The sequence below is a fragment of the Solanum lycopersicum genome, chromosome 5 (genome assembly GCF_036512215.1).
Source record: "Solanum lycopersicum chromosome 5, SLM_r2.1".
NCBI lineage: Eukaryota > Viridiplantae > Streptophyta > Magnoliopsida > Solanales > Solanaceae > Solanum > Solanum lycopersicum.
The window spans coordinates 50,648,564-50,720,652 of record NC_090804.1 but is presented as its reverse complement, the minus strand read 5'-3'; the positions used below and the strand labels follow the sequence as shown (position 1 = coordinate 50,720,652).

The following is a 72,089-nucleotide window of genomic DNA, read 5'->3' as shown; positions in this document are numbered from 1 at the left end:
AGGTCATGAAGAGTTTGCATCTTCGTATAAGCCAATCCTTAGGGTTGGAACTAGCGTTCAGAAGTCAGCAAATGTTGTTTATTTAACAAAAATGATGCCTTTAGGGGCGGAAAATGTGTTAGAAAAGTTGACTCCATCAAACACACCCATCTTAACTGTGAAAGGAGCCCTTGAAGATGTTTGGGGAAGCCCGAGTAAGGCAAAATCGTTTGTTCCAAAAGGGCCAAACAAGCTTATGTTGATCGTGCGAGTGGCCCATTTTCCTCCCGTGATTATCTGGCCAGTATCCCTGCTCCCAATGACTAACCCGAAAGTTGTTCCTTGGATTTATGAGCCTACTGTCATGACATACAAGGGAAAAGAAATTGATGAAGAAATAGATGAAGTAGGAGGAATAACCCGTTCAGGAAGATGTTATGTCCCAATGGAATTAAGGAAAACTAAAAATGACCAAATACAAATAAAGAGTCCGGTCACTGAAGGAGAGGCATAGGAATTCCTAAGGAAGATGAAACTATCAGACTACTCCGTGGTGGAAAAATTAAGAAAAAATCCAGCCCAAATCTCATTGTTGTCTTTGCTAATACATTCTGATGAACATCGTAAAGCTGTAATGAAAATTTTGAATAAAGCACATGTTCCTAGTAAAGTTATAGTGAGTCAGTTGGAGAAGATTGCTGGGAGAATATTTGAGGTAAACCGCATCACCTTTTCAGATGATGAACTACCCAAAGAAGGTACTGGACATAACCAAGGCCTACATATCACTGTAAAGTGTGAGCTTTCATATGTAACTCGAGTTCTAATTGATGGAGGATCTGGAGCAAATATTTGTCCTTTATCAACTCTACAGAAATTGAATGTTAGTGCTGAAAGGGTCCGACCCAACAATGCATGTGTTAGAGTTTTTGATGGGTCGAAAACAAATGTTATTGGTGAGATAGAGCTCGTACTAACAATAGGTCCTGTGGATTTCTCTGTGAATTTAAGTTTTGAATATCAACGCGTCCTACAATCTATTGTTGGGAAGGCCATGGGTGCATAGGGCTGGAACGGTCCCCTAAACATTGCATCGAATGATTAAGTTTGAATATGACCGACAAGAGGTAATTGTTCATGGTGAGGGGGATTTGTCAATCTACAAAGACTCTTTCTTCCATTTTATCAAGGCGGATAATGAGAATGAGGCACTAGTTTATCAAGCTTCTGAGGTAGTGGTTATTGAGCATGTCTCCGAGGGGAGTGTCATTTCAAAACCAAATATTCCCATCGCGTATGTAATGGCGGTGAATGAATTGCTGAAACATGGGTTTGAGCTAGGTAAAGGCTTAGGAATCTGCTTGCAAGGAAGAGCTTATCCTGTGAGTCTACGAAAGAGCATCGGTACTTTTGGCTTAGGTTACAAACCTAGAGTCGAGGAAAAAATGAAGGCAAAGAAGTATAAGAGAGATTTATGGTCACTTACCAAGCCTATACAACCAATCTACAAATATTTCATCAAAGCCCGCGCAACAGAATCTTATCAATCATCTTTTCCAGAGTTAGTGATGAAAGTTAGCGAAGAAATAATCTACTATGTTCAAGATTAATTTGTCGAGATTGATATGGTGGAACTCGGAGAAGGCACTAGCGACAGAGATGTGCAATTCATTGGTCCTAATGTCAATCTAATCAATTGGGATGCCACCCCTCTCCCAGTTAAAGAAGAGTCTTGGTAGTTTGTCTTGTTTTTTTCTTCTATCATCGGATTCATTCAAGGATTGTAATTCAGATTTTATCTTGTCGTTTTATTTCAAACATTCAATTTCCCTTTTTAATAGGATGTTATTGCATCTTTATTTCAGTCTAATGTATTTGTTCGTTTTCTTTTATACAGTTCTTTCTATGCAGATTCTAGTGATATGACATGCATGCAGAATTTTTCACCACATCTTAATATCCAATCTAATCTTCGACCTAATATTGAAATAATAAGTCAAGAAATCGAACATGATGAAGACAGAGTATTTGAAGAAGTAAGGAGGGATTTCAATCATTTTGAAAATAAGTCAAATCCAAACATGAGGGAAACTGAGACGTTAAATTTGGGGGATCAGGAAATTATTAAGGAGACTAAGATATGTGTGCATGTTCGACACCAAAAGGACGATATAATCCAGGCCCTGTTTGATTACAAAAGATGTTTTTGCGTCATCTTATGAAGACATGACTTGATTAAGAACTGACATGGTTGTTCACAAGTTGACAATTGATCCTAATTTTCCTCTGATAAAGCAGAAGTTGAGAAAACTCAAAACCGACATGAGTGTAATAATTAAATAGCATATCACAAAACAACTTGAGGCCAAAGTCATTCAAGTCTCTCAATATCCTTCTTTGTTAGCCAATATCGTACACGTCCCTATGAAACACGGCAAAGTTCGAATGTGTCTTGATTATCGTGATTTGAATAAGGCAAGTCCAAAAGATGATTTTCCTTTGCCTACATCCATATTTTATTGGATAATTGTGCTAAACATGAGGTTGCATCTTTTGTGGATTGTTATGCGGGCTACCATCAGATTATTATGGATGATGAAGATGCAGAAAAAACATCCTTTAGAGCAATGACAACCATGTTTCACGATATAATGCATAGGTAAATCAAAGTTTATGCGGATGATGTTATCATTAAATCTAAAAACTGTTAGATCATGTGAAACACTTAAAGGGAGTCTTCGAAAGGCTCCGCAGGTATAATCTCAAGCTTAATCATGCAAAATGTGTATTTGGAGCACCATCGGGGAAGCTTTTGAGGTATATAGTTAGTCGAAGAGGTATCGAGTTGGATCCTTCAAAAATAAGAGCAATTCAAGAATTGCCACCTCCAAAGAACAAAACTGAGGTTATGAGCCTTCTAGGAAGGTTGAACTACATCAGCAGATTCATTGCTCAACTCACAACAACTTGTGATCCTATCTTAAGTTGTTGAAAAATAATGCTACAGTTGAGTGGACCGAAGAATGTCGAGAAGCTTTTGAAAGAATTAAGAACTACCTATCGAATCCCCCTGTGTTAGTTCCTCCTGAGCCGGTAAGACCTCTGATATTGTATATGTCAGTCTTGGATAATTCTTTTGGTTATGTTCTGGGTCAGCATGATGACAGTGGGAAGAAAGAGCGGGCCATTTATTACCTCAGCAGGAAGTTTACCGTTTATGAAGTGAAATACACCCTTCTTGAAATAACGTGTTATGCCCTAACATGGGTAGCACAGAAGTTGAAACAGTATCTTTCATCTTACACTACTTATATCATCTCTCGTATGGATCTGTTGAAATATATTTTTCAAAAGCCCATGCCAACAGGCAGGCTTGCGAAATGGAAAATATTGCTCACAGAGTTCGACATTATGTATATAACGCGGACCGCAATGAAAGCTCAAGCATTGGCAGATCATTTGGCAGAGAACCCTATTGATGAAAAATATGAACCACTTAAAACCTATTTTCCAGATGAAGAGATATCTTGTATCGATGAAGTTATTCACGATAACGATCAAGGTTGGAAGTTATTCTTTGTTGGTGCCTCTAACAGGAAAGGAGTTGGAATAAGAGTTGTTCTTATGTCTGAATCCGGGGAATATTACCATATATCAGCCCATCTTAGATTCTATTGTACTAATAATATGTCTGAGTATGAAAAGTGCATTTTGGGTCTGAGGTTAGCTGTCGACATGGGCATCCAAGAATTGTTATTGCTAGGAGAATCAAACTTACTAGTTCATCAAATTCAAGGAGAATGGGAAACTCGAGACCCTAAGCTCATACCATATCAACATTGTTTACAAGGTCTTTGTCAACGATTCGTGTCGATAAAGTTTAGACACATTCCCAGAATGCACAATGATATTGTAGATGCATTGGCCACTTTATCTTCGATGCGCCAACACCCTGATGACGCCCATATCGACCCTTTATACATAAAAATTCATGATCAACATGCTTATTGCAACATGATTAAGGAGTAATTTGATGGTAAGCCTTGGTTTTATGATATCAAAATATATCTTCAGTCTGGAGAATGTCCATCAGAAGTGACTAGTAATCAAAAAAGGACTATTCGACGACTAGCCAGGGGTTTTTTCTTATGTGAAGGCATACTGTACAAGAAGACACCCGATTTAGGTCTTCTAAAGTGTGTAAATGCTCAAGAGGATTCCACAATCATGATTGAAGTACACTCAGGAGTTTGTGGACCTCATATGAATGGATATGTTCTAGCCAAGAAGATACTTTGAACAGGATATTATTGGCTCACCATGGAGCGGGATTCCATACGATTTGTTAGTAAATGTCATGAATGTCAAATACATGGTGATTTGATACATTCTCCCACTTCTGAGTTGCATGCAATGTCTGCTCCATGGCCTTTCGTGGAATGGGGCATGGATGTGATTGGACCGATAGAACCAAAAGCATCGAATGGTCACAAGTTCATCTTGATGGCTATTGATTATTTTAGAAAGTGAGTGGAAGCAATAACTTTCAAGTCAGTGACGAAGAAGGTCATGGTGGATTTCATCCATTTCAACATCATCTGTCGATTTGGTATTCCAAAGGTGATTATAACTGATAACGCCGCAAATCTCAACAGCCACTTAATGTAAGAGGTATGCTACCAATTTAAGATTGAGCATCGAAATTCGACTCCGTATCGCCCAAAGGCAAACGGGGTTGTAGAAGCTGCTAACAAAAATATAAAAAAGATACTTCGTAAGATGGTGCAAATTTCTCGACAATGCCATGAAAAGTTGCATTTTGCTTTGTTGGGTTATTGCTCTACAGTCCGTACGTTAGTGGGCGCTACCCCATATTCACTGGTATATGGGACTGAGGCAGTTATACCTGCAAAGATTGAAATCCCATCTTTACGAATTGTTGTGGAGGCTGAAATTGATGATGATGAGTGAATCAAAATTTGGTTACAGAAATTAAGTTTGATTGATGAGAAGCGTCTGACATCATTATGTCATGGACAATTATATCAGAAAAGAATGGCACGGGCATATAATGAAAAGGTGCGTCCCAGACATTTTAAAGAGGGTCAATTAGTGTTGAAACGCATTTTGCCACATCATGCCGAAACCAAAGGAAAATTTTCTCCAAATTGGAGAGGACCATTCGTTGTTAAAAGGGTATTACCCAAGGGTGCTCTTTACTTAGCAGATATAGAAGGCAAAGTGACAGAAACGGTCATCAATGTTGATGCTGTGAAAAGATATTACATATGATTGAGTTTCGACATTAGAAACCCTTATGTTTGGGCTCGACATTTCAAGGGTTGATTCAATGATATATCTTGGTTATGCTGTTTCCTCGACTTTAAAAAAATCTATTAAAAAAACAAAACAAAACAAAACAAAACAAATTGTCTGCACTACGTTTGACCTGATTCATGTTTCGACAAAATACGTAGGCAGCCCTAATATTGGGTTCGGTTCAACCAAATACAAATCAAAAATTCATATTGTAGTATATTGGGGAAAAATTCGTTTGTTTATTCATTCGGTCTCTCATCTCAAAGCAAAAAATCAACCCCATTATCTAAAGTCAAAAAAAAAGTAAGTCTTTTCATCAACCCTTGATATGTCGAGAGTAAGTCGGTTAAGGGTAGGTAAAAATCCTGAATGGGCACCATAAGACAAATGTGAGTAAAAATATATAAAAATGAGAGATTCTTATTGGTGAAATCCCTAAGTGGGCACCGTAAGGCAAAAAGGAGATGAAAATCAAAGAGTCTTATTGGTGAAAATTATGACATGCACCATCAGGCAGACGTGAGCTGGAGCAATTAACATGATTTTAGCGGCAAAGACCATCATGAATATCACAAAGTCTATAAGGGTTCAAATTATTTAAGGCTTCATTCACATCAACATTGAATAATCAATTATGGTTGATGAATACATTGGATAGCCAAGTCTGGAAATCAATTCAAATTGCATGGCATGATCAGTAGACTCGGTTCCCACACTCAGATAAGTTTTTCTTTCTTCTTCTTACAAAAAAAAGGGTCTTTATCGAATCTTTTCTTTTATTCTCATATAGTTCGTAATTTTCTTATTATTTTTTCATCACTTTTTGGTATGTATTTGAGTCGAGTCTTTGTCAAAAAAATTAGGAAGGAATTTCAAGACTCACTACCAAGTCTCTAAACAGTACTAGGCAAAGCATCAGGCTACTGAGTTAATCTATCTTCAAGTATTTAATTCGAAGATTCTCTGATCCTATGAAGTCTAACCAATGAGTGTTGTGAGATAAAGACATTGGTTTTAGGTCCCAAAATAAGAAAATTTGGATGAAAGTACTATCAATCAATAAGAAGTATTGACCGTTGGAAACAACCAAAGCGTCATAAGTGTTTGAGCCGCCCTTGTTGAAAGATGGAACCACAAACCAACCACCACCTTTTCATACTCACAAATTTTCTTTGTTGAAGCAGGGACCCAACTTGTTTCAAGATTGAGGATTCGAGTAACCTAAATGTTCAACCTAGTCTGCAGCGAGCGAAATGAAAACCCTACAATAAAGACTTGTGGAATAATATATGAATGTTGGCTAATATATATCAAAATAGCAATTATTTGAATGTTGGAATATTTATTATTATTATTTATTATTATTATTATTATTATTATTATTATTATTATTATTATTATTCTCCTTGAAAGAACTTCCAAATAATGAAGATAGCATTCACAATGTTTGTTGGTATTATTAGTTTGTTGAAAATTTTATAAGCAGGACCCTCCTGGATAATGGGATTAGCCGGACCCCCCTGGATAATGGGATTAGCAGGACCCTCCTTGATAATGGGATTAGTAGGACCCTCCTATATAATGGGATTAGCACGACCCTCCTGGAAAATGGGACTAGCGGGACCCTCCTGGATAATGGGACTAGCAGGACCCTCCTGGATGATAGGATTAGAAGGACCCTCCTGGATAATAGGACTACTAGGACCCTCCTTGATAATCGAATTAGCAGGACCCTCCTGGATAATGGGATTAGCAGGACCCTCCTGGATAATGGGACTAGCAGGACCCTCCTGGATAATGGGATTAGCAGGACCCTCCTTGATAATGGGACTAGCAGGACCCTCCTAGATAATGGGATTAGCAGGACCCTCCTGGATAATGGGACTAGCAGGACCCTCCTGAATAATGGGACTAGCACGACCCTCCTGGATAATGGGACTATCAGGACGCTCCTAGATAATGGGATTAGCAGGACCCTCCTGGATAATGGGACTAGTAGGACCCTCCTGAATAATGGGATTAGCAGGACCCTTCTGGATAATGGTACTAGCAGGACCCTCCTGGTTAATGGGACTAGCAGAACCCTCCTGAATAATGGGACTAGCAGGACCCTCCTGAATAATGGGATTAGATTACTTTCTCATAGGATTAACACTTCATAGTCTAGATTTTTAGTTTTATTTTCTCCTAAAATAAACACTTCCAAGCCGAAGATTATGTTGTGTACTTATATTTGCTAATAACTCACAAAAAAATTTCCCTGTGAAAACTGAGGCAAAATTTTTATTTATTTATTTTTTGTTTGTTTGTGGTGGTTCTCAGGTTTTCTCAAGCGGGACCTGGATTTGAAATTCAAGAACAAAGTTTCAAATTTTTTAGAATAATCAATTCCATGATGGTTAGAATTAGCTTCTTCAATGCATGTAGCAGCCTGACTTCCACACATCTTTTATTAGTCAACTTTTTATCAAGAAAACACACATTTATTTAAGAGCATTTTTCAAGTTGTCATTTTGAAGAATGTCAAAAGTTCCATCTAAGTGGCAAGTTCAGCCTCCATTCCAATTCTAAGTTAAGATATTCAGTCAAAAATCAAGGTGATATCCTAAAGTCAAAATTCAAGTGAAGATTCAAGAAAAGATGCGTGGATAGAAGTTTGTACATTTGTTTTTCTTTTGACTAATAGTTTTCAATTTTTATGTAATGATAAGAGCCGTGATCTGGAGCCTCGATGGAACCTCACTTAACTTCCAACTCATCACTTTATCTCCTCTAACTACAAGTGGCCTGATTCTTTTATCACCCGGGATATGTAGGATGTCCAAACAAGGATTGGGTCGCACAAATTTTGGTCTTTCAAATAAGAGTTCGGTCAAAACTTGTCACTTTTCGACTTCTTTGTCTGAAAAACTCCTCGTGTTTCCAGTCAAATAGGGGAAAATTGTAGACACGTAATTTTTGACCGAATTTAAGTTTAACACCAATATTTAGAGCATAAATAATTTTATCAATCTAAATTAAATATATTTTGACTTTTTATTATTTTCATTAAGTTTATTTAAAAGATATAAAAATAAACAACATCAATATAATTTTTATTAGAAAAGTTTATTTTGATTGTTAAAAAAATTAATATATATATATATATATATATATATATATATATATATATATCAAAGAGGAGAAAACGCGTTTTCGAGATAGGAATCGGTATCTAATGAATTCAATGGTTCTAGTATAAATGAAAGAAAAATAAAAAGGAATGAAATCACAACGATATATATATATATATATATATATATATATATATATATATATGTATATATATATATATATATATTACATATGTTATTTAAACAACTTAATATTTCTTAATTATGTTTTTTTTTAATTACCCATTTAGCTTTTATTGATTTATTCACTCAAAAAAATTCATAATTATATAATTATAATTTATATATATATATATATATATATATATATATATATATATATATATATATATATATATATATATATATATATATATATATATATATATATTATAAAAAAAAACCACACACACTAACCCACGATCCCACTCCCCATTCACCCCCCACGACCTGCAGAGACACTACACTAAACACAAAACATAAAAAGAAGGAGAAAAGATCATAAAAGAATAAGAAAAGGGAGGGGAAAGAGGAAAAAAAGAGGGAAAAGGGAAGGAAGAAAAAAAATCACAATAGAGAGGGGATTTTAGAAGAAAGACAAAACAATATACATCATATTTTTATTTGTTGTGATAGAAATTTTGAGGTCCATTCTTGCAATTACAAGTTCGTGACTCCTAGTTGCTTGTTCTGTTTTCTTTTTCTCGTGAACCAGTTTTCGTCAGAGGTAACATTTATTTATATCTTATGTTGTATAATGTATGTTATCATTGAGTAAGAATTGAATTTCGTGCATTAAAGTTGTTCATTGAAACTTATCAATATATTTTTTGACATAATAACTATATTAATCATGAGTTTTATTTTCATTAACTATAATGTAACAACGGCGGACTATATGATTATGTTTCATATGTACAAAGGCCCGATATTATTTATTTACATTTTTATGTATGCAATACGTACATAGTCATGAACTTTATTTTATTTAAGTTTTACTTTAATACATTTGTTGATGACTGATTCGATTGACAAGTGAACGTGAATAATCTCTTTGCATAACTTTAAAATATATAAACGGGTTATCTGCTTGCAATTCCTATTCATGAATCTTATGTGTATTTTGCATAATTAGTAATTTCATCTAATTTGTTTTGTTATTGGGTTAAAAAAAATATAAAAGAACAATAAATAAACAAACAGAAAGTGACAGAAAATATACTTGAAAGAGGAAAAATAGAAATAAGAAAAGAGATCAACAAAAAGTAAGGGAAATGGTTTTAAATGCATATACAAATACAAAAAAAATATCACAGCAAAATTTTAAAAAAAGGGAAACAAAGTGTGAAAAAAATGAAAGAAAAAGAAGAACAGAATAGGAAATGTAAAATAAAAGATTTTTTTAAAGGCAAAAGGTTTAAAAAACGTTCAAGAAAAATTGAGATAAAAAAAGGGGGAAAATGCGAGCAAAAAACTATAATTAATAAAATAAAGATGAAAGAAATAAATATTAACATAAAGAATGTAAAAAAAAGGGTAAAAAAATTATTAAAAGGTAAAAACAAAAAGAGGATGAACAAAGAGAATAAAAAAAAAGCAACCAAAAACGTAAAAAAGAAAATCTGCCAAAAAATAAATAAATAAATAAATAGAATCATCAAAGCCAAAAAAAACAATAAAGAAAAAATAAAAAATAAAAAGAGAAATTAAGAAACAAGCAAAATGTTGAAGGAATAATAAAAATAATAATGTATAAAAACTTGACATGTTTATAAAGTAGTACAGTTTTAAATATGTTAATATAAATCAAAGAATAAGGGTAAATACATTTGTTTTTACCATAGAATTTTCAAATAATTCGTTTAAGTCATAAAAGTCCATAAAGCGATCGTGCTACAACCACGGGACTCGAAGGATACCTAATACCTTCCCCTCGGTCAACAGAATTCCTTACCCGAACTCGTTCGCAGACCAAACAAAGAGTCATTTCCTTTTGATTAGGGATTAAAAAAAAAAGGTGACTTCGAACACCATAAGTCAATTCCAAGTGGCGACTTTGAAAGAATTAAAGTAATCCCTTAATTAATAACGTCACTTAAATTGGAAAAAACCCTTACGCCGCAGCGCGAAAAAGGGGTGTGACGATAAGTATGATGATGCATGTTACTCTCATGGCATGACTTCCCTAATCTGAATTTCGCATGTCCACTGACTTAACATTCCATAATCCATATCGTTTGGAAAGAGAACTTCTTAATCATGCATGTCCTTGGTGTGTGCTTGCATATACTCATACTTAGTAAAAGTGTGTACTGATCCCATACAACTCTACATTTTTAGGTGCAGGCACAGACGGATGTTAGAGCTTACAGGTCGACGCTGAAGCTATCCGGATGTGGAGCATTCATCCAGACTTGGTAGGCCCTTTCAAGGATGCTTGCCCATTATATTCTAGCTTAGATATAGGTTTGAGTTAGTGGAGTATGTTCCACTAGCGTTTCTTTCTCATTTTGTTTAAGACATTGTATCGGTGCCATTTTTTGCAAGTATACACATAATGTAGTATTGAACAATTTTTTCATTTGATGATCTTAATATTAGATGGTTGATTGTGAACGTTTATTAGTTAAAGTAGAATGTCTTATATGAATGTTAAGTAACCAGAAGTTTAAATTTTACACAATAATTAACCTAGATGAAGTAACGATGACGTATGTAGGCTTGTTTTCGACATCTGAGTGGTCAACGACGTATGTCTCGTGTGGGGTCTAGAAACTTGTCGTGACAAACCATCCCCCAAAACTTCACTACAAGACACTACATTAGTTCAACTTTTACTAGTTTTCAAATGTTTTGGGCATTTGACTTACAAACACTCCCAAAGTTGATGAATGGACTTGTAATACTAAAATACTCTATTTTAATACATTATTAACTCATGAAGCACGTGCAAAGCTCTAGTTTGACCTATTTCATTTTGAGGGTGTAACAATACTCCCTCACTTTGGAAGATTCTTCCTCGAATGACACTTAAATACTTCTAGAGATATCAAGGACTCAAGTAGAAGCATATAACACATCAAATAAAGTTCAAGAAATTCATACTTAATGCACCAACTCAGAAGGAGAACCAACTTTACATCTTTAAGAAATTTAGCAACATAAGGAAGTTGGAACAGGTTCTACAATTCACACCGCATACTCATTACATCATTTATGGAGGAACTACCTTCTCCAACATTAGTAATACTATTAAACATTATTTCTACAAATATTTATATCATCATTCATGAAAATGAAGTTAAATAAAATTTTGAAATTCTTTACTGTGCACACTACTCCTTTACAATGAAACATGATCAAAATTCAAGAGTTCACTTTCAAGAAATTCTAACATGAAGGCATGATAACATAAGATACAAGACCATATAAAATCATCTCATAACATAAACATACCACTCAAGAGTTACTTCAACATAACTTAACCAAGATAGAAAAATTACCCTTGAACCAATCCTTTAGCACCTAATAACAATTATTCCAATAATCCATCATAAAATAGACCTTAGAGAAGTAGCTAAAACTGAATAAAAACACCAAGAAAAAATAACTTTAACATTATCTAATCATGACCTTTAAACTAATTTCATAAGATAAACTTTGATAAAAATAATTGACATCATTCCGTTGGAGTTTTGACATTAAAATCATCATTTAATACAAAGAACAACTCATTTTAATACATAAAATATTTTCATGCAAAGGACCCATGCATAGAGTCAAGGAATAAAGAAGTTTGAAGTATAAATCCATTTTGAAATCTATTTGAAATGGATCCTTGAATGAAAGCAGGTTCAAGGATGAATACGATACCTCAATATGAATAGACCAGCAAAATTTGGTGATGAAAACGTGATGAACTTTTTCCTCTTCCTTGGAGCTTGAAACTTCTTGAAAATGAATGTTTTTGGAGGAAGACTTTAAGAGATATATTTTATTTGATATTTATGGTTTGAAATGGTGGGTGAAATGAGGTTTAAAATGACCTAAATTAGTCCACAAATGATCCCCAAAGTTTCCAAAATACCCCCACAGTATTTGGACCCGTTTCCAACTTTAAATATGACATAAAAATGAAGCAGACAAATCTGGAACATAGTTGTGCGTCGCAAGGTCATTTCCTGATCTTCGTTCTCAAAATTCATTTGGGACAGTAGGTTGCATGTTGTCCCCGCGTTGCAGGTCCAAAATTGCACACCAAGTTCTGGCTGTGTGTCGCGCAGCAGCTTCCAATTTTGGGCTGTCTGGTAGCTTCGATGGCCCATGTGTAGGTCCTCCTTGGAGACCCTTAAGCTGGTCCCCTTGGCGTCGCTCTTAAACGTTTCTATCCTTTGCATGACAGTATACGCATCGGAACTATTTACACTCAAATTCACCCTCAAAACTTTCCTCAAAACTTCACTACTAAACAGTACGAGAAACTAATTCAACTTCGACTAGTTTTCGGACGTCTTGTGTGTTTGACTTTCAAACTCTCCCAAACTTTACGATCTAACTTCTATTACTAAATTAATATATTTTAATACATTATTAACTCATTAAATACATGTGAAGATGTAGTTTTACCTATTTAATTTTGAGGTGTAACAAGACCACCTTCCATCGGTGAAATGTTTTACAACACCGGATTCCACACTTATCTCTTTTGGTCTAAATGGGTTAAGGCAAGTGTTCCAAAAAGTTAAATGAAGTAATAAAGTAAAAAATAAATATGGTGACTTAAGATTTTTAACTTAGCCTAGGTAGAGATATGGGACTCTACCTATGCATTGCACTAGTTTGCCTTGAGGGAAGCCTTAGGAGGTTGTTCTTATGTTCTTGTGATCTTATAAAGCAACTGTTATGTGTATGTTGAATTTACATCTTATTGATTCTATATGATGTTAGTTTAACTTATAAACATGTCGTTTGTCTACAATACTAAAGTATGAGGAAGATTACTTTTGATGTTATATCATGTGAAGTTAGGCATTGCTATGGTCATTTGTTTGGTTTACTTGATTAGTGATGTTATGGGGATTTACATGGTCATTGCACTTGTTGTCTAAATATTGGGTTATAGGTAAGGGTCTTGATTATGTTATGATGTTATGAACTCTTATTTATGTTGAATTGACTATACTTCACGATGTAGGTTTTGTGTTGTACATGACTTGATTTAAGAGTTATGTGTTCATTGATTTATATGGGTTCTCAGATGTACATGAGTCTTTTCAATGTAAATTAGAATGGTTTGAACAGATGTCCTCTTTAGCATGATTTCAAATTTTGTATGTGCATATACTCATACTTAGTAGAAGTGTTGTACTAACCCATTGTTTTATGTTTACTACAAAATGTAAGGTTCGGCCGTTCAACTTATTAAAGGCCTTTGAAGACTACTTTTATATTTCGCAAGTGTTCGGTAGGTCCTCACTTTCTGAGGACGATGACACTATCAAACTATTGATGTTGTTCTAGTCACACAACTTCTAGTTCTTTCTTTTTCATTGAAGACTATTGTTATATAAGCATGTATGAAGATATTTGTTGTAATGAAGTATGGATTAAGCCCAAATTGTTTTATTCGTTTTAGACGGTTCTAATATGAGACATATTATACACTTCCTATGAGATTATGTTTATATACTATGTATGTGAAATAAAAGTAGAAGCCTATGTAGTGCTTCTTACTGCGAGGAGTCTAGTTAAACTCCCTAAATATATATTTTGTTTAAGCGAGAGGTCTAAGTAAACCTCAATGTAGAAGTAAATAAAGAGTTTTAAATTTTCTGAAATTTAACCTATGAAATGTAATGATGAATGCTATGATGTTAGTCTTAGTCCTCTTCAAGGACGACGACGCCGGTTACTTCTCGAGGGTGATCTCTAAATGTGACATAGATACCTTTTTTTTGGAAGAAAATCTATTCAAGAAGGTAATTCCCGATACCTTGACAAGACATCTAAATCTCTAACTATGAACTAAGAAAATTACGTCAAATTATAGCAATTTCCGACGGGATTCACTCGGTGCAATTTACATCATAAGCACATATTTACAACTAATTAATGCATAAACCTAGCCTACCTAGACGCGAAGAGATTGTACAGGGTTTTTGACTTCGTTCCAGATTTTCCGAATTAAAGATTGTGAGTTTGGCTATGAATTCCCCAGACTTAGTCATCCCTACGCTAGAAATCTCCTTCTCTTTCCTTTCCTACCTTAGAGCAACTTTTTTTAGGTTTCTGAGGTAATTTACGATTTTTCTAGGTATTTAAGGATGATGGAGAAAGCAAGATTTTTCGTCATTACCTTCTGTCTTGCGTATCCCGCTGTAACGGCAACTTCTCCCGCTGCAACGCCGCCACACCAGCGGCATCAAGCCCGTTGTAGCGGGAACAGGCAATAATTAAAATATTTTTGTCTTCCTTAAATAATGATGGTTCAGATCGTTTCAGAAAATGGAGAACACTTGATAAGATAATTATATGTTCCACGCACATTTTTTTCTTTTTTGTAAAATCATAAAGCAATTAAAAATTAGCTTATGAGAGAACAATATAGATTTGGGATTTATATATAGGGAAGGAGACAAGACTAATTTCCACAAAAATCCTTGGCTACACTTTGTATGACATTGATATAAATACATTCTAGTGAAGAATATATTTTAAAAACACTCATATACATTAATTCACATGTATAATAGTGAATAGATACAATCAAGTACATGATACCAATCTATAAGAAAGAACTAATACTACTGAACATGATTAGGTTGAGGAGATACTGTTCTGTTTAGAAATTAGACTTATTTTCGAATTTTTAATTTTAGTTACACTTGATAAGATAATTATATGTTCCACACATATTTTTTTCTTTTTTGTAAAATCTTAAAGCAATTAAAAATAAGCTTATGAGAGAACAATATAGATTTGGGATCTATATGTAGGGAAGGAGACAAGACTAATTTCAACAAAAATATTTTTAATCAATACACAATTTTAAATGGAGTATCTTAATTGCACTCGTCCATATCCACAAAAATCTCTAACAAATTTGACTAGATTTTTGAATGGGTTCTTCTAATAAATAGTGATGTCGCACCTCTGATTGATAAGCATTGACATTTATATGTTTACTTATTTGATTTTTTTTTCTTATTTTAATTTTTTCGTTATTTCTTCTATGAAATTAAATGTGCATGTGCTCACGAAAAAATTTACTATCAAATTATGAGGCTCGTGAAGGTTCACTATAAGTTATACGTATGTATCTTCGACTAAATTGGTATCATGCATTGCCTGGCACATTTGGGATTGCGTTCACAACAGGATTTGCTCCATATCTAGGGTTCGAACCTGAGACCTCAAATTAAGCTGAAGCACTCACACCAGTGCACCACAACACACGTTGGTAGTTATACGGATTATCATACATAATCAGGACATTCTTTACATTTTATTATAACATTAATTCCATATATATATTAGGATTCATCAATAGTGTTGTCCGTTATACATTGCTTTATCATTATATTTTTTTTTATGGCCTTTGGTTTATCAACTAATCAATGTCGAGAAACAACGGGATTCAACAAATTCAGTCAAAGTGCTTTTTATACATTACAGAGGTATAAATATATGAATATTTTGTATTCTGTACTTCGTCGTAATTCTTCCTAATAATATATTGTTATCGTTAAGTATATGCACTTTTCGTGTAATAGTACAATGAATTAAGAGAAAGAGAAGAGAGACAATACATAATTATTACTGTCCAAAATCTTCTAAAATCTCATTCTCTATTCCCTCTGTTCATCAGGAAGGTGCAGCTTCTCTCCCTTGCAAAAAAGATTCAACAAGTTGAGTTAATGCTAAGCAACCATAAGTATTTATCATCACTTCCTGTAAAGCTCTCATCCTAACCATAGCAGCATAATCTTTTAGACTTCTGGAGCATGAAAATTATGTGTAAGAACAACTGTTACTTCCTTCCATTCAAAATGATTTATTGATAAAAAAAAATTAGGACATAAAATGAACAACACTAATTTCTACGTAAATCCTTTTAGATATCTTCAAACTATTTTGAAGAATATAAACAATTCAAGTAAAATCATAAATATGAACACTTCTCATAAAAATACAAATGAAGGGTAAAAAAAAAAGTCTTTCAAAAATTCTCTTGATATTTGAAATTCGTATCATCTTAAATTTTAAAACATACACAATATTTGAAAAAGAGGAAGTCTGACCAAAAGGATAAATAAATCGAAAGTAAACTTATACAATCATTCATTTGAATTTCCTGAGATATGTGCATGACAATGTCGAATTTTGTGTACTTTATTTATATAATTTTAATAAAATATTTTAGCCCTATGTGTCCATTTATATCACTAAAAATTAATTTTTTAGTATATATTTTTAATCACATTCATATATTTTCATCTTAAGCCAATTTCTTCTCAGTGTAATATTCCTGAGATTTAGTTTACATGGTTTCCTAAAAATAGGAAAAGAAAAAGCTTTTACATGATTTTTTGAAATATTAAAAGAAATGATTTACATGTTTAATAGGATTTCTTAAGGCTGCACGATGTAAGGTCAAGTTCCCTAGTGAATATACAAAAGGGTTATCACATAGCTTAGTCATTAAGAAGTGCAATAACTACACATATTTATTTATAATAAAATTACATTTATATTGTTTGATCGTAGAAGTTTATTATATAATTAAACTAACTTTAAAATAAAATTTTATCATAAGATAATTAAAAGTTAATATTTGATAAATTTGTGCATTTATTCGTGATATTAAATTAGGTATTTAAGATACATATTTTTTCTTGAAAATATATTAATTGACAATAAACTATTTGTAACTAATATTGTAAAAAGTAATTAATATAATCTTCAAATAAATAATATTTCAATTTAATTAATTTTAAAATTTAATAGAACACATTTCGTAAAAACATCATGGACTAAATATTTATGAAAACATTAATATGTATGAATATAATGTGAAGTAAATAGATGAAGAATCACGAAATTTCAAATTCAAAAAAAAAATTAGGATTCAAGTTATATATATGGATCTGATATATACTGAAAACTATTGTCATGATCCAACCCACTGTTTCATGCGGGCACCAATTCTACAAAGTATTATTTAACGTTTTGTGTTGTTGTTTGATGCCCCGATCATACATTGAGGGGTTTAGGGGTCAATTTTCAAGGTACAACTACCCAAGGACCACCCTAAGGCGCCTTGAGAAGGACCCTTAGCCTAACCCCCAAGAAACATCAATGTTCCAAAAATTGTGGTGACATACAAAAGGTGACCATGCCCTGTAGGTCCAACAATGACTCGTGGAGCTGTTACGTGGGTGAAGTCCCTCAATTTCAACCCCCAGCCATCAACCACACCCATGTAGGACGGTCCGTGGATCAAACCTGTGAAATATGGTTTTGGTTCGGCTAACAGAGGTGTTTTTGTTAATTCCTTTTTTGGTTGGTTTAGTTAATGGACGGTTAGTTTAGAGTGATAATTGTATTTAGGGTATTAAAGTTATTGAACTCCGATTTCAAGTCATTTTGATTCAAAACACAAATTAGAACTCACCTCTCTTCTAAAAAGTTATCTCTCTAGAAACCTCCATTGGAGGTGAAGGATTCAAGCTCTCAAGCTCCAGTTCTAAAGTGTCTCCAAATATTTTCGTGGAGATCTTTGATAAAATGTATGGGTGTCTTGATCCTTGGCTTAGTTTCTCCAAAGAGCTAATATCAAAGATGATTTCAAGTATCTCAAGTTCCCCGAAAACCCTAGTTTTAAATGTATGCATGGGTTCTATTACAAAATGATTTTAAAGGCTTTTATATGATGAAGTATGTATATAATATTGAATTAATGAAGAATTAAGATGATTTCTCCAATGAACCCATGTTTTCCCCCAATTCTAAAAATGATTGAATGTAACTTGAGTTTGATTGATCATAATGTATTATTGAATTGTTTAAAGCTTATTGATCTAATTGATTGAAACATGTTAGATCTTATGCCTAATTGAAATATTGAGGGTTTTGTTGTTAACTTGTGATCATGTCCTTGAAAGTCAAAGTATGAAATTTTCATGTATGATTATGATGAGAAATATATGCATGTGAGTTCAATTAAAGTATCATGGTAATGTGTATAATGTAGTTTTGTTATAAGTAAAGGTGTATTATATATTGACACTCATGAATGATGATGCCAACAAAATGGTGATCATGACTAGAGGGAAAGGCAGAGGTACGAAAAAGGGTTCGCTAGTTGGATTTCCACTCATAGAAAGCGTCAAGTTCATCCTCAACTGCTAATAGTTCAAAATTCTGAAATAGGAAAAACGTGATACAGACTATAACTCAAGCCTACTGCTGAGTATAGATTCAGGATTTAGGTATTTTAAACATTGTAATGGACTACAACAAATGATTATTAAATGTACAATAGACCTAAGTGTCTCTTGGTTTACTTCAGTGATAGACGCGATTACTTGGTCGATTCTATTCCTACTAAGGGTTGTGAGGATTTACCATGTACAAGGAATAAATCTATATTTGTGCACGAAAGATGATGGTCGACAGACGCTCAACCGTTCAAGTGCAATGCAGTTGTGTTAGTTATGATTCAACTAAGTTAAAATGCCTGGTCGAAGGTCCAGTACAATAGGTAGATGGCATGTTCATTTTGTCTCCCGAGTCTCCCAACAATGGGGGAAAAGGGGAGTGGGAAGGTGGGCTCCTTTTAATTAACAGGTTAGATAGGCTTTGTTCTACAATGTTCGAGATCTTTGTCTCTCATAGGGTTAAATGAGATCTTCTTGATGGAATATAATGGGATTTTTTAAAATATATTGTACATTTTGAATTTGTATGCCTATGCACCTTATTCTTGTGTAAAGTATGGTATTCATTATGAATGTATCTTTAATTGGTAGGCTTAGGAATCCTATTCTTTAATGAATGAAAGTAATGTGAATGTTTTATCTTTAATTGGTAGGCTTAGGCATCTTCTTCTTGAATGAATGAATGTATTGATAATTGAAGTACCCTGAATCCGTAGACCTAATGGTGGTAGCAATTTCATGAGAAATTATTGAATTAATGTGATGGACATGAATAAGTAGATCTAATGTTGGTAGCCCTTTCATAAATGAATCATTAGGTATTCTAGGCTTAGTCTTAAACCGATAGACTTAGTGTTGGTATCCCTCTTAAGTCTATATGGTTATGAATGATAAACCTTGGATCATTAGACCTGGGGCGGTAGCCTTTCCATGTGCGAAATAATGAACCTTGTATCGCTAGATTCAATATTGATGACACCTTTCTGGGAAAGTCAATGAGCTATACTTAATGTACCTTGAATCGGTAGACCTAAGGTTGGTGTCCCTTTATTTTTTTAATGTATTTAGAGTTTGTACGCCTAATGTTGGAATCCCTCTCATGTAGAGTAATGTTAATGTGAATGAACTACTCTATGGGAATAGAGGCTAAGCGTTGAGTGGATATGGTAAGATTGAAACTCTCCCAATGTTATGCTAGGATTCTAATTACATATTAAAATCCCATAAGTATATTCCCACATAGGTTATTAACTAGTGGTTTCTACCAAAGCTAATTACCTTGTCTACCTTAGTCAAGTAGACCATATTTTTATGGTGTGGGTTCAAATGAAACTAGATTCAATGCCTTAGATCTCATGGTTTATGTAGGTGAAACTCATATTCCCATTATGTCAGATGTGCATTATGGTTTCTGGAGAAGTTCTACAAAGTTTGTGTGGTAGTATGGGATCTCATCCATGCATTACACAAGTAGGCTTTCTATAAGACCCCGAAAATGACATAGGTGAACTAGAGCCTAAAATATTGGTATTGATGGTTTAAAGTCATAAATAGGTCTACTATGTGTTGTTGAGGCAGTGAATAATAGTTTAGGTGCATTGGAAGTCAAACATCAAATGACGACTATGACGTTCGACGACTAAGTCACCTATGTGCCTCATATGTGGTTCTATGTGATTATGTGTTATTCATGAGGTTATAAGGTCCTAAAATGAGTTATTATGATGTATATAGGCTGTGTGTCGAGTTTCTTGAAGTTTGGAGGTCAAACGTTCAAGAACGTCCATGACGTTTTAAATATGTGCTTTAAAATGACATTATGTGTCTAGGCATGTTTTGTCATGTTTTACATGTTCGTTTTGGATAAAATTCATGTGACAGGTCCAAAACACATATATGTTCATGTTTTGTTTGTAAATGTCCAGGAAAACATCCCCAAGGACCAACTAAGGGTCCTAGAGGAAGAACCAATGTTGGTAGCCAAACCTGCCCTAGGCAGTCAAACCTACGGATGGCAATCGACGGCCCGTGGCCTGGTCGACACCCCATAGGTGGTGGGAGTCATTTGGTACTTATTCTGGGGAGATAAGCTACCAATTTCATGTCTCTGAAACCATCGATGAAGGACAGGCTAGCCCGTGTATGAAACTACGACCCATCAATGGGCAACAGTCGTTTGGGGTCTGTGATCGTGCGCAGGCTGCTCTTAAGTGAGGGGTGAAAGTGTAATTTCTCCCCACATCCAAATAAGAGTATTGGCGTTCCTTAAGGTCCTTTTGGGTATTTTAAGTGTGTATATAAGTCTTAAACAAATTGAAGACCTCATTCATCTATATCAAAACCCCAAAATTCCTTAGAAATTCCTTAAGACTCCATTGAAGTCCAAAGACAAGGAAGAGCTTGGTGTGATGAATTTAGTGGAGATTAATCATCACATTAAATAATTAGCTTCATCAAGGTATGGATTTTGATCCTTGAAACTCTCTTCATCAAGGAGACTAACTCTCAAGAAGTATTCTGAAGTTCTCAAGTCGAATTGTCCAAATTTCCTTATTCTACCATGGGTTCTTGCATTAATGATTTCTAAACATTGGATAATGATTTATTTTATATTGTATTGATTATTTTAACCAAAATTACCAATGAAGCATAAATTGGATGAACCCTAGATTTTGACTAATTTATGGGTTACTTGATATTTACATAATTTATATGAATTATTGTGTAGATTTCTATGGACTATGTAGTGATCTAATAATTGTATTCAATTAATATCTAGGTTATATTAGATATATGAATTTACATTTAATTGACCTAGTTTCATTGATTATCATAGTTTCTATCTTGAATTATTGTTCATGGCCATTGGTAAAGGTCTTATTGTATTTAATTGGATGATTTAGCATTGAATTGAGATGTTGAGGATGTTGTGGTGGTAAGATTCCCTATTTCCTTTATTTTGATGTTAATTATGCTTCAATATATTGGTATTGGTATGTTGCACTTATGGTGGTGGTGTTATGTCCTTTACTTGTAATTGATGTGGCCTTGTCGGTGTTACTTTATGTATTATGATGATCATGGCCTTATCGGCAAACTATTTTAATTAATGTAGCTATTTGTGTAGGTTATTATGTGAAGTATGATAATATCTACCAATATGCTAGTAATGTGAAATTTTTATATATATTAGGAGATTTTGTTAGACTATGACTATATGCTTATGTGTGTAGTCTTAGGATTAATGCATCATTGGCCCTACTTGACTATGAGTACAAAATTGTTATATTAATGATGTTGTAGTAGTGTATAGGGTTACACAAAGATTATAAGGGTCATCCTAAGTTCTTTAGATAATGATATGTTATATGTTATAAGGTAAAAGAAAATGTGTCTTGTTTGATAGACTTGTCTCCCTTACTTGATACATGTATGAACGTTATGAGATTATGATATGTCTGGACTAGGTAGTATTTGTGAAACCTTGTCATATGTCAGACCTTAGAGGATGTTAGGAAGGTTGTGTATGTGGTAAAGTTTATGCTATGAATGTTGATGTCGAGAGCCGTAATTGTATTTCCATGTAAAGGAATGGTGGAATTATGGTTAATTGGCTGAAACGACATCATATTAATCCTTATGAAAGTCATAATGAGCTATCTCAGTCTCCACTAAAAGGTATCCCTAGTGGACCTCTTTTTTAGGGTGAATGTGATTGGGTTATGAACTAGATAAGGAACCTCTTCATGTGATCCTTTAATGTCAATTACTCTATGAGAATCAAGGCTAGCACCGAGTTATTATGTTAAGGGAAGTGTATCTACTTGAGAATGAGGCTAGAGTACGATGTACCTCTACTTGAGAATAAGAGTGCATAAAAAGCCCTTCATATTCCGTAACCATGTGCCTACATGGGATGTGTCCTAGTTCTACCCTTGGCAAGTAGAACACCCTCATCGGAGTAGGTTAGAACTCCGGATTCCATGTCTATCTATCATGGTGTATGTCTGTTATTTTGTAGTCTCATCATATGGAATACATATTATCATTTAAGAAGTTTTATACAGTTTAGGTGGTGGTATGAGACGCTATCTAGACATTACACAATAGACATTAAAATTGTTATTGGGAGTTCCCTAGTCTTGTCCAAGATCACTACTTGAATGTCCATTATGTGATGTATGAATCTCAATGAACTAATTAACTAATGACTTATGTTATGAAGTATGTAAATGGAATAAGTACTCATAAAGAGTAGTTAAGGGTTCTCTAGTTAAGGTGTGAAGGGGCATAGGAATGGTCACTTCGTATCTTACCTAGATGCGTCTTAAGAATGACTATTTCTAAGGAAATGTTGGTTATGTGGACATGATCCAAACTTATGAAGTCATAAGTCTTGAATAGGTTAATGATGGAAATTCTCTTCTTGATGTACTCAAGTAAGTATTTTTATATCCTTTGATGAGGAAATGACATATTATCCGTATGTTGAAATGTTTCATGTCTTGAAGTATGTATGTCACTCATTATAAGTAGTCTTGAGTATCATTTAGGCATGCTTATGGAGGTTGTATGGGAGGTCTCCCTTTGTGTTGCTTAAGTGAGTCTAGGGATAGCTTTAAGTAGGACGATTACATATTAGAAGATGTCTAAGGTGAAGATAAGTAACTTCACTGTACAATGAAGTAACATCACTATAACAGTGAAATGGGTTCAGTGAAAAGTGACATTAAAATTACGATATTTCATTTAAATGTTATCTTATGTGTTTCTAAGTTGTTAAATATTGTTCTTATGATTATAATATGATTTTTAAAATGAAAAGATGCATTTTTTTTTATAAATGTCTGTTTTCATGATTTTTTTGCATTATGCAATACTAAGTACATGTTGTTGTACTAAACTCTATGCTTTTATCTATCTCTATAGTTGTTGGTAAGTCAGGAGCATTTGAGAAGGAAGAGTTGGACCATAGCATCGTTCAAGAGAAGTCGAAGTATATCTTGATTTGATTTGAGGGCATAATTGTCTTTTATGTTTCTATTTAAAGTTTGTTTAATAGACTAAGTAATTTTATACTAGTATTGTATATGGGCCATGTCCTAAGTATCCTCGTGTCTTAAGTTTGATGAGATTGACACTTAGTATTTTCTATGAATTTATATGAAAGAGATTTTTTAAGTACTATGATATTTTTTGTGAAAAGTTTTAATTCCGCACTACTTTTTATTATGTATATGCGATGAATGATATGTAAGGGCTTGTACAAGACCTTTGAGAGGTCAAGTATGCCTGTTGCAATCCATGATTGCCCCTATATTTTAGGGTGTAGTTTTGGGATAAGACAAGCTTGATATCAAAGCATAGGTTATGAAAGTAGTATTAGGAATTGAAAAGTCTCATCAAGTAACATCTGGTACAGTCTTGACCATGAGTGTGAGTTGGACAAATTTATGGGCGAGAGGCTATAGGACGATATATTTTCTCTTCTTTTCTACTCCTATTTCATTTCGTAGAGTAAAATTTCTGAGTACTCTGTTCTTATGGTTTTCTTTGTGTTTCTCGGAAGATGAATACGAGGAGGACATCGGCTAGAAGAGTTGAGGAGAACGAGGTGCAAGAGGAGATTCATCCTCAAGTTGAGAAGGTTCCTCAAGGTGCTCAAGTCCGTGTTGTGGGAGGAAGTGATGAGCCCCTAGAGTTGAGTAGTAAGGATATTAGAGAGACATTTCTTGATTTAGCCCGAGCCGTGACTACTCAAGTGAATTTGAGTATGGTGCGTAGGGAGAATGTAGTGGAGAGCACTATGACCTCTAGGTTGAGAGATTTTGTAAGGATGAATCCACCTATATTTCTTAGCTCTAAGGTTGGAGAATATCCCCAAGAGTTTATAGATGAGGTGTAGAATATAGTGCATGTTATGGGAGTGACATCTTGGGAGAAAGCAGAATTGGCTTCGTATCAATTGAAAGTTGTGGCTCAAGTGTGGTACTCACAATGGAAAGGCAATAGGCCGGAGTAGTCGGGTCCTATTGAATGGTAAGAATTTAAGGAAGTTTTTTTGGGTAAGTACTTTCCCTTTGAGATGAGGGATGTTAGGGTAGAGGAGTTTATCAATCTTAAGCAAGTTAATATGAGTATTGAGGAATAATCTTTGAAGTTCTCTAAGTTGTCCAAATATGCTCCATATCTTGTGCCAAATACAAGGGATGAAATGAGTCGCTTTGTGACCGGGGTCGCCGACTTAGTAAGGGAAGAATGTCGTACGACGATGTTACACGATGATATGGATGTATCTAGACTCATGTGTGTGCATAATCAATTGAAGAGTCTAAACTTAAGAGGATGGATAAAAACTTAAAAAGGGGTGGATCTACTGACCATGAGCAAACTAGGGTTAAGAAGAGGGTTCAAACTCAAGAAGAACCTAGGAGTGCTAAGGTGAAATTTGAAAAAGGGGTGGTTCTCAAAATTAAAAGCCTACATGTGTAACTTGTGGAAAGATGAACTATGAGAAGTGTCTAGCCGGTATTAGTGTTTGCTTTGTTTGTGGAAAGTATTATCATAAGGTGAGAGATTGTCCTAACATTGCTTCTATACGAAGAGAGGGTAAGTAAGTTGCTTCTAGTGATCCAAAGGATGATGCTCCAACAAAGAGGCGTTTCTATGCACTCCGGTCTAGAGGAGAGAAGCCGGATGGTGATGATGATGATGAGGGTAAGTCCTCGTTTTTATTTATAGATATAGGAGTTCATTATAAGTCGGGTAGTATGGTTAGTAGATGGGATAGAAAGTTCTAGAAGTTGTTGCAAATGTGTGGTGTTTAGGAGTTTGGTTGAAATTGAATTTCATTAACTTCTTGTTTTTGTATTTAATGAAGACATTATTATGTTGTAAGATATGTTATATGATGTTACTTTGCATATTAGCATATTTCTATCATGAATTGCCTAAAATTTGAATTTTTGAAAATTTTTCAAAAATCATTGTAATGCAATGTCTACTCACTTTGAAGATTTTTAAAATTTGACTAGTTGATTCTTTGATATAAAATAGTGGTAATGTGGTTAGAACTAATGTATATGACTATGATTTTTAATATAAAATGAGTTTTCACTATTTGGAATGAAGCATATGAGTTTTGTAGCATAATGAGTTGTAAAATCTATTCTAGTTTCTTGTTATGTTGTGAATCTCTTCATTATGTGGAATTGATGTTTTCTCTTTGATTATGTGTTACATGGTATGGTCATGAGCTGCTAGTTCAATCTTTATTCATGGATGTGTTCAGAGAGTTGCAAGTGTTGTTTTATTTCTTTTAGAAAAATAATATTTTTTATACGTTTTTGACTTTTTTAGAGTCGCCACTTAATTTTAGAGAAAAATCAAGAAAAATGATCTTCCATTTAATTGAAAATAGAAAATCAATTTAAAGATTTTTAAGAGGGTTCGGAGATTTTTATTAACGTCTTAGGAATGTTTTGGAAAGAACCTAAGATGTCCGCTAACGTGCGGTTATCTTAGTTTGGCTAAAAAGATAATTTTGATTGTAAGATAAAACTAGCTTTGGGTTTGTTTGAAACAAAATAATTAATTTACTATTTAAGTGAGAATTGGATTGAAATTTTATTCATTCATTTAAAATATGTTTGAAATTAATTTTCAGTCGACAAAATGTTTACGGCGTTTACAAGGAATTGGATTCTTTTAACTTTAAAACTACCGACAAATAAAAGCAGATAAATAAACGAGAATAAGAGAGGGAGAGAAAGAGAGAGAGAGAGAGAGAGAGAGAGAGAGAGAGTTGAGTCAAAATCCGGGTTATATGTTCTCCTAGACCGGTATTTAGACCAACTTTTTTTGGATTTTTTGACCAATTTGTGTTTGTACCTATTCTAAACTAATCTTACAATAATCAATAAATAAATAAAATAAAATAAAATAAGACGACAAGGGCTTATGCCCGAAATACAATCTTTCAACTGACTTTGGTTCTTTGAGGCCCAATCTCTTCAACTTCTTCCGCTTCGGGACCTGTGCGTTGAATACGTGGATTGACTCGATGGATGGAAGTATAAGTCTTTGATTTTTCCAAAATATGAGGGGAAGAGTCTCCAGAGATTCGGGAGGGCCTGTTCAAACATAGAAGAGAATGAAATAAAATAGCGATCAATAACATAGTATACTTTGATTCTATATAACGCAACTAACACCCAAAAATAAAAATAATAATAAAATGTGTGACTAGTTTACCTCCAAGTTCTGAAAAGTAAAACATGGAATATTTAATGAATTTTCGCTTATATTAAACTAACTTCACATAATATGTTAAAACATTAAATAGTAGCGATAACTAAACAATGAGGCCAATAGTGACTAGAGGTAGTAGATTTAGAAATAATTATTTAGACATAAATTATAATGAGGAAACAATTATCGGCAAGAAGAATAGAGTGACCTATTGAAGCTAATGTGATTAAGTCTTCTTCTAAAAAATGCAATAGGAAATTATGCAAAGACAATTATACCCCATTTATTAATGAATGAACTTGAACATTTAAACCCATGAACAAAATAGTATACCCAATTAACAAAATGATGCTACTGCCTCAAATAAGACATTGTTAAAAGAGAGATGTTAAACAATTTCATGACTTTAACTAAAGAAATGGAGCAAGCACAGATGTCAAAACTTACAACTAAGTTAAGCATCATTTTCAACTACAAAGGCATGTATTTAGGGCTAAACAAAGGATGAAAGCTTAAAGACTACAATCTATTACACATCTCGAATAACAAGGGAAGGAAGAAAGAAAAATAGTAAAAGAGAAACAACTACAACTAATAAAATAACAATTGAAAATTCAGCAACGATATTGTATAATATAAATGCTAATAAATGTTGTGGACAGTCAGGTCGTGAAGAAACACATATACGTAAACCCATTCAATGAGACAAAGTAGTTTGACATTTTAACAACAAAGTTATATTTATGAATAAAATACCAGCACATTAAACACTTGCTTTTGTGTAAAACATATTTTAAGGTACCAATACAATTAGAGAGCTAGCACCTCTTTATAAAGGGTGCTCATTAGGAGATTAGAAATGAATAACTTAATTACAGGCACTAACAGGAGGAGCCATATTATGGGTTGTTACATTGGAATGTAAAATACTTAAGTTGCCTAGTTGAGCTAGTTTATTAGTCTTTAGTATTTATCCTTCTAGAATCTCCTCTTAGGGTGAAGATCAATTATGAGGCGACTCTCTAGGAAGATATGTAACTAGAATAATTTACAAAATATCAACAAATGGCATTAAAGGAAGAATGAAAGCTCAGAGAGAAAAAAAATAATTTTAAGAAAATACTAAAATCAACCAAGACATTTTTTCAGAAAAGCAATATAATTTGAGCGGCCAAACGACTTAAAAACATTAACAAGGATGAACTGCAAAAACTAAAAAAAATGACATAAGTAGGAACTTAAAACTCAAGTGAACTACAAAATGTTTGGATTAACAATAAGATGTAAGATCATGGAGGTACCACGTTGAAACAAAATCGAGAAGTCATCCTTCATGATTCAAGAAATCTTAAACGAAAAACGAACAAAGAAATAACATGCTACAAATCACTTGACATAGTCTATTAACCACGAACAAACTCGGAAGGGTATCCAAAATGATCAAGGCGAGAATCCGACCAAGCTTAAAGAAAAAATAATTGAAAGAAAAGAAAAAAAATAGCACGAAGAAACGCATTATAGAACTTAATTTCTGAAATAAAACCAGTCTTCTATTATATCCATCTTAGTTAAAAGAAGACATGAAATTTACAGTACGACTTTAACTTAAAGCCAAGTGACATAGAGAGACAACAACATTAAGCAAGGTTTCACGATACTTCAACAGAAACACTATCTCTATTTGGTCAAAAAGGCCGAGAAAACAATACATATTAGGTTAACAAAATAATGGATATAAACAGAGACAAACTATGTAACAAGACTCTTCAACATTGAACCATTATTGTGAGACTAAGACAGAGGCGAGAAAAAAATGAAACGGAGGGATGTTTTACTTTTTTGAGTGCCGCGAGCTGGAGATAGAGCGAGCTGAACAAACACAATCTTCCGACCACAAAGCTCGACTTCAAACGGGGTTTGAGAGGACACGACGCAACTAGAAAACTAGAACATAACTCTGTTTCGAATGTCTTATCATGTTTCTATAATATTTTCTTAGCTGCCCTTGACGTTCCTGATCAAGGAATTTCCCAAAAAAAAATTCAACTAGAAAAATCAAACTCCTTTTCCCAAGTTCCGTCTGTCTCAGTGTCCTCCTGCTAGTTGTAAACCAACTTAAAGGAGTTGAATTCCAAAGAAAAAAATTGCTCGCCCTTTTTTTAAACTCAAAAAAAAATACTCTACCTAAAAAATAAACCCCCCCCCCCCTAACTCCCCTCAAACAGTGAATAGGAAAGAGATATATAGAGGACGATTAGGGTTTTCTTAAAGGAAGAGGTGAAGGCAGAATCGACCAAAACCAAGGGTTATTTCAAAATTTGAAAACTTGTCCCTTCCACAAATTTGGGATCAACAACTTTTTCTGAGGCTTGTGGCTCTATTCTAGATGGGGCGAAAGGGTATAGATGGTTTCATCACCCTTGGAATGGTGACATGGCTCAATCTCGTCGTCCCAAGGACGACTCTCGCGTGCCTGGAGCTGCTGTTGGGCTCGTACAAGCGCAGAAAGGAGAAAGTATCGAGTTTGGAAAGACATCGAAGTAGAAGAGATGGGTACATTGTTCACGCGCCTGCTGCTGGAACCGTTGTCGTCGCATTTGCTGCTGGTGGCACACTTTTTGGGGACCATTGTTTCTCCCCACGCCGTGAGGAAAACGGATAGAGCAAGGCGTGGGGAAATGTTGCGTACATCAGGAAAGACTGAATTCTTTTGGGGAAGGAAAAAATGGATCGAGTATTAGGGACAAAAAGGCTGGAGTTTTGATGGGTTAGGGGTTATGGGGGAACTGGGTTGCTACAAAAAACATTGATTGGGCTGGGAATTAATTTTGTGAAATGGGTTTGTTGGCTGAAGCTATTGTGAATTTTGTTAAATAAATAAAAAGAGTAAGACGAATTAATATAACCAATTTACGATCTTCTGAAACTTAGCGAACTAAATAATTAGCTTAATCAAAAATATAAACAATTAAGTAATTAAACTAATTAACCAAGTATTTAATTAAAATAATATATTTTGTTGACGATTTTTTAAAACTTATAAAATAAGCTAATTATATAAAGGACATATATACTATCTTACAATTATAAAAGCTATTAAAATTACTTTGAAATAACTTGAAAAATATTTTGAATTTTATAAAGCTAATTATTTTAAAACTCTCAAAATTTAAGAAACTTGTGAATTAATTTGTCGGGGAGGGTAAAAATTGGGTGTAAAAAACTGTCACTCATTTTACTTGGATTAATGCAAGAAATTCGAAGAAAATGAATTTGACCAAACCCATTTTGACCGACCACATATTCATTTTTCCAATAAAAACTTGCTATATGCTTCAGGAATTATGGCCTAACCCAGGCATCGGGTTTCCTACATATTTAAGGCTATATGAGAATTTAGGGCGCCTGTAGTTTGATACGCTTGATTTAACACAAGATTTCATAAAATTCAACATTTATTCCAGTACCGTAATATGAAGGGATAAGCGAATGTTGTAATACAACCAAGTTTTTAACATTAAGCCCGCCTACATATCCTTAAACCTTAGGAATCAGGCTATTTTTAGCTCGATTCAATCGATGGAAAAGGAAATCTATTATGCTAGATGACCTTTGGTTTTGGAAAAGTGACAAATTAAATCAGTATGAAAAGAAGGCTTGTAACCTCTTAGCCAAGAATATGGCATGTTTAACACCCATAGTTAAGAACTTTCACGGACATAATTTCCAAAACTCTTGGCGCATTGTCAATATGAGCGGAAACTTTCCTCCTGCACACACCAAAAATCCGGATGCAAACCAAAACTGACAAAATCCAAACAAAAATCCACATGCCTTCTGATAGGGGTGTTGTTTGATTGTGGTGAATTCCCTCCTCTGCTCTTATCCTAAGAGTTTGACACTCCTCTTTGGACTATGTCCCAGTTCGCATCTAAGAAGAAGTTTCATGTTGTGATGCATCCTTTATGATGTTGTCCGTACCTGTTGTATTTTTGGGATAATTCATCTTTTCGGATGCTCTTGACAGAGACTGAGTCAGCTTTAAAATGCAATTCAAATGGGCGATAGTGACTTTTACCGCGTTGACACTTAGATTCTCTCCTTCAACATTTGATATCAACTTTCTCGATTCGATGTAAAGCAAATAAAGCTTCTTTCTTATGCTTGTAATATAATATTCCATATACTCTTCGTTTGATGTTGAAATAAGTAAAAGATAATGAATTGTTCAAATTTCTCTTGACGTCGTCTTCGATGATCTTCATGATGTTTACTTTTATCAAAATAAAAGAATGCAGTTTATGCCGATGGGTTAACGTATCTCCTGAGATGACGATTAATTTCCCGGCATTGCAAAATTTCTTACGGGTCATGAATATCTTCCCGCGATGCATAACTTTTTGCGAGGCATGAATACCTTATCACGATGCATAGCTTTTGCAAGGAATGAATATCTTCTCGTGATGCGTGAATATTTAATCGCAAGGCATGATTGTGATACATCCCTTTCTACGAGGCTTGAATATCTTCTCACGATGCATGAATATTAACTCGCATTGCATGATTTTCCGTGATACATAAGTATTAACCCACGATGCATGATCTTCTGCGGCCCATGAATATCTTCTCTTGATGCATAAATTTTTGTGAGACATGAATATCTTATCGCGATGCATAATTTTTTGTGAGGCATGAATATCTTCTCGCTATGCATAACTTTCTGCGATGCATGAATATCTTTCTTGTATGCATGAATATTAACTTGCAATGCATGATCTTTCGTGATTCATGAGTATTAATTTGCGATGCATGATCTTCATTGATGCATTAGTATTAACTCGCGATGCATGATCTTCCGCGATGCATGAATATTCACTCTTGATGCATGATCTTCCGTGATACACGAATTTGACTCGCGATGCATGATCTTTCGTGATGCATGAATATTGACTCGTGATGTCATCCATGATACCAAATGAAGATAGTGCTTCAATCGAGCAACATAGTTTTCTTCTAGGTGCCTTTTTTATTATGATATAGTCTCAAATAAAATTAAAAAAATTGATCCTTCAGGTAGTGTATCATCTCAGTCGACAATACAAATAAATGACCCCTCCGAATAGTGTATTGTCTTGACCGACAATAAAATAAATGAAACCCTACGGGTAGTGCATTGCCTCGACAATAAAATAAGTTGACCTTTCCGGGTAATGTATCGTCTCAATCGACAATACCGATAAAATGTCCTTTCTTTTAGCGACACTATCGTGTCTAATAATGTGATGCAGATGACGTCCTTGACGAAAATTATAAACTATTATTTCCCAGGTTTTCATTTGATTCATCATTGAACCTAGCCAGACGATCCTTATGGACTTCTTGTTGTTTAGAGCTGATTGAAATAAAACATTTACATTTTCAACTCTTTGATATAAGCAATATAAACAATTCCTGCATCAATAGAAAAGTTTTAAATTGGGAGATGCCTTTGCCCCCCTTGACTTCTCACATTCGTCGATCGGAGGAATTTCCTGATTTCAAAGCAAAACTATATACATGTGTCCATAGAAAAATTGTTAAATTTAAAATGAATTGATCTGTGTTGATTCCTTCATTTGTCTGCTCCTTGTCCTTCTGTCTCCGGTTGATTTTCTAATCTCCCGACCTTTGATAGAAAAGACAAAATGTTTTATGCTAAAAAAATTAAACATAAAAGGAAAATCTTTAAGAAAATAAATTTTTGAGATGTAGTATGTTGGGGTCACTGCAAAGTGTCATGTCACGTCTGGCTTAACGAACTTCTTTGAGCCTGATACTTGGAGGTCTATCTTATTATTTGCTGGGGAGTATTCAAAGTCACTCTAGACAGTCAATAAAACCATGTTTAAATTTTGAGGTCATCCTCTAAATTTCATTCCCTGTTGCATGTCTCAAATTCATCTTTGACTATTGGTGAGCAAATCATTGAATTTTTTAGATCCTCTAAAACATTTTGTCCCAATTGTAAATCTCGACATATCGTTCGTCTTGACTTGTTGAGGAGTAATATTCTTATCGAGAATATTTGAGTCCCAAAAATTCTGTCTCGGTTTCTATATAAAGAGGAAAAGAAAACTTATGGGAGATATGACCGAACCCTTATGGTACCTACGTATCCCGTTGAGGGAAAAATCAGGTCAAACGTAGTTCCCCCAAGACTAATAACGATAAGAAATTTTACAAAGAAACCAACTAAGGCCGACATAGGCCGCCTACGTATCTCATTTTTGAAAATTCAGGTCGAACCTAGTTCATTACAAGAGGAATATAACATTAAACGAAACAATTACAAACCAATAAAACAATTATGAGGAAATAACAAAAACTCAAACCAAAGCTTCACATGTAGGATCTCTTGACAGCATTGGAGTTGATCAGTTTCGGCCATGCGGAGCCATCCATCTCCGACAGGTCAAAAGATCCTCCAGATAATACTTTGTGAACCATGTAAGGACCTTGGCAATTTGGTGCAAATTTTCCTTTGTACTCATCTTGATGAGGAAAGATGCTCTTAAGGACCAGCTGACCAACTTCAAAAATTCTGTCTATGACTCTCTTGTGAAAATCACGAATAATTCTCTGTCGATATAGCTAACCATGACAAACGACAACCATTCTCTTCTCATCAATCAATGTCAATTGGTCAATCCGCTTGCTTACTCAATCAGCACTACTCAACTCAGCTTCTTGGAAAAGATGGTATCTCGACTTCAGCAGGTATGAATGCTTCTGTTCCATACACTTGCAAATATAGAGTAGCCCCAATGATGTTCTAACACTCATTCGGTATCCCAAGAAAGCATTTGGCAACATCTCGTGCCAACATCGCTGATTGTCAATCATCTTCCTCAGAGTCTTCTTTATATTCTTATTGGCGGCCTCTATAGCTTTATTCATTTGGGAACGATAAGCGGTTGAGTTCTGGTGAGTGATCTTAAATTGATCACATATATCTCTCACAAGTGACTGTTGAGATTCGCACCATTGTTAGTACTGATGGATTCAGATATTCCGAACCTGCATATCAGATTATTGCGAAGAAAATCAGCTACAATTTTCCTTGTCACCGACTTGTTCGAAGCTGCTTCCACCCACTTGATGAAGTATTTAATGGCAACAAAAAATATATGTGTCTGTTAGAAGCGACTGGTTCTATCGGACTGATGACATCCATGTCCCAAGCTACAAATGGTAAAGGTGAACTCATAACATTAAGTTCGTGAGTCGGCACTTGGATCAAATAATCGTGCACTTGACATTTGTGACAGTTCTTCACAAGCATGCGACAATCATTCTCCGTAGTCATCCAAAAATAATCAGCTCGCAGGATCTTCCTTTCCAAAGTGAGTCCATTCATGTGCGTACCGCAAACTCCACCAAGTATCTGTTCAGTAAGTTTCACAACTTCAACAACATCGACACATCTGAGAAGACCCAAATCTAGAGTCCTCTTATATAGTTCTTTTCCACTTAGAAAGTAATTGAGATCCATACGGCGTATCGACTTCTTCTGGTTGGATGTAGCATCTTCAGGATAATTTTTGGACTCCAAATACTTCTTTATATCAAAATACCATTGTAAACAATTTTGTTCTGCTTCAACATGTGAACAATGGACTGGATGTTCTTTCAGCTCTATATGCAGAGAATAAATATAATCATTATTTGGATGTTTAATCATTGAAGCGATGGTGGCAAAAGCATCAGCCATTTCATTCTGTATTCTAGGAGTATGTATGAACTCGATTATACAAAATCTTTTGCACAATTGTACATACTATATGTAAGGTATAATCTTCGGGTTGTTAATGGCCCATTCTCCCTGAACCTGATGAATCAACAAATGTGAGTCTCCAATAACCAACAGCTCATGGACATTCATGTCGATGACCATTTTCAAACCGAGGATACAAGATTCATATTAAGACATGTTGTTCGTGCAATTAAATTGGAGCTTAGCCTCCATGAGATAGTGCTAACTAGATTCTATCACTAAGACAGCTCCCATACCTTTTCGTTGGTGTTTTGTTGCTCCATCAAATAATAGTCTCCACCTAGGATATGCTTCAGAAATATCTTCTCCTATCTACGGTACTTCTTTATCGTGAAAATAAGTCTTGAGTGGTTCATACTCATCATCAATGGAATTTTCTGCAAGATGATCAACCAAGGCATGTGTCTTTATCGCCTTATGAGTCACATACACAATGTCAAATACCTTCAAAAACATTTGCCACTTAGCTAACTTTCCGATCGGTTGCCTTTTGGAAAATATACTTCAATCGGTCCATTCTGAAAATCAGGTATGTAGTATAAGAAGATAAATAATGTCTCAACTTTTGGGCAAGCCAAGTCAAAGGACAACACATTCTCTCCAACAGAGTGCAATGGGACTCGTTTGGAGTTAACTTCTTACTTATGTAATAGATAACCCTTTGTTTCTTTCTTGTCTTGTCATGTTGTCCAAGCATGCATCCGAATGCAGTATCTGAGATGGACAAATACGGCAACAATGGACTCCCTTCTCGCGGAGGAAACAATACCGGTGGATTGGAGAAATAGTTCTTGATTGCATCAAAAGCAGTCTGACACTCTTCATTCCACTTTGTCAAGGCGTCTTTCTATAACAGCTTAAAGATTGGGTCACACAACACAGTTGATAGAGATATGAATCGACTAATGTTGTTCAACCTCCCCAAGAAACTCATAACTTCTTTCTTCGTCTTTGGAGGAGATAATTCTTGAATTGCCTTGATCTTGGAAGGGTCTAGCTCGATACCCCTTAGGTTGACTATGAATCCCAACAATTTTCTGTCTAGCATCCTAAAAGTACATTTGACAAGATTTAACTTCAAGTTATACCGGCGTAGATGGTCGAAGAACTTCATTAAGTCCGTCAGGTTATCTGAACTCTCATGGGACTTGATTATAACATCATCTACCTACACCTCGATCTCTTTATGAATCATATCATGAAATATAGTGATCATAACCCTCATATAGGTAGCACCGACATTCTTGAGGCCAAATGACATCACCCTGTAATGATATACACCCCAAGGTGTAATGAAAGATGTCTTTTTTGCATCTTCCTCGTCCATCAAAATTTGATGATAACCTGCGTAACAATCCACAAACGAATGCATTTCATGCTTAGCACAGTTATCAATAAGAATATGAATGTTTGGCAATGGAAAAATTATCTTTTGGGCTGGCTTTGTTGAGATCTCTGTAGTCGACATAAGTTCTGATCTTCCCATCTTTTTTGGCAACCAGAACAACATTGGCCAACCAAGTCGGGTATTGCATCACTTCCGCCAATCGAGATTCGATCTTCTTGGCAATCTCTCCTTTGATCTTTACACCCAACTCAGGCTTGAATTTTTGAGTTTTTTGCTTTACCTGACTGAACCTTGGATTAATCGGTAACTTGTGAGATACAACATTGGTACTCAGCCCTATCATGTCGCTGACATCCCAGACGAACACATCAATGTAATCGGTGAGTAGATGAATTAGTCTATTTCTTTGATATTCATTGAAGTGAACACTGATTTTGACCTCTTTTACACACTCCTGGTCTACTAGATTTACAATTTTAGTTTCCTCTAAATTTGGTTTATGCTGATTTTCAAACTTCAAAAATTCTTCGACAACATATTTCAGTTCCTGGTTTTACTCTTCGTATTAATCGAGCTCATCATCACCTGCGTCATTTTGTTCGTTCAGCTCGTTACATGACAAGACATTGGTAGGTTTAAAATTTATTAGTGAAACAATAAGCAAAGTTAGAAAAGTAAAATATACCAGATGAGTAAATAAATAAATTTCTAACAAAAGAGGCTTTCATTTAAATTAGGAAATAATATAAACTTTGGCTATGGCAAAGCACCATGTTGCCTATTTCAAACATCACGGGTGAATTTTAAAATTCAAGCAATTAAGAAAATGAAAAATGGTGGGTCTTGGGCCTCTTCTGGACCGCCACCGATTCCCTTCTACCATGGAGTTAGGGGAATCTAAATCGGCGTGGAGGTACAATTATGCAGAATCTCTCTAGTCTCTGCATCACGTATACCAGCTAGCTCGACCACTTTCTCAATAACATCATCGATCTCCTCGAAAATTCCACACATTCCTTTTCAAGGGTTGTCATGCTCGGCATACTCCCAGACTGGAAATGATTGACAAAGAAGAGGGATTGGCTTAACCAATTCTTTATCAATCTTCTTCTTCATCTTCATATCATCATCTGTTGGACGTACCCCAAACCATATCTAGCTCCTTTGACAGGGACAAGAATAGGCTCAACAATTCCTTGGGAATTTCTTCCCAATCCAAAACCTGGTTCAAAATAATTTTGCATCATCACAAAGGCTATCATCTTGTACATGAAGGCATAGGAGGTTATGGGTACAAATCCTCACCGATGGAATTTAGCAGCTCCACCATATAGAAATTGGTACCTTCAGACACTTCATGGATAATTGGCGCCTATCTACCAAAGTGACTCCCTTCACCATGAATAACCAACTCTTTGTTCTTCCAAACAAGTTTCATCATTTGATGAAGGGTAGAAGGTACAACTCCAGCCATATGAATGAAAGGCCTTCCCAAAACAAGGTTATAGCTGGTGTCAATATCTAAGACTTGAAATTGTGCGTTGAATCGTCGGACCCATTTGGATGACCAAATATACTGCTCTGAACATGTCTCTCTATACCCCGTCGAAGGCTCTTAGATTGACATGGTTCTGCTAATCAAACAGTAACTGTCGTAGTGTCGACAATGGACAAATGTTTAGACCAGATCCATCATTCACCAAGATGAAATTTATAACCTTCACGCAACATATGATAGTGATGTGCAATACCTTGTTGTGTGACTTTCCTTCAAAAGGCAACTCCTCCTCCCAATAGCTAATCTGAAGTCCTCTGATGGCTTTATTGATCACAGAGGCCACATTATCGCTGCTTGTGCCCACGGGCACATATGTATCATTAAGGCCTTCATCAAAGCCTGTCTATGCAATCGAGATGTCATCAGCAAGGCCCACACAAAAATCTGGGCTGGATTCTTTTCCAAGTTCTTAACAATACAATAATCTTTTGGCTGCATCTTTCTCTAGAATTTCTTCGCTTCGCCTTCGCTTATAGGTCTTTTACCCTAACCATTCTTCTGTCATCAAAGAGACAACTCTTCAGGAGTATAACACCTTCCAGAACAGGTCATACCCTAAGTGGCAGCAGTTTCAATCACAAATTTTGGCCTGACAAGATTTTCTGATGGCACCAAGGCAACAATTTTCGCGGGTGTCAGGATAACGAACTCTTTTTTTTTTATACTCAAAAAGGCCACAAGTCTTTCCAACTCGTTACAATTGATTGGAGTTATCACTTTTATGATGCACCAATAATCATTTGTTTCAATCATATTAACATTGTCGCCTCTATGATTCGGCAAAGGGTTGATGTTGACATTAGTCGCAGCTGGTTGAAGATAGACTATCTCTTTGTCGATTAGTCCTAAATTTTTTGCTTGAGGTTGATACAGTCCTTAGTATAATGCCCAACACTATTTGAATGATAAGCACATTTTTGATCTGGTCTGTAAAATTTAGAACTCGTACCCACTGATTTGAGCCCCACTAGGTAGATATATACGGCCACATCAAGTCGCTCGTACAACTTTGTTCGTCTTTCAAATAGTTAAGTAAGGTTTAGAGGAGGCTTCTTCTTGAATCTAGGTAAAGGTGGATCATTACTTCCTGGTGGAGGAGGCGCTTGTTGGTGACTTTTGTTGTTGGGACAGGGAGCTTGATTTCTAGGATAGGGATTTGTTTGGTAGTTTGGCGATGATGCTTGGTAATTCTTAGAGGAATTTTGGTATAGTGGAGCTTGGACTTGATAAACATGAGGATTTCTCTGTACCTCGACTGCACGTTGGCACAGTTGGGAGCACCACCTTCTAAGTGGGGAGATGGGATTTAATAAAGGGGAGGATGATTTTGGTAAGCGGGAGATGCATTTTGGTAAATTAGACGTGGATTTTGGTATACAAGAGGAGATTTTGGTATTCTAGAGGATGATTATTTTTCTGACTATCTTGGTAGGAGTTTTTAAAAAATCGAGAATAACCTTGGGATGATGACGATCTTCTAGGGTTTTTATTCCCCACATATGAGAGAGCGTCAACGTCCTCTCTTTTCTTCTTCAACAACCTTGAAGATCCGGGCGACACGGCCACCTGGGCTATCTTTCCTGATTTTAAACCATCTTTAATAGTTTAACCGATCTTAACTATTTCGACAAACTTCGCTCCCACGAGCAACATGATTCTGTCGTAATACTCAGGCTCTTGCATTCGCACGAACACTTTGAAAATTTCCTTTTCAGACTTAGGAAGTCTTACCCTTGCAACATCTTTTCTCCACCAATAGGCAAACTCTCTATTGCTCTCGGTGAAATTCTACTTCATCTGCTCCAAAGAGTATCAATCAGGGAAAATTTCTATGTTGAATGCAATTGATCAATGAAATCTTTGGCTAGAGCATTCCAGCTTTTCCATTGTCTTGTTTCGTGGGAGGTAAGCCATTCTAGAGCCTCTGCACATAGGCTTCGGCTGAATAGACGCATCAATAGAGTTTCATCCCTACCAACTCCAACAAGCTGGTCACAGTAGGCTCTCAGATGAGCCATAGGTTGCCCAACTCCATCGAAAGTATCAAATTTTGGAATCTTTAACCCCTTTGGAAGGTCCATATTTGGATGAATACACAAATCTTCATAATTAAGACCGGCTGCATCAGGGATATGCATTGGAGCTCTTTCATGACTCTCTTGATCTCTTCTCTCTTATATCCACTTTTACTTCTTCCTTCACTCTCCATTCTCTTTCCTATTCCTCATAATGGTCCAACTCAGAACTGTGCACGTCGAGCTCAGCAGGGACGATAATATGGAAAGTGGCTCTTTTAGGTAAGGGTGGAGCTACGAAAAGACTATGGGCGATTTGAATGGTTTGGTATTTCTATGGATAAGACTGAGGATTGGTATTCTGATTTAAGTGGTGGTAGGATGCTTAGGGATTGAAAGTATTTTGGTTTGGATTTTGGCCTAGATTTTAAGGTGGTGGAGCGTTTGATGTTGGGTATTTTGAGAGTGAGGTGGTATTTGGGAATGGTTGTTTTGAGTAGGAGGGGGAGTTTGGTAGGATGCAAAAGCATATTGGAGATTTTGTGTAGTCAAGTTTATGACAGAGCGATTTTGGACAGGTGTAGATAGATGATTCTGGGATGGATCCACATTTTAAATAAGGAAGTAGAGAGGAGGTCTCCCATCAGCAGTGTTAGCAGCAAAACGTGGTGGAGGCAGATCTTGTCTGCTTTGCATCTCCACCATCATCTCCGCAATCTGTTGCATCAGTTTCAAAATCAATTCATTTTGGACCTCTATGGGGGGCTGAGCCACCTCAATGTTAGTGAGACTTACTTCTTCGTTGTTATCTCCCATTGCGTTTTTGCTTTGACCGAATCTTATCTGGGAAAGGAATATGCAGGATCTTTTTATTTGGTGAAATAGGGATGATCTACCAGCTTAATCGACACAGATCAGTTTCAGAGTACCATAAAAGGGAAACAACTCAAAGGCAGATTTGTCAGTTTAGATTCATGATAAAAATGCATAATATCACACAGAGACCAGATAAACGCACAAGTTGCTATGTCTGAGGATGTCTTCAACTCACGAGTAAGGACGGAAGCAAATTTTTAACAAGCAGGTTTTTGCTTCTTTTTAGTTTAACCCTATCATAAAAAAGCTAAATCACATTGAGCTAAGGTCTTCTTGCAGATGTCCTTTGATGTCTGTTGATCTGATCATTGTATCTACTCGTAATATGATAGGGGGAGACTAAAACATTTAAAAGATAGGGACCGGGCCTTTAAAGGTTGCCTACGTATCTCACATAGATAATTCAGGCCCAACGTAGTTAAAGTACAAAAGGAAATATTTTCATTCATCTATTCATTACGATTACAAGTAAACTGAAAGACAACAAAGCTTTAAATATAAAATGATGACTACAACTCAGTATGTCAAGCCGCGGTTCATCACATGCAAGGAGAACGCCATCACCTCATGTGTTCAAAGTACTGTTCATACTGAACTAACCATGGACTGCGTTTTTAAACCCAAAGCACTCCTCTATCGTATGCCCTTTCTGGTTGGGATGACATTCGCATGTCTTGCGGAAATCCCCTGATGCCTCTTGGGGTGACGCTCTTTTGATGGGTCTCAACACATTCCAAGATCAATAGTGTTTGAAAACGAGTGCGCACGAAATGACCTCTATCCTTTTTCGACATTTGTGTGGATATTCCTCAAGAGAAATTTTCTTGTCTCCATTTTTCAAACGTCCTTCAGAAGAAGGTTTGCGCGCAAGTGCCTCCTCATAACTCTCTTTGTTGATTTCCTTCTCGGAGCTTCTAGAATGAAACATTAAGTCATACAGGCGCTTTCTGCACTATTTTTGTGTGTCGATCCTCTCTTCTTCACTTGGCCTAGTTTGGATACTCTTTCCTTTGTCCATAGAGGTGATCATTCCTTTCCTGAGACGATAGAGTAGGGTTTTAGGTTTTGGGATATGAGATGTGTCTTTTGAGTGAGAAACTTAACACTCGGAAAATTTTTGTCGGACATATTGTAATAGTGACTTGTGTGTATATTTTATAGAACTTTCTTCACAGGAATGAGTTGACTATATCCTCATTCAAAGCAACATATCACATAAGCACTTAAAACACCTATATTGCGTCCTAATCATGCATGTGACCCTTTTGTTCCAAGGGTAGGCCTAGGGATCTATAGTATGTATTGCGTTGTTTAAAAAAGGTTGTTGCATCCCCCAAAATAAAATTCACAAATAATCATAGCATTCGTTACATAGTTTTAAGCAAAATGAGCTACATTTTCATGGAAGGAGAATACATTGCGAATACAAGTATAAAACAATCCCACGCATGGGAATTAGAATGTCTCTCTACCTCTTCGCGAATGATTTGCATTTGCTTGTTACTACATATGACTCATCAAAAAAAACTTTGGAAGTTGGAGGCACGGCCTGTAGAGTGTTCATCTACTCATCTAGGATTGCATCTAGACGCACCAAACAATCCCTTGCATCAACTAGCTCTTGTGACCTCACCGCTAGAGCCCTCTAATTTTCTAACTCTCTAATTGGTACTCGTGGTCCCTTCGCTGAAATTCCTTATCCCTTCGGTCCCATTCCTGCTGAAAATAATATGCGAAGATCTAGATCCTTATCTATACGTCTTTGACTTTTTGATCCACGCGTAGTTTTGGGTTCACTATAACACATAAATCATTCTGCAACAACATCTTGTATTCATCTACATACCCTACTTCATATCTATTTTATGTCATACCCCATTTCATGTTGACACGTCCGGCCCATTCTTGGAGGATGATCTTGGCGAAAGGTATTTTAGTGCACCCATTATATCGACGATAAAACAGCTAGTATCCCCGTGGACAAGTGTGATTTGTGTTCTACAGAATTGCTGCATCACCCTAGCTTAATTGTGGGGTCGTAATCCCTTGACGATAGAAAAGACTAAAAAGGGAATTTTGGCCCTTTGCGCTGCTATATTCTCAGACATGAAGCTCGGCAACATCCACTGTATGTATCCTTCTTGTAGATCGTAAAATACCCTCACCCACGCATCCCTGGTGGTGTGAATTGGGAATATATGAACACTTCGATATAATTCGTAATTATCAAGGGGACACGTCTGGATCGATTCGGTAACTCTTGTTGTTGGGTGCCATTTGTTATGCACAAATGCTTTGTCATCCACCACTGAAGTACATTGTTGAAACCTTGGAAAAATGGGAACCCGTTCTTACATTATCTCAAAGACCGATAGATGTCGGCCAAAATGACTGGGGCTAAACTGCAATGCTACCAATTCCTCTAAAAATGGCGTCTACTGCCATTACGACTCGGGTGTCAATATGTTTTCCTTCATTCTGAGGGAACACAATGCGATGGCTTGAGTTTGTCTTCAAGTAATATGGTCATAGAATTAATTTGGAAATTGCACAAAATAGCTATCATGCCCCCATATTTCGAAACATCTCATTAGTGGTATACTTTGGGCATCCAACAAGTTATCCCTTACCAGCAGCAACATGTCTTTCAATTCTCTACTAGTCGGCATATTTTGTAGAAGGATGTGATGATCTGGAAATTTTTTCCTCTTGGCACATGTTCCGATAGAGTCCAGACAATCCTTTATTTCTTCTAGCATTGGTGCCATTTCGACGTCTCCAAATTAAAACACCATCTTTTTGTCGTCCCAGAACTGCGTAATTACCTCGATAAACATGGGCCAAGCCTTGAAGTCCATTATCGAAGGTAAGTGGCCCATGTATCTCATTTGTCAATCTTGGAGATTGTCCCACCATATACGAAGAATGTCTCATGTCTTGGTGACCATGTTGAAGCTGATGAACTTACTCGACATCTAAAAAAACATACGACTAGTTAGTTTCCAACCCCCATGACACAACAATTAGCTAAACACACAAACATCCTTCAGATTAAACACACAAATATGATCTTCTTATCGAGCCGTGGGTTCTTTGGACTCAACGAGGTCTTTCTAATAGGCCCACTACTCCTTGGGTGTTCGGTTATCTTAGGCCAATGCGCTACTTTTCAGGTTTTGGTTCTCTTTTTCTTAGTTTAACTAGGAGTGGGTTATATTTATAGTGGAAAGGGTAACCAAAGCGGACTACTTGGGCCGGGACAGTTAACGATCGTTAACTATCAAGTAGCCAACTACATTTGTCACAGTGCCCCGAGAAATATTTTGTTATGGAACGACTGTGAACATGCATAATCGTCCTTTAAGCGGTAAACAAAAATAACCATCGTTTAACGGAGTTATAATGCAACAGTTTATATAGTACGATAAATAAACAGATAAAGTTAACTTCACACAACCATTCTGTTTTATATATTTTGGAAAAATAATAATTTTTGTATGTTTTTGACTTTTTAAGAGTCGCCACTTAATTTTTGAGAAAAATCAAGAAAACCATTCTTCCATTTAATTGAAAACAGAAAATCAAATGAAATAATTTTAGGAAGGTTCGGGGATTTCTATTAACATCTTAGAAAGGTTTTTAAAAGAACCTAAGACGTACGCTAACATGCGGTTATCCGACAACAAACTTAATTTGGCTAAAAAGATAATTTTGATTTCAAGATAAAAATCGCTTTGGATTTGTTTGAAACAAAGTAATTAATTTACTATATAAGTGAGAACTGGATCACAATTTTATTTATTCTTTTAGAATCCGTTTCAAATTAATTTTAAGTTGACGTTTGCGAGGAATTGAATTATATTAACTTTAAAACTACCAAAAACTAAATTATATAAATAAACGAGAATACAAGAGGAGAGAGAGAGGAGAGAGTTTGGTCCTAATTCGGGTTATCTGTCTTCCTTGAACGGTATTTGGACCCACTTCTTTTGGGTTTTTGACCCATTTGTTTTTGTACCTATCCTAAAATAATCTTACAATAATAAATAAATAAATAAATACGACAAGGGCATACGCCCGAAAAATAATCTTTCGAATGAATTTGGTCCTTTGAGGCCCAATCTCTTCAACTTCTTCCTCTTCAAAACATGTACATTTAATACATGTATTGACTTGATGGAAGGAAGTATAAGTCTTTATGATTCTTCCAAAATGCGAGGGAAAGAGTCTCCAGAGACGCGGGAGAGACGCTTCCAACATAGAAGAGAATGAAATAAAATAGCGATTAATAACATAGTATACTTTGATTCTATATAACTCTACCAACTCACAAAAATAAAAAATAATAAAAAAATGTGTGACTAGTTTACTGCCGAGTTGTTAAAAGTAAAACATGCAATACTAAATGAACTTTCACTTTAATCAAACTAACTTCACGTAATAAGATAAAACATCAAATAGTAGTGATAACTAAACAATGAGGCCAATAGTGACTAGAGGAAGTAGATTTAGCAAAAATTATTTAGACATAAATGATAATTTGGAAGCAATTATCAGTAAGAAGAGTAGAGTGAGCTATTGAAGCTAATGTAATTAAGTCTTCTTCTAAAAAATGCAACATGAAGATATGCAGAGACAATAGTACCCCGTGTAATAATGAATAAACTTGAGAATTTAAACCCATGAACAAAATAGTATACCCAATTAACAAAATGATGCTACTCCCTCGAAATAAATGAGACATGGTTAAAAGAGAGATGTTAAACAATTTCACGACTTTAAGTAAAGAAATAGAGCAAGCATAGGCGTAAAAAATTACAACTAATTTAAGCATCATTTTCAACTAAAGAGGCATGTATTTAGGACTAAACAAAGGATTAAAGCTTAAAACTTAAAGACTACAATCTATTACACATCTCGAATAATAAGGGAAGGAATCAAGCAAACTATAGTAAATGAGCAACAACTACGACTAACAAAAGAAGAATTGAGAATTTTAGCAAGGATATTGTAAAATATAAATGCTAATAAATGTTATGAATAATAAGATCGTGCAGAAAAAGATATATGTAAACCCATTAAATGAGACAAAGTAATTTGACATTTTTATAACAAAGTAATATTAATGAATAATAATAAGGAAAGCACCATTAATATAAATAAAATAAAATTCCAGCGCAGTAAACACTTGCTTTTGTGTAAGATAGTATTTTTTTTTAAAACAAGAGGCATTTATTTATTCATACTAAGGTACCAATATAATTAGAGAGCTAGCACTGGAAGGCAGGCTGAAACTCTGCCCCAACCAACCTCTTTGTAAAGGGTGCTCATCAGGAGTTTAGAAATAAAAAACTTGATTACTGGTACTAACAGTAGGAGCCATATTATGGGCTGTTACGTTGAAATGTAAAATACTTAGGTTGCCTAGTTGAGCTAGGTTATTATAATCATTAGTAATTATGCATCTAGAATCTCCTCTATGGGTTGAAGATCAATTATGAGGCGACTCTCTAGGAAGGTATGTAACTAGAATAATTAACAAAATATCAACAAATGGAATTAAAGGAAGAATTCAAGATCAAAGAGAAAAAAAAAGTAATAATTTGAACAAAATACTCAAATCAATCAAGACATTTTTCCGAAAAAACAATTTCATTTGAGAAGCCAAACGACTTAAAAACATTAACAAGGATGAACTCCAAAACCTAAAAAAATAAATAAATGGGAACTTAAAACTCAAGTGAACTACAAAATGTTTAGATTAACAATAAGATGTAAGATCATGGAGGTACCGCGTTGAAACAAAATGAGGTAGTCATCCTTCATGATTCTAGAAATCTTCAACAAAACAAACAAACAAATAAATTACATGCTACAAATTGCTTGACATAGTGTATTAACCAAGAACAAACTTGAAAGGGTATCCAAAATGATCAAGGCGAGGATCTGACCAAGCTTACACGCAAAATAATTGAAAGAAAAGAAAACGAATAGCAGGAAGAAACACACTATAGAACTTAATTATTTAAATCAAACCAGACTTTTGTTAAATCCATCTTAGTCAAAAGAAGACATGAAATTTACAATATGGCGTGAACTTAAAGCCAAGTGAAATAGAGAGACGGAAACATTAAGCAAGGTTTCACGATACTTCAACACGAGCACTATCTCTATTTGGTCAAAAAGGCTAAGAAAACAATACAAATTAGGTCAACAAAATAACAGATATTAACAGCGAGCAACCATGTAACAAAACTCTTCAGCATTAAACAATTATTGTGACACTAAGATAGGGGTGAGAAGAAAATGAAACGGAGGGATGTTTTACCTTTTCGAGTGCAGCGAGATGGAGATAGCGCGAGCCGAACAAACACGATCTTCCGACCACAAAGCTCGACTTAAAACGGAGTTTGAGAGGACACGACGCAACTAGAAGGAATGTGTGATATCTCGACGGAGAACTAGAACATAACGTTGTTTCGAACATCTTATCGTGTTTCTATACTATTTTCTTAGCAGCTCTTGACATTCCTACTCAAGGGATTTTCCAACAAAAAATTCAACTAGAAAAATCAAACTCCTTTTTCCCAAGTTCCAGTTGTATCAGTGTCCTCCAGCTAGTTGTAAACAAACTTGAAGGAGTTAAATTCCAAAGAAAAAAATTGCTCGCTCTTTTTTTAAAAAACTCAAAAAAAATCCTTTGCCTAAAAAATCAAAATCCCCCTAACTCCCCTCAAATAGTGAATAGGAAAGAGATATATAGAGGAGGATTTGGGTTTTCCTAAAGGAAGAGGTGAGGATAGAATCGACCAAATCCAAGGGTATTTCAAAATTTGATAAAGGAAGAGGTGAGGATAGAATCAACAACTTTTTCTAAGATTTTGTCTATATTCCAGAAAGATCGGAAGGGGATAGATGGTTGAGATGGTTCCATCGTCCTTGGAATTGCAACGTGGCATAATTTTATTCGTCCCAAGGATGATTCTTGCGTTCTTGGAGCTGTTGTTGGGGTCGTACAAGCACAGAAAGAAGAAAGGGACGAGTTGAAAAAGACATCGAAGGAGAAGAGACACGTACATTGTTCACGCGTGTGCTTCTAGAACCATTGTCAGTGCATTTGCTACTTGTGATGCGCTTTTTGATGACCATTTTTTCTACCCATGCCGTGAGGAAAACGGATGGAGCAAAGCGTGGGGAAATGTTGCGTACATCGGGGAAGACTGAATTCTTTTATGGAAAGGAAAAAATGGGTCAGGTATTTTGGACAAAAAGGCTGGAGTTTTAATGGGTTTGGGGTTATAGGGGAACTGGGATACTAAAAAAAACTTGAATTGGGCTGGGAATTAATTTGGTGAAATGGGCTTGGATGGCTGAAACTATAGGGAATTTTGTTAAAGGGAAACTTTTCTAGCAAAATTTAGGTAACTAGTCAAAAAAAAATAAACTTATTTAGTGATAATATCCATACATTAATAATTAAACATGTCAAAAATGTCATTATTTTAAAAATAAATAATTATTTTTATATTATTAATATTTTCTCTTTCATTATTTACACCCTTTTCTCTCTCTCATAAATTACATATTTTCCTATATTTATGTAATTAGATATATACTAATGATATTTTAAATTTTCTCTCTCTTTTATTAAGATCATTATTAATTTCTATCAATATATTTATTACTAAAATTATATAGAATGAGAATTTTTCAAAATGTCAATATTTTAACATTTAAGAGGGCTCATTAGCAATATTTTCAATATTTAGTAAAAATGTCAAATTTTAGTTTGTTATGTATCTTATTATGTTTTTATTATTTATTTTTATTTAAAGAATATAATTATTTAACAACAAAAGGGAGAAAATCAAGGGAGAGAATATTTCAAAAAAGGTAAGAATCCTTAATTTTCTCATCAGTTACATTTTCAAATAAAATTTAAACTTTGTTCTTTTTTTTGGGAAAATTGTATATCATAGCAAACTAATAATCTAAATTAAATTTAATTGTGCTCCATAGCAAACATTAGCTAAAATTTGCCAGTGTCTCTCTCCCAAAAATCTCGCTCGCCACTCTCCATTCTCGCTCGTCTCTCTCGCTTTATACACAGAAGTGTATAATTATGTTTCTGTTTTGTATAAAGCGAGAGAAAATTGTGTATACACATGCAAAAATGTATATCTTCGTGTTATACACTTAATTATACAATTTACAAACATTTTACGTCAAATATTGCAGAGAAAAAGACCAACAAATTATACAATTGCGAATTATACAATTGCAGTGAAATACAATTTTCTCTAGCTTTATACAACAGAAGTGTACATATTGTGTTTCTGTTTTTGTATAAAGCGAGAAGTGTATAATTATGTTTCTGTTTTGTATAAAGCGAGAGAAAATTGTATATACACATGCAAAAATGTATATCTTCGTGTTATACACTTAATTATACAATTTACAAACATTTTACTTCAAATATTGCAGAGAAAAAGACCAACAAATTATACAATTGCGAATTATACAATTGCAGTGAAATACAATTTTCTCTAGCTTTATACAACAGAAGTGTACATATTGTGTTTCTGTTTTTGTATAAAGAGAGAAAAACATATATCTTCTCGCTATACACTTATAATTATGCAATATACATACATTTTAATTTAATTCAACTGTATGCAAAACAAATTATACAATTGCAGCGAAATAGGGCAGCAAATTATACAATTTATGCCAGCGAATTATACAATTTAGGCCAGCGAAATATACAATTGTATATGCATAGCAAATTATACAGTTTTATGTTTGCTATGGAGCGCAATTATGCAAAGTTTGCTATAGCATACAAATATGAACTTTTTGTTTGCTATATGTGAATGTTGCCCTTTTTTTTTTCTCCAGAATTTTTACCTTTTTAAAATTATATTCATTCCAAAATTTATTCTATTTATATTTATTATAGTTTTTTATTAGTTTGTATTCAATCCAATATATAGGTATGTCGAATTTATCTATATAGTCATTTAAGAGATATATATGTATTCATATATTTTTTTCCCTATATAGTTATTTATTCTTCAAAAATCTTGTATCTATTCATTTCAATATGTATTTTTTTTGTATTTATATTTATTCTAGTTTTTATTTAGCATTTTTTATAATAATAATATATAAAATACAAATAAGTAGTATGATGAAAAAGTGAATGAAATATAAAATTGAAAACAAATAATTGAATATTTGGTGTACTCATTCTTAAATAAAATACATAACTAGTTGACATACCTTTAGAATAAATACAAATTAAAAAAAAATGTCAAATTCAGAAATAATGCAACATAATTTTTGAATGAATACAACTGTTAATTGTAAAAATACATACTGACAAAAACAATATCAAAATTCAATATATACTTCCAAATTTATGGATACAAAAAACAATAAAACAATTAAATACGAAAATACATACTAACTAAAACAACAACAAAATTCAATATACACTTCCAAACCTATGAATATAAAAAATATTTAAACTATGAAATATACACAATGAAACTCATAGAATGTGTTACATTGACATAACTAACACAAAAAAAAAAAACAGAACACAAAATACATTAAATATATGAAATACAAAAATAAATACTAACTATAACATAATAAAAATTTCATATACACTTTCAAACGCATTGTAATATGAATTTTTTTGAATCTTAAAAATTACTAAACAAATTAATCTCAACATGCAAGACACAACATACAGAAAAAAAAACTCTTCTCCAACAAATTGGCCTTCTTCAACTTCATGGTTATGAATTTGTGTGTGATTTTGCACATCAACGGATTCAGGCATTTTTCCCGGTGTATATCCTCCTTAGATTTCGAAACGGAGCCTACATTATTGTTTAATTCTTGAGTGAAAAAAATTAAATGATGAAAAATCGGAAGAACTTTGATTATTTTGTCCAATACCTCTAGTAACTCTCTTGAAAACGTCCATAAAAGAGAGAATTATGTAGTCTCAAACCCTAAAAAATGTTTTAAGAACAACAACAAAAGAATAAATAAAAAGCACTAAAATCAGTAAATAAATAAATAAGGAATCTGAAAAAATAATACCCAAATTAAAGTTAATCATCAAATCAAATATTGCAACTAAATTAAATGAGAATAATAGAAATATTAATATATTGAATCAAAAATCTATGGAATTGATTTGGAAGAATGTTAGAGAGAGAAATTGAAAAGAAGAGTAAGAGAAGAGAGAGAAAAATCTGAAAATTTGATCAGTAATAAATATATAGATAGAAATTAATAATAATCTTAATAAAAGAGAGAGAAAATTTAAAATATCATTAGTATATATCTAATTACATAAATATAGGAAAATATGTAATTTATGAGAGAGAAAAAAGGGTGTAAATAATGAGAGAAAATGTTAATAATATAAAAATAATTATTTGTTTTTAAAATAATGGCATTTTTGACATGTTTACTAATATTATTAAAGTATGGATATTATCACTAAATAAGTTTGTTTTTTTGACTAGTTGGCTAAATTTTCCTTTGTTAAATAAATAGAAAGAGTCAGACGAATTAATATAATCAATTTACGAGCTTCTTAAAATTAACGAAATAAATTATTTAGCTTAATAAAAAATATAAACAATTAAGTAATTAAACTAATTAACAAAGTATTTAATTAAAACAATATATATTGTAGACAATTTTCAAATACTTATAAAATAAGCTAATTATATAAAGGACATATATACTATCTTAAAATTATAAAATCTACCAAAATTCATTTGAAATAACTTGAAAAACATTTTGAATTTTATAAAATTAATTATTTTAAAACACTCAAAATTTAAGAAAATTGTGAATTAATTTTTCGGGAGGGTAAAAATTGGGTGTCAACAAGTGTCATTCGAGGACGAATGTTGTCCAAGTGGGGGAGATTGTAAGACCCCGAAAATGACTTAGGTGAAATATAGAATAACATGTTTTTATTGATGGTTTAAGGTCCTAAATAGGTCTACTTTGTGTTATTGAGGCAGTGTCTAAGAGTAAGGTGCAGGAAGTCAAACATCAAGGGACGATTTTTAAGACGTTTGACTAGTAAGTCACCTATGTGCGTCATATGTGCTTTTATGTTTTTATGTGTGCTTCATGAGGTTATAAAGTACTTAAATAATTTATTATGATTTATATAGGTAGTGTGTGGAGTTTCATGAAGATTGAAGGTCAAAAGTCCAATAACGTCCATGACGTTCTAAAGATGTTCCTTGAAATGACCTTATTTGTCTAGGCATGTTTCTTTGAGTTTTACGTGTTTGTCTTGGATAAAATTCATGTGAGAGGTCCTCAAATCATATACAATCATGTTTTTGGTTGGTAATTATTGGGAAAAAATCCCAAGGACCAACCAATGGTCCTTGAAGAAGGACCCATGTTGGTGGACAAAACTGCCCAAAGCAGTCCCACCTACGAATGTCAATCGACGGCCAGTGGCTTGGTCGACGCCCTGTATGTGGTGGGTGTCGTTTGATACTCAGCCTGGGACATAAGATAACAATTTCAAGTATCTTAACCCATCAACGGAGGACAGGACGGCCCGTGTATTGACCTACGCCCCGTCAATGGGCAACTGTCTTTTGAGGTGTGTGTTCCCGTGCAGGCTGCTATTAAGTGAGGGGTGAAAGTGTAATTTCACCCCACATCAAAATAAGAGTACTGGCTGTTCCTTAAGGGTATTTTGGGTATTATAAGTGTGTATATTAGTCTTAAACACATTGAAGATTTCATTTTTTTCAATCAAAACCCCAAAATTCCTTAGAAATTCCTTAAAACTCCATTAAAGTCCAAAGTGAAGGAAGAGCTTGGTGTAACGAATTGACTGGACATTATTTATAAAATTGAAGAATTAGCATCATCAAGGTATGGATTTTGATCATTGAAACTCTCTTCATCAAGTATCCCAACTCTCAATAAGTTTTCTAATGTTTTCAAGTTGAATTGTCCAAATTTCACGATTCTACCACGGGTTCTTGCATTAATGACTTCTAAACATTGGATAATGATTTAATTGATATTTATTTTATGATTTAACCTAAATTAATATGAACCCATGAATCGGATGAACCCTAGATATTTACTAAGTTATGGGATACTTGATATTGACCTAGTGTATATGAATAACAATGTAGATTTTTAGGGGCTATCCAGTGATGTAATAATTGTATTCAATTGATATCTAGGTTGTATTAGATTTATGAATTTACATTGAATTGACCTTATTTTATTGATTATCATAGTTTCTATATTGAATTATTGTCCGTGGCCATTGGTAATGGCCTTATGGTATTGAATTGGATGATTAGCATCGAATTGAGGTGTTGAGTATGTTGAGGTTGTAAGCTGCCCTATTTAATTTATTTTGATGTTAATTAGACTTCAATCATATTGTCATTGGTATGATCCACTTATGGTGGCGGCGTTATGTGCTTTACTTGTAATTGACATGGTCTTGTCGGCATTACTTTATGTATGATGATGATGATGGACTTGTCGGCAAACTACTTGAAGTAATGTGTCTATGTGAAGTATTATCATATCTACCTATATGCAAGTAAGGTGAAAGTTTGATGTATATTAGGAGATCATGTTAGACTATGACTATGTGCTTATATGTGTAGAGATGATGCATGATTGTTCCTACTTGACTATATGAGTCAATAATGAATATATTGATGATGTTTTATTAATGTATAGGGTTACATAAATATTATAAGGGTCTTTCTAAGTTCTTTAAAGAATGATATGCTATATGTAATAAGGTAAAAGAATATTGTGTCTTGTTTGGCAGACTTGTGTCCCTTACTTGATATATGTATGAATGTTATGAGATTATAATATGTCTTGACTAGGTAGGATTAGTTCACCCTTTTCATGTATGAATTAAATATATGTGAGACCATAGAGTACGTTAAGAAGGTCATGTACATGGTAAAGGTTATGTTATGAATGTTGAAGTCCACAGCCGTAATGGTATCCTTAATGTAAAGGAATGGTGGACTGAAGGTTAATTGGATGGAACGACATCATATTAATCCTTAGGAAAGTCATAGTGAGGTATCTTAGTCTCCATTCAAAGGTATCCCTAATCAACCTCTCTGCTAGGGTGAATGTGATTGGGCTATGAACTAGAAAAGGAACCTCTTCATGTGATCCTTCAATGTCAATTTCTCTATGATAACCAAGGCTAGAACCGAGTGATTATATTAAGGGAAGTGGATCTACTTGAGAATGAGACTAGAGTACAATGTACCTCTACTTTAGAAATAGAATTGAATGCATAAAATCCCTTTATATTTCTTGACCATGTATCCACATGGGATGTGTCCTAGTTATACCCTAGGCAAGAAGAACACCCTTATCAGAGTAGGTTAGAATTTTGGATTCCACGTCTAGCTATTATGGTCTATGTCGTTTATTTCCAATTATCATCATATGGAATACCTATTAGTATATTTAAGAAGTTCTATGAAGTTTTGGTGGTGTTATAGGATACTATCTAGACATTATACAGAAGGCTTTGAAGGTGTTACTTGGAGTTCCTACGTCTTGTCCAAGACCACTACATGAATGTCCTTTATGTGATGTATGAGTCTCAATGAACTAATGAGCTAATGACTTATGTTATGAAGTATGTAAATGGAATAAGTACTCATCTACAGTAGTTAAGGGTTGTCTAGTTAAGGTGTGAAGGGGGCATAGGAATGGTCCCTATCTTTCCTAGATGAGTCTTAAGAATGACTCTAGTTAGGGAAGATGTTGATTATGTGGACATGATCCAAACTTAGGAAGTCTTAAGGATTATTTAGGTAGTACTGAATAGGTCAATTATGGACGTTATCTTCTTGAGCTACTTAAGTAAGTCTTTTGATAGACTTTTATGAGGAAATGTCATATTATCCATATGTTGATATGTTTGATGTCTTGAAGTGTGTATGTGACTTATTATAAGTAGTCTTGAGTATCATTTAGGCATGCTTAGGGAGGTAATATGGGTGGTTTATCGTTGTGTTTCTTAAGTGAATCTTAGAATTGCTTTAAGTGGGATGATTACATACTAGAACATGTCTAAGGTGAAGATAAGTAACTTCATTGTATAGTAAAGTTTCACTATAACAGCAAAAGGGGTTCAGTGTAAAGTGACCTTAAAATTTCGATATTTCGTTTCAATGTTATCTTATGTGTTTATAAGCTGTTAAGTATTATTCTTATGATTGTAATATGATTTTTAAATGAAATGATATAAATTTCGAATAAATGTCCATTTTCATGATTTTTATGCATTATGCAATACTTAGTACATGTCATTGTACTAACTCCATGCTTTTATATATTTGTATAGTCGTTGAAAGGTCAGGAGCATTTGGGAAGGAAGATTTGGACTATAGCATCTTTCAAGAGAAGTCGAAGTATGTCCTTATTTGTTTCGAGGGCATAGATGTGTTTTATGTTTCCATTTAAAGTTTTGTAATAGATTAAGTAATTTCGTATTAGTATTGTATATGAGCCATGACCTAAGTATTTTCGTGTCTATGTTTGATGAGATTGAGACTTAGTATTTCCTATGACTTTATATGAAAGAGATTTTTTAAAGACTATGATATGTTTTGTGAAAAGTTTTAATTCCACACTACTTCTCATTTTGTGTATGCGTTGAATGATATGTAAGGACTTGTACAAGACCTCCGAGAGGTCAAGTACGCCAGTTGCAACCAGAGATTGCCCCTATCTTCTAGGGTGTGGTTTCGGGATATCACACTTTGAGAGATATATAATGACTTCTCTATGGTCTTGATGACCAAAGTATGAATGTGCTCTTGATGAGGAATGTTGACTAACATTCTTAATGAGATTATATATACTTTACTTGGATTGTATTATGAGATTAATTCTTTTTCATGACTTATTTAATATGAATGTGTCTTGTATTTTGTGACTTAAAAGAGTACTTAGTGTGAGTAGTAGTATGGGATGTTATTCATACATTGCACAAGTATGAGTTAGGGTTGCCCTAGATTATGATTTTAAAGTTTTTAAATGATTTATGAGCTGTTTATGTTCCTTATGTTTGTGCATTGTCTAATATTAAAATAAAAAATGATAACTTTACTTTGGTGGCCTTAGTGTGGTACACTAGTGTGGATGGTTGTATGGGATGTTATTCTTACATTTCACAATGTATGGCTTGAGGTTACTTGAGGATAAAACTTAATGTGTTTAGATGAGTTATATAATGATTATGTCCAGATGTAAAGAAATGATGTGTATGTTTGTATATTATGCCTCTTTTACTTAGTTCATGAAGCTTTTCTAAAAATTGCCATATGCATGATTTTAAAGTATAATGTTTGTTTTTATCATGGTTTTTGTGTGACATCATACTTGGTACTTTTTGTACTAACCCATATTTCTTCATTTTTACCAAAGTGTAGTGTTTGGAGATTCGCTATCCTAAGCTTTGAGGATAGGTTTTTAAGAAGTTGGAATTGAAGAGTTTGTGAGTCCTCATAGTTTTGTCTTAAGGAGCTTCGAGTTGAAGAATTGGTGAGTCATCATAGTTTCGAGGACAAACTCACCTTGTTCCCTTATGTATTATTCCCTTTGGTCTATCTTTCCTACGATTTTATGTGATGAAGTATTGTGATACTTGTATGTGACTTTTCGGTGTCTTGTAGGCCATGTAACGTTCAAGCACACGATTTTTGTATGGTTTTGGGATGTCTCAAACAACATCTATTAAAGTCTTGTTCATAGTGTGAAAAGCGCCTCATTTATTAATAGAAGGAAATTGGATGCTATGAAAACTTTACTTCTTCATTCTACAAGACGTTCCATAAAGTATGACTCTAGAATTTCTCTCTTATTCCTTATGAGTTTTTCTTTGGGGTACTACAACTTAAAAGGCTTATTCTTGAAGGAGTGAGGGATGAAAAGTTGGTTTTGATGCCAACTATAGCTATATGACTTGTTAGATTTGAGGTGATAGATTTTTAGATTGCCTTTAGTATGAACGGGTTTCTTTATGGTTTTGTGTATTGTTGGTAGAAAGTTATGATGAGTTTTGATGTATAATAAAAAAAATTATCAATAGTGTTTAAGTGATTCCTAGAGATGTTGAGTGAGTAGAATCATTTGAAAGAAATTGGCGGAAAAGACGGGTTCATAGGAGAAACATCTTAATTCATCATTAATTGAACATTGTATTTATAATTCATCATATAAAAACCTTTAAAATCGTTTTGGGATTGAACCCGTGCAAAGAATGAAAATTAGGGTGTTAGGGTACCTTTAAAAACTTGAAATAATCTTTGAAATTGGCCCCTTGAAAGAAACTATGTTAAGTATAAAGACTACCATACCTCTTTTGGAATAACTCCACAAAACTCACTTGAGAAAGTTGAGAACTTGTGCTAAAGAGTTTGAATCCTTAACATCCAATGGAGTTTTTTAGAGGGAGAACTCTAGAGAAGAGAGTTGGGTTGTAATTTGTGTTTTTAATAAAAATTACTTGAAAAAGGAGTTCAATAACTTCAATACCCTTAATATACAATAATAACTAAAATAATTGACCACTAACTAAACCAACTTAAAATAGAATTTACCAAACCACCCTTTTCCAAGCAAAAAATAGATTTGACATGTGTGATCCACGAACCCCATCCACGGAATCTAGGTTGGTCCATGGACTGTCCTACTTGGGCGTGATTTATATCTAGGGTTGAATTTGATAAACATGACCCATGTAAAAGGTCCACGAGTCGTGGTTGGACCTAGGGGCGTGTTCCCTTTCCATAGGTCACCACATTTATAAAAAAAATCATTTAAACGAGAATTCATCAAGAACATGCATATCATAAGGAAGACAGGTAACACATAATCACTCATCACTCCAAAACATGAAGCAAGGTATAAGGAACTCTTGGTCTAAAGCTTGAATAGAAATAGGAGGAAAGAGATAATGATATCAAAAGTCTCAACAACCTTGATTTTCAACATAATATCCCCCACTCAGGAGTAAACCCGTACTAAGGTTACAACAAAAACAATATAAGTACCTCAACAAGACATTCAAAACTAAAATGAATCATCAACTCCATATCAATGTCTCATATGAGTCTTCTAAGTAGGGTCTAAGCTTCTCAAACTCACTACACCTTTTAAGGTTAGAATGTCAAGAAACTCTAGATCATGAACATCAAGGATACTCAATGTCTTTGGTATATAAGCACATAATTTACCCTTGGGAGAAATAATATACAAACTCTTAATGAATTCTTGTTTAAATGAGTTTTTTTATAAATGTGGTGAACTACGGAAGGGGACCACGCCCTGTAGGTCCAACCACGACTCGTGAACCTCTAACATGGGTCATTTTTATCAAATTCAACTGTAGATACAAATCACGCCCATGTAGGACTGTCCGTGGACCAACCTAGATTCCGTGGATGGGGTTCTTGGATCACACATGTCAAAGCTATTTTTTGCTTGGAAGGGGGTGGTTTGGTAAATTCTATTTTAAGTTGGTTTAGTTAGTGGTCAGTTATTTTAGAGTTATTATTGTATATTAAGGGTATTGAAGTTATTGAACTCCTTTTTCAAGTAATTTTTATTGAAAACACAAATTATAACCCAACTCTCTTCTCTAGAGTTCCCCCTCTAAAAAAACTCCATTGGATGTGAAGTATTCAAACTCTCAAGCACAAGTTCTCAACTTTCTCAAGTGAGTTTTGTGGAGTTATTCCCAAAGAGGTATAGTAGTCTTTATACTTGACATAGTTTCTTTCAAGGGGCCAATTTCAACGATTATTTCAAGTTTCTAAAGTTCCCCTAACACCCTAATTTTCATTTTTTGCACGGGTTCAACCCCAAAACGATTTTAAAGGTTTTTATATGATGAATTATAAATACAATGTTCAATTAATGATGAATTAATATGTTTATCCTATGAACCCATCTTTTCCCCCAATTTCAAAAGTGATTGAATGTGAATTGGTTTTTATAGATCATAAAGTATATTAAATTGTTTAAAGTTTATATTAATCTATTTGGTTTAAACGTGTTACTAGCACTTATGCCTAATTGATGTATTCTAGGGTTTTGTTGGTGACTTGTGATCATGGCCTTAAAAGTCAAAAGTATGAAAGTATAATTATCATGGTTAAAATGTAATTGTGTTATGATTGAAGGTTTATTCTTAATGAATACTCATGAATGATGGAAAAGGAATGTGAAGGGATTTCTTTATTATATTGTATACTTTGAATTGGTAGGCCTATGAACCCTATTCTTGTGTAAATTATGGTATTGATGATGAATGTATCTTGAATTGGTATTGTTAGGCATCCTCTCTTTGAATGAATGGAAGTAATATGAATGTTGTATCTTGATTTTGTAGGATTAGGCATCCTCCTCTTGAATGAATAAATGTATTGATGATTGAAGTAACATGACTCAGTAGACTTAATCTTGGTATCCCTTTTATGTCAAAATAATGAATAAATGTAATGAACATTAATAGGTAGATCTAACTTTTGTAGCCCTCTCATATACGAATGATGAAGTATTCTAGGCTTACTCTTCAACCGGTAGACCTAGTGTTGGTATCTCTTCATGATGAGTCTAGAAACTAATGAACGATAAACCTTGCATCGGTAAACCTAGTGGCGGTAGACCTTTCATGTGTGTAAGATGATTTCATCGATAGACCTAGTGGCGGTAGCCCTTTCATGTGTGTATGATGATTGCATCGGTAGACCAAATGTTGATGGCACCCTTCTTGGTAAGTCAATGAGATATCACTAACTTACATTGAATTGGTAGATCTAATTGTGGCCTCCCTTTCTTGTTTAATGTATTTAGAGTTGGAAGGTCCAATGTTTGTATCGCTCTCAAACAGAATAATGTTAATGTGATTAGGCTAAGAACAATGTGAATATGGTAAGATTGAAATTCTCCGAATGTTAGGATAGGTTCCAATGAACATGTTCCTATCCCATAACTATGTTCCCATACAGGATATTTGCTAGTGGTTTCTACCAAAGATAAAATATTACCTAGTCTACTTTAGGCAAGTAGAATACCTTTTTACGGTGTAGGTTCATATGACACCGGATACCATGACTTAGCTCTCAAGGGATATGTCGACTAAATGTTTATTCCCCTCTTGTGAGATGTGTATTATGGTTTATTGAGGTGTTTTATGAAGTATGGGTGGTAGTATGGGATGACATCCATGCATTGCACGAGTAGTATTTGAGAACTGTATAGGGACTTATCTATGGTCTTCATGGAAACATATAAATATGATCTTAATAAGGAATGTTGACTTAAATGATTAATGAGATTAAGCATGCCTTACTTAGATTGTATTATGATATTACTTCCTTGTCATGACTTATTGAATATGAATGTTAAGTATCTTTGTGAATTCAAAGGAGTAATTAGTTTGAGTAGTAGTGTGGGCTTATATTCATACGTTGCACAAGTATGACTTAGTGTTACCCTAGTTGATGGTCTTAAATTGTTGAAATGATTTATGAAACTTTTATGTTCCTTATTAATGTATATTGTCTAAAGTTGAAAAGGAAGAAAGGTAAGTTCACTTTTGGTGGCCTTAATGTCGTACTTTAGTGTGGATGGTGGTATGAGACATTATTCATACATTGCACAAGGTATGGTGTGAGGTTACTTGATGAGAAAGCTTATGTGATGAGATGACTTATATGTCTATTACCTTTAAATGTGACGAAATGACTTGTATGTTTATTATCTTTGTATATTATAAATCTTTTACTTATGTTCATGATGCTTTTCCCAAAATTGGCATATGCATGATTTTCAAGTAAATGTCCATTTTAAACGTTGTTTTTGCATGGCTATGATACTTGTACTTTATGATATTACCCATATTACTTCATTTTTATCAAAGTGTAGGGTTTCAAGATCTGATGTCCTATAGTTGGAGGACAGGTTATTAATGCGCTTAGAGTTGAAGACTTGGTAAAACCTCATAGTTTCAAGGACAAACCCACCTCGTTCCCTTATGTCTTTTATTTGTATGTTTAGAGATTTTGTATGGGCTGCGTCCCCAAGTAATAATCTTATCGTTCTAGAAGCTTTGATACAATGTATAGCAAAACTTCTACTTGCTTTTACGTATGTCTTCGATTGTAATGAAAGTATTTAATTTATCTCCATTTTTCCTATGTTCTTATGTGATGAAGTACTATGAAGCTAGCATGAGACTTTTTGGACTCTTGAACATTGTGTCACATCTGGTGTGTAGACTCGGGTCATGACAATCTATTCTAAAAGGATACAAGAGCTTCTAAGATTATGAGGTATAAATATGATAACAGATGACACAACTCCCACCACATAAAAGGAAAAGAGAAGTTGTTGAGATTATCTTTGTTTCACCTATGAAACACCTGCAACTATACTATGACAAAAAGGAATTTCTAGAGAAGTATTAGTACAAATCACATATACTAGTAGACATCATCGGTCAATTTGATATCCACCACATAATATAAGAAATTTACAAGCGGGAAACATGTAATAAGAAAATCCATTCCTCCACCTTTATATCTTCCTTTCCTCATAATTCCTGCATACTTTAAAATATGTTGGTTTACTTGACTCTAACCCCTTACTCTCTCTACTTTTAATGATAGCTTAACCGTTTTATCACTTAGGGGATTATTTGAATGGAACCACTACCAACCCGACCAATCATTCACGGCATAATGTAACACTCAAGAAGTTCCATGTAACATTCCCGAAAATATACTTGTCTAGTGAAGAGTCTCTTAGGTTTTAAGATTATGTATTAAGGTACATATGCATCCCTATGCCCAATATTTATAATATTTGCATGTTAGAGAATATTGGGTTAAGGGTGTTTTTCAATTTCTATGTTTTAGCAAGTAACTTAAGATATAATTTGATGTCAAAATGCTCCAATCTAATCTTGTTTAGGAAATGTACCTGCAATGAAGACCCTAAGCAAAATGCTTAATTCCTTGACTCATATGTTAGGTAAGAGGCATCCAAGTGTCAAGCCTAGGTACCATAGCACATGATCAAATAAAATGAAAATGTAGATTAAGCAGTGCCAAAGGACAAAGTGAGGATCCTTGGGACAACAACAAATGTTCAGCAACACACATGCTACCGGCTAGGAGACCAAGCGGCCAAGCCCAACCGAATTTAATTAGGGAGGTTAGGGGGCAGGCGTGCATCGGTTCAAGCCACATGGGTCCTAGATTCCTAACCAATCCTAGTCTCTCACTAACTTACCTAACTATCTAACTAATCAAGGACTAACTAAAATAAACTAACTAGTGTGCCCAAAATTCTAAGACTTGACCAGGTGAAACTAGCCGAGTAACTAACTAAAGAAACATCCTAGTATCTAACCAAGGATGGTCCAAAGGGGTTTGTTATGGCCCTAATGACTAAGGGGTACTCTAGTAATTACCCTAAGTCACTTAATTAATTAAATTAGAAACTTATTTAATTAATTAAAATGTATAGTCAAAGCTGACATCCTTAGCAAATTTTCAGAATTTGGCTAAGTCAAATGCTCTCATATTTTTGGTCAATTCAGGAGGGGCATTTTTGGTAATTTAACTTATTAAAAGACCCAATTAAGTGGAGTGTATTGTGGGAAGACTATATATTGGTATTAGCTTAGTTTTAGATCACTTTTAAAAGTCCCAAATAATATCAAACGATAATTCTCTCAATCTCTCAAGAACACTCTCTTTTCCAAACTCCATGGAAGAATAAGAAAACCGTAAGGAAGAAGACAAAGGTTTCAAAGTTTCCAATCAGATTTTTTTGGATTCTCCATCTATAAGGTATGGGTTTATCACTATTGGGATTCCTTTCCTCAAGATGTCCTTTCAAGATAACTTTTCAAGAACTTCAAATACTAGGGATTTTACTCTACCAAAATGGATTTTCTTCCTAACCCTAGATTTATGATTTTTTAACAATAAGCAAACATTTTCTACGATTCATTTCACACGAATTGTTGAGTATTGGATTGATATTATTTGAACGTAGTGTGATACATGATCCATCTTTATGTGATGGTTTCTGATGGGATTTTTATAGTATTTGATAACGTGTAAACATTAGGGCTGGAATTAAAAGTTTGAATAAACCCTTTAACGACTTGTTTCCCTTCTCCTACACTATGCATTGATCTTGTATATGATTTTGATAAGTTGTTCTTAATTATGTTATGGAGTATTTCACTAAGTATGATTATGAATATTGTGAGATGAATAAGGTTCTTGGAAGCAAGAGGTAAGTCTTCTAAAGTTGTGATTACTCTACAATGTTTATATTAGCCTATGAACCATGATGTTATGTTATGAAAGTATGTATGATGTTTTTATGTGTATATGCTGGGCTATGAACATGTTAAATGTGACATCATGATAAGATTACGAAAATGCAAGCTATGATATTCTTTTGTATGCTTTACACAAGATGACTATGTTATGTTAATCTCATAGATGAAGGGTTGCGATGAAAGGAAATTCATATCTAATCCTAAAATAGATCATGATCATGTTTATACAGGGAGTTAACGTCTTATTACCTATGATATGTTTATGATGAAAGATAACTTAGAGGTTATTTAAAGAAAAGGGACTTAAGCTAATCACCGATGGACTAGATATGAGAAGTATCCCTTCCGTAGTGGAAGGTAGGTTCACAATAATTCTCATGAGATTGAGGCTGCCATGTATTGTTGAACTGTGGGTCTCTAATATATCTCCTAGTTCTTGAACTATGTTGCCACCATAGTATACTAGGTAGTGGATCCACGTAGAAAGTTATGTCATGTAGGTTCTAGTTTGGTCGTAGACCTCCTCTTTTCGGTGTGGGGAATACACCCAATTCCATGTTTAAATCATATGATCTATGTCGGTTAAGGAGAATGTTCCCCCATGAAAAATGAAAGACAAGTAAATGAACGCTGACTAGGGCGACTTGAGGAGTTTGCTTAGTATAGGTAGGGGTATGTGACTCTACCTATATATTGCACAAGTTGACTCTAAGGGAAATCTCAGAAGATTGTTCTTATGTTATATGATAATATGAAAGGTATGATGATTACGATACATGATGTTACTCTTATATGATGTTGGTTATATGATGATATGAATAGTATGATGATTACGATGCTTGATGTTACTCTTATATGATGTTAGTCATTATAATTAATATGTTACTATGTTATATTATTATATGAAGTGATGACTACTTATGTTACAAGTTACATGAATCAATGTTTTACTTATGGTCTCTTATCTTATCTACTTGGTTGTGTGGGGTTATGGGGCTTCACATGACCATTGCAGTTGTAGGTTGGGGATGGGATCATTGGTAAGTGTTATGTATTTTATGTTTATATGATCTATTGAATATTAAATGTTAACATCACTCTATGAAAATATGTCATTGATTATGATCATGTTGTATGTTGATGGAATCCTTAACTTGTATATGTTATATGGTATGTGCATTGAAGACTTTCACATGGTTTATCATGTTTCCAATGAAACGATATATGATCCTTTTTCATGCATGTCCTTAAGTTGTATGTGCATATACCCATACTTAGTACATGTGTTGTACTAACCCCATTACTTTATATTATTACAAATGTAGGTTCCAGCCATTGAACTTTAAGCAGGTCAATTTGAAGAAGCTTGGAACTCTTTCTCCAAGTCTTGGTAGGTCCTCGTGTTTGGGACGCTACCATTTATTTTCTAGCATATGAAGACTTAAGTATATATTACAATTATCTATTTACATCGTGTTTTCTTTTAATTCTTTTGTATTAAGGCCTATATGGCACATTGACTATTTATTTGCTAAGGTCAAATTTGAACTCTTAGATGGTTTTATATATATATGAGACAATTTCTTAGAATATCATATGGTTTATGAATGTTAAGTATGAAATCTAAGTATACTTCAATAGTATGTTAAAATTTTAAATTTTTTCTTTAAATTTAACCATATGATTGTGATGAACGCTATGAAGAGGCTTGTCTGCGACCTCTAAGAGGTTAAGAATCCGGTCTCATCTGGGGTGTGTTCTCTGGGTATGACAAACTTGGTACCAAAGCATCAGGTTAAATATCCTTAGGGTCAATGTCTCACTAACCACATTACCTAGTGTCTTGTTAATGGTTTTGATGCGCGCCACAATTAGGGATGAAAGGCTATATGATGATTAGGAAATATCTCTTTTCTTAGTAATGTTATGTCGTGCCTTTAGATTTTTGACACTATGTGTCATTTACAATATAATATATTACTTGTGTATATAGGTGATGAACACAAGAAGGACAGCCATAAATAGAGTAGGAGAAGAGATTGCGAATACAAGATCTACTCCCCAACACAATAGAAATGCTCTTCAAGTGCAAGCTGCTGTAAATGATCAAGTTCCGGTTAATCCTTCGGCAATGACGGATGGTTACGTGAGGGAAGCCCTATTACAAATGGCCCAAGCCATCACCACCCAAGTTCAAGCCATTACCGCTAAAGCTAACATGGAGGTTGTTCCTCGAGAGAACCAGCGAGCAAGTACTATGGCTAGTCGTTCGAGAGACTTTACGAGAATGAATCCTGCAAAGTAATTTGCATCGAAAGTTAATGAAGACCCCCAAGATTTCCTTGATGACCTAATAGATTTTGTTTGATATGGGGGTGAGTATTACGGATTAGGTTGAACTTGCTTCCTATCAGCTAAAGAACGTCGCTCAGATATGGTACAATCAGTGGAAGGATAGTAGAGCTTTAAGAGGTAGTCCCATGACATTGGAGATCTTCAGAAAGGCCTTCCTTGATAGATTTTTCTTAACAGAACAAATAGAAGGCAAGGTAGAGGATTTCGCCAACCTTCGTCAAGGAGGTATAAGTGTTAAGGAATATTCCTTGATGTTTATTAAGCTATCCAAGTATGCTTATTCTTTAGTTTCTATTGCTAGGGATGAAATGAGTTGTTATGTAACAAGCGTGTCGGAAAAACTTAAAGAAAAATGTCGTGCATCCATGCCTCATGACAATATGGATCTTTCTAGGCTGATGGTTCATGATCAACAAGTCGAGGAAATTTTCCTAAGGAAGAGGAATAGGGAATCTAGGAGGGAAAAGTCTTTTGAAGGTACTTCTTATAAGAGTAGGCTTGATGGTCAAGAAAATCCTAAGTTTTAGAAGAGGTTTTCAGACCAAGTTCCTTCTAATTTCTCCAAGAATCGCAATGATAGAGGTTTTAGTCCTAACCCTCAAGAGGGGAGAAATGTTAATCCACCAAAAGAGAGACTAATTTGTTGTAATTGTTGCAAGAAACATGTGGGTGAATGTCTTGTTGGGACTAATAGTTGATATGGTTGTGGCAAGGGTGGCCATATGGTGAAAGACTGTCCTAATGTGAGAAGCCAAGGAAAGGGGACAGTTAATCTCAACCAAGCGGTCCTAGTTCTGAAGCTTCAAAAAGGAACCATTTCTATGCACTGAAGGCTAGGGGTGAACAAAAAAGCTCTCCCGACGTTGTGACTAGTATGTTACAACTTTTCTCTGTTAATGTCTATGAATTGCTTGATACAGGTGCTACTCTTTATTTTGTTACAACTTTGGTATCTGGGAATTTTGATGTACTTCCCGATGTTTTGATTGAACCCTTTTCGGTTTGTACCCCAATGGGTTACTCTATACTTGCAAAGAAAAAAGTCTATATGAAAATGCCCTGTCATGCTGCCCAATAGAGTTACTCTTGTTGATTTAGTAGAACTTGACATGTTTGATTTTTATATCATCTTGGGTATGGATTGGCTTCACGATTGTTTTGCTTTAATAGATTCTAGAACAAGGGTAGTGAATTTTCAATTCCCTAATGAACCATTTTAGAGTGGAAAGTAGGAAATTGTATGCCAAAAGGTCAAATCATTTCTTGTTTGAACGCTTGTAAGATGATAGCCAAGGGTTTGGTGAGAGTTAAGGACCTAGAATGTGAAACTCTTTCTAGTGAGTCAGTCCCTATAGTTAGAAGAATTACCCAACTCCTGATCTTGAGTTTGCTGTTGTAGGTTTTTCCTTAAAAATATGGAAGCATTACTTATATGGTGTGCATTTTAATGTGCTTACTGACCATTGGAGTCTTCAATATGTTTTCACTCAAAAAGAGTTAAATCTCTGACAGAGAAGATGGTTAGAATTGTTAAAGGATTATGACGTGAGTGTCCTTTACCACCTCGGCAAAGCCAATGTGGTTGCAGATGCTTTGAGTTGAATGACTATAGGTAGTGTTTCTCATGTGGAATAAGAGAAGAAAAAACTTGTGAAAGATACTAAGGTTGTTCCCAATGAAATTCTCGAATGTTCATCTCCTTACTTCTCCCTATTTATGATTCTAGTAGTATGTATATTACAAAGATCAACATTAATGAGTAATCCTGAAATTGATTTATTTCTAAATAGGTGCATATGTCGGTAAATGATAGTACCAACTAGAATTTTAATAAAATTCCATACTCTATTCTTGCACTTATGTGAAAGAGGTATGCATATGTTTTCTTGAGATTTTTTTGTTGTCTTGAGAAGAATGATAACATGGTATCTCTTTGATGCATTTTTGAGATTATGATAAGGTTGAGAAGGAAATTCCTCACTATGTGTTATGAATATGGACTTCTTATTTGTTGTGTATCATGAATTGAGTGCTATGTGTAATGTTAGGGTATGTTTATTTCCTACCCTCCAAAGGATTTTAAGTGTCATTCGGGATGAATGTTCCTAAGGGGGAATAATGTAGGAATTACCATGTAATATTCCCGAAAAACATACTTGTCTATTGAAGAGTCTATTAGGTTTTAAGATTATGTATTGGGGTACATAGGCATCCCAATGCCCAATATTGAGTAATATTGGACATGTTAGAGAATATTGACTTAAGGAAATTACCCAATTTATATGTATTAACAAGTAACTTAAGATATACTTTGATGTCCAAATGCTCCAATCCAAGCTTGTTTAGGAATTGTACCTGCAATGAAGACCCTAAGCTAAAATGTTTAGTTCTTTAACTCACATATTAGGTACGAGGCATCCATGTTTCAAGCCTAGGTACCATACTACATGATCATTTCAAATGATCATGTAGATTAATTAAGTGCCAAGGAAATAGTGAGGATCCTTGGGACAACATGAAATGTGCAGCAACACATGTGCAAGCACATGTACTACCGCCCAAGAGACCAAGAGGCCAAGGCCAACCGAATTCAGTTAGGGCGGTTAGAGGGAAGGCGTGCATTGGGTCAAGCCACATGGGGCCTACCTGTCACGACCCAGATTCTTGAATCCGAATCAAGACCAGCGTCGTTGATCACTCAAAGGTCGCAAACAAACCTCTTCTTGCATTTATCACATTCATATGGTTAATTTTAGCAGAATATTTAAAACTTTTTATATGTATGAAGTTCACACAGTCTTCATATAATTATACCTAATTGCATTATATACTAAGCTCAATGTAAATGAAACAATCATCTATCATAAAAATCAATTTGAAACAGAATATGAATATATCATAAGTATGTTTGTAAAAAATGGCCTTATTACAAAAATCTTCGAAATAAACTATGAAGGAAATCTTAGGGACAATATCCACTAGCTATATCTAATGCTAGACTAAGCTGTAGAATCCCCCAAAATCAAGAGGACCTACCAAATGGTTTGGAGAAACGCTGAAGTCCAAACCGTTGCAAGTGTCGTCAATCTATCCTCTGACCTGCACCTATAAAAATTGTAAATTGTATAGGTTTATTAAACCACTTGTACTAAGTATGGGTGTAAGCACACACACACATAAAGGTATGCATGATCAATGAAAGCTAATCCTAAACAACATGTCATTTCTGGAAAGTCCAAGCATTGGACTTTCCTACTTCATAAGTTGTGAATTTGTAGTATAAATATGATGTATTTTGATGCATTCAAAGTACACAAATCATTTTTATATGATCACACGATATTAGTATCATCAACCTAATTTTAGAATCACTCGGGTAAGGATTTGAAAATTTGATTGCCCAAACTCGAGAGCTCTTCTTTGGGGACTTGGTTTATTTTTCAGTTTCTTTCTTCTTATTTTTATTGTGTAGTTCAATAATTTTTTTGGTCCTATATTTTAATTACAACATAAATGATTCATCGTAGTTCCATACCCGCAATGAATCAATGTAAGTAATCCAAGGACTAAGGAATGATTTCCCTACCTTATAGTGGGTCATTCTTTACACTATGTATTCATTAACATTTCATAAGTCATTCTCTATTTGCTATGCCATCTATTTCATTACTTTCATATTAGGGAAGTTATGAGGTATTTAGTTAACATTATGTTTCTATTTCCCTTTATTAGCATCATATAAGAAGTCATTATAGGCCAATCTTAATTGGCTTTGTCCATTATTTGCTGAAACATCACGAGTGTGATATTGAAAATTCACATTCTTAAGCTCTTCTTCATTGCTCACATGGAAGATATATTCCATCACCATCATTCGTTCTCACTTTCATAGTGACATCATTAGGAATAAGATCATGGTAGCTTAACATGAAATCCAGTTTCTTCCCCACACCAAAAAGAGGTGATTCACCTATTAAAATGAATCTTATCATGTGATCTACTCATGAAATTCAGTGTCTTCCCCACACCGAAAAGGGGTATTTCCCGACTAAGTCGAATCAATCTCAAGTGTTCACTCCACACCGAAAGGAGTGGATCACTTCTATAGTGAACCAATAACATGTCCTGAGCATTTACCGACACAGTTCATGTGAGATAAACATGAAATCCGGTGTCTTCCCCACACCAATCACTGGCCAAAGTGAAACCAAATATATCTAGCTCGCTTAGGTGGAAACAATTGGCTAGTTCCTATGTTGGCTAGACATAGATCAAAGATTAGGGACATAATGAGACTACTTATCCACCTCGGTGGTAGCCTCATCTCATGAGACTTACACGTGCAAGCACATGTTCATAACTAGTCTATCGGTAATGTGTTCACTTTCATTATCTTCTATATTTTTTAGAGTTAACTCAGGCATTATGGAATTTTACTTCTAGATTGAGATTTACTTACTCTTTTGATGACTTGTCATCCTTACTTTACATTTATGCAATATGAATTGTCCTTACATATCATCCTTACTTTACATTGATGGAATGTGAATTGTCCTTACATATCATCCTTACTTTACATTGATGAAATGTGAATTGTCCTTACATATCATCCTTAAGTGTTAATGAGACTAGTCATACATTTTAACAACTTAACTCATGAGTATTCTTTAAACATAGTAGCTTAGGTGTAAGTAAGATTTGTCTCACTTCCTTTAACACCCCATTCTGGTCACTCACTTAATTTAGGACCCATTAATTATGTTATAACTCATGTTACTTCCATACTTTAGTGCAGTAGCTTCATTTCATCGTTTATGGACGATGAGAACTTCTTTTAATGAGTTACAAATGTTCACAGTTCATTCTTTTAGAGAATGTTGGGAGTTCTCCCAATGAATGGCATGCCCTTGGTTATGGATTCATTGAATTACTTTAGAAGTGCTTATAATATATTTGAAACTCTTAATACACAAGATTGGTATATGATTAGTATTGGCATAAACATTTGGGTATAGATTACACAACTTTCTTTGTTAGCATAGGCCAATTTTACATTCTTTCATGCTTGGTTTGATAGGTATTTTATTCATTAGCCTATCTTTTTAGTCATTTATAACATAAATGTATTGCCATTTATATTCATTGAATTACTTGGGTTATCATTTCAATATTTTGGCTATATAAGATTGGCATAAGATAAATATTGGCATAAGCAATTGGTTGTAGACTTCATAAACTTCTTTATTAGCTGAGACAAAGTTTCATCCGATCACACTCAATTTGGGATGCATTTCTAATTTAACGAACACAATATCATCAAAAACAGTAGGTATGCACAACAAACGTTAATCATCTTCATACTTAACATTTTCGAACACATCTTAATATAGTATTATTCTCTTAATCAATCTTGGTTAATGACTTTAGGGTAATATTTTTAAGACATATTGGACAACATAATATTAATATTTGATGAATTTAACACATTCATAACATCATAATAATAGAAATACAACATTAGGACAAACACATCAACACTTGAAAAATTACGGGTGTAATTGACATATAGTTGATTCATGATTCACATTTTATGCACTTAACTTTATACGATCACAACTTCATAGGTTAATAAACATTCATAATTCATGAATATTACAGATAAGATCAGCCAGAATCACAAACCAACAACATGATCTCTAACCTATACAACATGGAATCAAAAACAATACTAGGGAAAAGAGAGTTCGACGACAACAGGGGAACAACCCTAGTTTTCAAGATCATTGAATTGTTGGAAAGAAAGTTTTGTTGGAGAAAGAAGTCCAGGTAATAAATCCATACATTATGTTGAATTTAATATATTAATATCACCTTGGAAAAAACCTTGAATTCGCCGAAGAAATCTTTACCGTTCTACGTTTTCTTGCTGTTTGTCGCCTACTACCTTAGCGTCGTGAGTCTCAACATTTTTTATTGTAATTTTTAGATTTACGAACTGATATTGACTTATAAAACTTATTTTTAATAAGTTAATTTAATAAACTAATTAATCAATTATCATAACTCTCCTCCTAAGTTGACTAAACATAGGAGAACGTTGACTTGTCCGAAAATCTAGAAATTGGTTTTGACTATGGTTTCGGTCGACATTTTGACTTTATATTAATTAAATAAGTACTTTATTTAAATAATTTAGGGACCTAGGGTATTTAATAAAGTACCCCTAAACCTTTGGAAAAAAAATCAACACTTTAGGACCATCTTAGGTTAAATACTAGGATGTTTCTTGAATTATACTAGGTTAGTGTAAGGACTTCGTTCTTACCATTTAAACTAATTAATTAAATTGATAATTTAATTAATTAGGTTGCCTAATTTAATTACTAAGTATCCTTAAGTATTTAGGTTCATAACAAATCATTTGAACCATCCTAGGTTTGGTACTAGGTAGTCTTTTTCTTATTTTAACCGAAATCTGAAAATTGCTTTTTGATTTCAGTTTTGCCACTTTAATTTAATTAATTAGATTGCTAAATTAATTAAT

At 34.3% G+C, this 72,089-nt stretch overlaps 2 long non-coding RNA genes across 2 annotated transcripts; both read right to left on the bottom strand.

Moving 5' to 3' along the window:
• Positions 1–26,693: 26,693 nt before the first annotated feature.
• LOC104647659 (uncharacterized) lies at positions 26,694–29,997 on the bottom strand. Its single transcript, XR_741772.4, has 2 exons — positions 28,975–29,997; positions 26,694–27,021 (listed from the first exon to the last, which is right to left on the bottom strand). It is a non-coding gene; the product is annotated as an uncharacterized lncRNA (long non-coding RNA).
• Positions 29,998–44,589: 14,592 nt separating this feature from the next.
• LOC112941571 (uncharacterized) lies at positions 44,590–47,681 on the bottom strand. The gene is made up of 2 exons (XR_003246949.2): positions 47,078–47,681; positions 44,590–44,999 (listed from the first exon to the last, which is right to left on the bottom strand). It is a non-coding gene; the product is annotated as an uncharacterized lncRNA (long non-coding RNA).
• Positions 47,682–72,089: the final 24,408 nt, after the last annotated feature.